General features: G+C 43.1%; 2 protein-coding genes across 2 annotated transcripts; both read left to right on the top strand.

Moving 5' to 3' along the window:
• The first annotated feature begins 17,316 nt into the window (after positions 1 to 17,316).
• Positions 17,317 to 21,346, top strand: LOC143767016 (keratin, type I cytoskeletal 42-like). Its single transcript, XM_077255034.1, has 7 exons — positions 17,317 to 17,357; positions 18,000 to 18,186; positions 18,351 to 18,433; positions 19,664 to 19,820; positions 19,904 to 20,065; positions 20,787 to 20,912; positions 21,110 to 21,346. Exons 1-7 carry the CDS (start codon positions 17,317 to 17,319, stop codon positions 21,344 to 21,346), a joined length of 993 nt encoding a protein of 330 aa, XP_077111149.1.
• Positions 21,347 to 56,443: 35,097 nt separating this feature from the next.
• Positions 56,444 to 62,055, top strand: LOC143768110 (keratin, type I cytoskeletal 19-like). Its single transcript, XM_077256797.1, has 6 exons — positions 56,444 to 56,980; positions 57,143 to 57,225; positions 58,573 to 58,729; positions 58,820 to 58,981; positions 61,198 to 61,323; positions 61,825 to 62,055. The coding sequence occupies exons 1-6, from the start codon at positions 56,462 to 56,464 to the stop codon at positions 62,053 to 62,055; spliced, it is 1,278 nt and encodes a 425-aa protein (XP_077112912.1). The 5' UTR covers positions 56,444 to 56,461.
• Positions 62,056 to 72,089: the final 10,034 nt, after the last annotated feature.

Here is a 72,089-nt window from a genome sequence, read left to right as displayed (position 1 = left end):
GGGATGACAGGAAGACATTGTCTAAAGTCGCCTCCAAAAACAATCACTTTACCTCCAAACGGTGTTTTTTCTTTGTGAGCTACATTTGTTGTCATGACATCACGTAAAACTCTATCAATGACATGCAATGCATATTTGGATAGCATTGTGCACTCTTCAATAATAAAAAGTTTAGTGCTGTGCAAATCTTTTGCTGCATCGGTATCATTCTTAATCCTGGAAACAGATGTTTCATTCACAGGAATTGGAATCCCATAAAGAGAATGAATGGTTCGTCCACCTTGTAGCAAGTTGGCGGCAATTCCAGTAGTGGCAGCAGGTGACACAATGTCTCCTTGTCCTCTTAGCTGATGTAGGAGTAGATGATATAGGTACGTTTTTCCGCTGCCACCAGGACCATCAAGGAAAAAACACTTTGCTGTAGAATTAGTGTCTTCTAAAGCTTGAGTGATAGCATCAAAAGCAAAAAGTTGGTCCTCATTTAGAGTAGCTTTCATTTCAGCAGCTGCTGATAACTCATAATCTTTATCATACTGTGGGAGGAGGTGTTGTTTCTTGACTGGACGTGGCAAATTAAAATCAGTATAAGTTTTGCCATGAGCTTTAAGAACATGTTGGACATCTGTCATAGCATAGCCTTCACAATTGACACACTCCAGAGTGTCGGAGTGGTATGCATAGCAGTAGTCTTCTACAAAGTGTTCCTTAAATTCATCCCATAAGTCCCGAGGTTTAGCTGGAGGACCAAAAATACAAATGTAGGCAAACATGTCACGTAGCTGTGCTGGCATGTTGAGAATACTGGCATCAAGTAATGTATTTCTCCACAGACTATCATCAAATAGTAAGCCAAGAGCTAATGCCGCATCTTTGAAGGTTTCATGTGTGACTCCGTGTACAGTTTTTATGCTGTCAAAACTGGTTGCACCTTTGACATGTAACAATAACAATCTTAAATAGTAGCGTTCTTGGTCTTTCACACTGACAGTATACATTCGTCCAATCACAGAACCACCTGCTCGCTTTCTAACTTCCCAAGAACCTTCTTTCCAAACATAGTTTTCGGGAATTTCACGGTATAAATAAATATGAGCATGATGGTCGTTCTGATTAAGCTTGAAGTAGGCCATAATAAGTGTAGAATTTTGATGGAGCTTTTGTTTGATGTTTCCAATAGAGTCATCCTCATGAAAATAGAGTGGCTGAGAATGCGGTAGATGTACAGCAAGGCAAATGATGCTATGAGATTGTTTATGCATTGGATATGAGAATATTCGCCAAGCTGCCTCTGGTGCACTGACATATCTTGAATCCATGAATTGGTGTGTTTCATCATGTTGGATGTTAGTCTGGCAGATTTCAAGATTGGCTTTATCATGTCCTTTGTAGACGTATTTAAATAAATATTTCACAGCCTGAATGGAACCACAAACTTCGACATTTATATGGCACTTGTATTTTAATAGCAGGAACGGATTATATGGAACCACCCACGAATTGTCAATCATGTTAGAATGGTGTTGAAAAGATGGGCCAAAGTGTCTGCGATAAGTAGGATAGGCGTCCTTAGCTATGATGGTTCTTCGTTGCAAATCTTTAGGGAAACCTTTTGTACACTTCCCCAGATCCATACAGGGAGAATTTGGGTTGTGTTATCCACACGGACCATGAATCATATGTTGGAGAACAAATTTATGGAGCTGACGGTAGTGGGTAGGATTGGGAATTTCAGCCCACACTGTATTGTCTATGTCCTCCTCAGTCCTTAATTTGGAGTTGCTGTCCAGAGTAATCAAAATGTGAGCACATAGCAGTAATATTGCAGTTGTGTAACTCTGCGTGGACTTTGCCCTTGTTGCTTGAGGCCATCATGCCAGCCCTGGTCTCCGTAAGGGAAAAATAAAGGATAGAGTAAAGCATCTAAATTACTGTGTAGAATGCTGACCTGTTGTGTTCTTGGCGCCAAAGGATTTTTGGGGTCCGGTTGTAAATGTATTAAAATATCACGATTAAATGAATGATTAAATGGCTCTCCATTGTCATTTTCAAATACGACAGCAACTTCATTGACAGTTGGATTATTATATCGGCGAGGGTCTTGATTCCGATCTTGTTTAAGGGCCATGATGATATTTGGCATGAGAGTGCCATTAGCTTCAGCTTTAAGATGTTCTTCATGTTCCACATCTCGTAACATTTTGTAGGCAGCAACAAAGGGATTCACATTGTCTAACTGAATCGCAATTATACTCATCAAAGTGGGATGACATTTTTGATTTTGTTCACAGTTTAAACGTTGTTCATTCGTGGTAGCGGTATCCAAAATATACAGTTGGGCATAAGCTGGAACTTGATCATCACTGGGATGTAGGGTTCCAGTACGATGATATATTTGTCCATGTATACGGAAACAGTAAGGGCCATGTCCAGGTGGAGGGGATATATTGGCACCCATGGAGGCGAAAGCAAATGAGCTGTTAATACTACGAATATTTTCCATGAGATTCTTACTGAACTCACTCTCCCCTGTCAGCAATCATTTAAAAACCTCGGGATATTGGGGTATAGGTATATGCACTTTACTCTTGTGACAACACAGAGTAAAATTTTTATCTGCTGGTATCTCAGCATTAAAATGTAATGCTTGACAATGTTCACATAAATAGTTCATAGGACCACAGGAGTGTTCTACTATGGTACTGTCATCATTAGTAAAACCTGTAGGATGTTGAGGTACAGGTTGTGGTAACGGAGCATTGGAATGTTTCTTTAAGCCAACATATATAAAGCGTGGACCTGGTAGAGGATCTTCACTGTCCACAGATTCAATCACTGAGGAGTTGGAAGGTGTATCGTGGTCAGGGTTTATTAATATGGAGGTGCAAGCGGTTTTTTTGCGCCGTTCACGGCGTGCACCAGCTGCATTTGGTAATGGTTTGTTTGTTGCCTTAGAAGAGTCAGGTGTGAAGCATGTCTTATAAGCAGACTTAACGGTGTACAGGCGACGGCATTTATCATTTGGAGTGTAAGTAGGACAGTGTTTGCGCTTACGTGCAGATTTACCAACAGTTAAAGGAGCTTCAGGCTGCACACATTCTATGAATGGAGACAAAGAAGCTGTATTGTGGGCAGAATCTATGACTGAGGACGTGGAAATATTATGTTTGCAACGTTGAGAGCGTGCAGCAGCAGCTTTATTACTTAATCGATTAGTTTTGTCCTCAAAAGACTCATTAGTAATGCGTTTATTGCAAGCAGCATTAACAGTGTCCAAGCGCTTCTGTCTGTCCTCTGTAGTCTCGTTAGCACGCTGTTTGCGCTTACGTGCGGCATCGGCGGCTTTTCGCTCTGCGTCATTGGTATACTTATTGTCAGACCTGATGTTACGTGCGCCATCAGCAGCTTTGGGCTCTGTGTCATTAGTATACTTAACAGTGTCCAGGCGCTTGCATCTATCCTCTGTACTCTTGTTAGCACGCTGTTTGCGCTTACGTGCAGCATCGGTGTCTTTTCGCTGTGCGTCATTGGTATACTTATTATCAGACCTGATGTTACGTGCGCCATCAGCAGCTTTGGGCTCTGTGTCATTAGTATACTTAACAGTGTCAGGCGCTTGCATCTATCCTCTGTACTCTTGCTAGCACGCTGTTTACGCTTACGTGCAGCATCGGCGGCTTTTCGCTCTGCGTCATTGGTATACTTATTATCAGACCTGATGTTACGTGTACCATCAGCAGCTTTGGGCTCTGTGTCATTAGTATACTTAACAGTGTCGAGGCGCTTGCATCTCTCCTCTGTACTCTTGTTAGCACGCTGTTTGCGCTTACGTGCAGCATCGGCGGCTTTTCGCTCTGCATCATTACCATACTTTATATCAGACCTGATCTTACGTGCGCCATCAGCAGCTTTGGACTCTGTGTCATTAGTATACTTAACAGTATCCAAGCGCTTGCATCTATCCTCTGTACTCTTGTTAACATGCTGTTTGCGCTTACGTGTGGCATCGGCGGCTTTTCGCTCTGCATCATTACCATACTTTATATCAGACCTGATCTTACGTGCGCCATCAGCAGCTTTACACTCTGTGTCATTAGTATACTTAACAGTATCCAGGCGCTTGCATCTATCCTCTGTACTCTTGTTAACACGCTGTTTGCACTTACGTGCGGCATCGGCGGCTTTTCGCTCTGCATCATTACCATACTTTATATCACACCTGATCTTACGTGCGCCATCAGCAGCTTTGGGCTCTGTGTCATTACTATACTTAACAGTATCCAGGCACTTGCATCTATCCTCTGTACTCTTGTTAACACGCTGTTTACGCTTACGTGCGGCATCGGCGTCTTTTTGCTCTGCATTATTAGTATACTTTATATCAGACCTAATCTTACGTGCGCCATCAGCAGCTTTGGGCTCTGTGTCATTAGTATCCTTACTATTAGAGCTCATGTTGGCTAAGCTAAACAGCTTTAAGCGTGGTGGTGGCAAACAACAGGTTAATAAGAGGCAGTGTCAGGTAGTAGGAAAATAGCCAGTTAATAATAGGCAATAGTTCTTTGCAGGAATACAGATATTAATAAATAGGCAGTTTATATTGCAGAGAAATTGCTGGGCAATAATGGACAATGTCCTTATGTGGCAAATAATAGAGCAATATACCCAGTGTGGCAAAGAAGAGGTTAATAAACGGCAGTCTCTCAGTATAACAGTCAGTGAATAATAGGCAGTATATGGAGAAAACACCAAACAAAAGTTCAAAATTGGTGTGAAAATGTCACTGAACCACTTCACAACTAAATATATATAGTTTTGGTAAATGGTATTATCATTTTTTTGACGAAATTCGGCAGGAGCTTGAAGAGCGACGTCACTGGGACCGCCTCCACGCAGTAAAAACTTGCTGTGAGGTAAAAATTCAAAAATCACACCAAAATGGCGGGCGGAGTGTGTCACAGTACGGCACATTTCTGATTGGTCGCTCGCGGCAGGCGGCAACCAATCAGAAAAGTGCCGCGCACCACGAAGGCATATATCTTTGTCCACCCTGAGCGGGTGTAGGACGCTGGTGACGTCACTTATCTCCGGACATTATCTCCGGACAAAGCCACGGAAGTTGGCACAAATTGCCGGAAGTAGTATTCTAGGCAATTATATATTAGATTTTAATGTTATCAGTGTTTACCTTTGAACGTTTATATTGTATTGTCCTGTCACCAGCCATGTGTACGATTATCGGCCGAAAGCCTCTCTGGAACCAATAATCACCCCATGTAAAGGTATCTTTATAAGTTAAAGATTCAGAATACTATGACTTTTATCATATCCTGAACAGTCAAGTTTTTTATGAACCGTTAAGGTTTTCTGGTTGAAGTAAAAAAAACTCTGAGTGTTTACAGTTTGAAACCATAAAATGTTGAAAAATTATGTCATTCTTGAGTATATCACTCAATGGTGCTCATAAACGTGTCAAATTTGATCTATAATATACTTTAATATACGTTACTTTAATCTTTAATATACTTAAGAACAGGGCCCCAGACATCACACAGGGGGTCTGAAACACCGCGCAGTGGTCCAAAATATCGCTGTGCTCTGCCTGGGGCCCCATATGCTGCCTGGGGCCCCTGTGATCTGCCTGGGGCCCCATATGCTGCCTGGGGCCCCTGTGCTCTGCCTGGGGCCCCATGTTCTGCCTGGGGCCACTGTGCTCTGCCTGGGGCCCCATAGGCTGCCTGGGGCCCCTGTGCTCTGCCTGGGACCACTGTGCTCTGCCTGGGGCCCCATATGCTGCCTGGGGCCCCTGTGCTCTGCCTGGGGCCACTGTGCTCTGCCTGGGGCCCATATGCTGCCTGGGGCCCCTGTGCTCTGCCTGGGGCCCCATGTTCTGCCTGGGGCCACTGTGCTCTGCCTGGGGCCCCATAGGCTGCCTGGGGCCCCTGTGCTCTGCCTGGGACCACTGTGCTCTGCCTGGGGCCCCATATGCTGCCTGGGGCCCCTGTGCTCTGCCTGGGGCCACTGTGCTCTGCCTGGGGCCCCATATGCTGCCTGGGGCCCCTGTGCTCTGCCTGGGGCCCCATATGCTGCCTGGGGCCCCTGTGCTCTGCCTGGGGCCCCATAGGCTGCCTGGGGCCCCTGTGCTCTACCTGGGACCACTGTGCTCTGCCTGGGGCCCCATATGCTGCCTGGGGCCCCTGTGCTCTGCCTGGGGCCACTGTGCTCTGCCTGGGGCCCCATATGCTGCCTGGGGCCCCATATGCTGCCTGGGGCCCCTGTGCTCTGCCTGGGGCCCCATATGCTGCCTGGGTCCCCTGTGCTCTGCCTGGGGCCCCATGTTCTGCCTGGGGCCCCTGTGCTCTGCCTGGGGCCACTGTGCTCTGCCTGGGGCCCCATATGCTGCCTGGGGCCCCTGTGCTCTGCCTGGGGCCCCATATGCTGCCTGGGGCCCCTGTGCTCTGCCTGGGGCCCCATAGGCTGCCTGGGGCCCCTGTGCTCTACCTGGGACCACTGTGCTCTGCCTGGGGCCCCATATGCTGCCTGGGGCCCCTGTGCTCTGCCTGGGGCCACTGTGCTCTGCCTGGGGCCCCATATGCTGCCTGGGGCCCCTGTGCTCTGCCTGGGGCCCCATATGCTGCCTGGGGCCCCTGTGCTCTGCCTGGGGCCCCACATTAACACCTACCCCACATACACCTCAAACACCAAGCCTAATGCCCCTTCCACCATGATCTCGCTTTTTCCCAGTTAGTTCTCAGATAGTGTGCTAGGAAGCTAGGAGCACACTATTAGCAACTAAAAATTAGATTTTTTACTCTGCACAACCTATCCACACAGTTGAATTTCAGTGCACAAAATTAGAAGGTGAAATATGGCGTTATGAATCATGTTACTCACAGATGAAAGTATGGATGAGGCCTGTATGACAAAGAAGATCTGCTCCAAAAAATTTCAAAGTGAGATGTCTCATACTGTATGTCGTTCGTAACTGACGACATTTTTGGGGGCCTGTGGATGAAGCCTGTATAACATTGATTACATGTTCCAAACAATTTCAAAGTGATATGTCCACTACTGTATGACGTTATTAAAAGAAGAAAGAGTTGTTTAAGTGTGGATGAGGTATGCATGACAAAGAAGATATGCTCCAAAACATTTTTTAACCCCTTCATGACCATGGGATTTTTCATTTTTCCGTGTTCGTTTTTTGCTCCCCTCCTTCCCAGAGCCATAACTTTTTTATTTTTCTGTCAATTTGACCATGTGAGGGCTTATTTTTTGCGGGACGAGTTGTACTTTTGAACGACATCATTGGTTTTACCATGTCGTGTACTAGAAAACGGGAAAAAAATTCCAACTGCAGTGAAATTGCAAAAAAAGTGCAATCCCACACTTGTTTTTTGCTTGCCTATTTTGCTAGGTTCACTAAATGGTAAAACTGACCTGCCATTATGATTCTCCAGGTCTGTACGAGTTCATAGACACCTAACATGACTAGGTTATGTTTTACCTAAGTGGTGAAAAAAAATTCCAAACTTTGCAAAAAAAAAAAAAATTGCGCCATTTCCGATACTCGTAGCGTCTCCATTTTTCGTGATCTGGGGTCAGGTGAGGGCTTATTTTTTGCGTGCCAAGCTGGCATTTTTAATTATAGCATTTTGGTGCAGATATGTTCTTTTGATCGCCCGTTATTGCATTTTAATGCAATGTCGCGGCGACCAAAAAAACGTATTTCTGGCGTTTCGATTTTTTTTCTCATTACGCCATTTAGCGATCAGGTTAATGCTTTTTTTTATTGATAGATCAGGCGATTCTGAACGCGGCGATACAAAATATGTGTAGGTTTGATTTTTTTTTTATTGATTTATTTTGATTGGGGCGAAAGGGGGGTGATTTAAACTTTTATGTTTTTTTTATTTTTTTCACATTTTTGCCATGCTTCAATAGCCTCCATGGGAGGCTAGAAGCAGGCACAACCCGATCGGCTCTGCTACATAACAGCGATCATCAGATCGCTGTTATGTAGCAGAAATACAGGTGTGATGTGAGCGCCGACCACAGGGTGGCGCTCACAGCTACCGAGGATCAGTAACCATAGAGGTCTCAAGGACCTCTATGGTTACCTTCCTGACACATCGCTGACCCCCGATCATGTGACGGGGGTCGGCGATGACGTCATATCCGGCCGCCCGGCCGGATGCGGTAGTTAAATGCCGCTGTCTGCGTTTGACAGCGGCATTTAACTAGTTAATAGGTGCGGGCAGATCGCGATTCTGCCCGCGCCTATTGCGGGCACATGTCAGCTGTTCATAACAGCTGACATGTCCCAGCTTTGATGCGGGCTCACCGCGGAGCCCTGCATCAAAGCAGGGGACCTGACGTCGGACGTACTATCCCGTCTGACGTCAGGAAGGGGTTAAGTATATGTCCCCTACTGTATGACTTTATTAACCGACAAAATGTTTGAGGGCCTGTGGATGAGGCCTGTATAACATTGAATAGATGCCACAAACAATTCCTAAGTGAGATGTCCCCTACTGTATTACGCTAGTAGCAGAATAATTTGGGGGGGCCAGTCGATGAGGCCTGTATAACATTGACTACATATTCCAACAATTTCAATGTGACATATCCCCTACTGTTTGACGTTTATTAGTAGAAGAAAGAATTGTTTAAGTATGGATGAGAGCTGGATGACAAAGAAAACATGTTCCAGAAGAAATTTTAAGTAGATGTCCCCTACTGTATGACGTTAGTAACTGATTACATTTTTGGGGGCCTGTGGATGAGGCCTGTATAACATTGAATAGATGCTACAAACAATTCCTAAGTGAGATGTCCCCTACTGTACTACGTTAGTAACAGAAGAATTTTTGGGGGCCTGTCGATGAGGCCTGTATAACATTGACTACATATTTCAACAATTTCAAAGTGACATGTCCCTTACTGTATGACGTTTATTTATGCAAGAAAGAATTGTTTAAGTATGGATGACGGCTGGATGATAAAGAAGACATACTCCAGAAGAAATTTTAAGTAGATGTACACTACGGTATGACATTAGTAACTGATGATATTTTGGGGGGCCAGTGGATGAGGCCTGTATAGCATTGACTAGATGCTACATACAATTTCTATGAAGATGTCCCCTACTGTATTACGTTAGCAACAGAAGAATTTTCTTCGGTCTGTCAATGAGGCCTGTATAACATTGCTTAGATTCTCAAAACAATTTCAAACTGAAATCTCCCATTCTGAATCACGTTAGAAAAATAAAAAAATATATATTTTTAGTGTGGAAGAATGGCCTGTATAATCTAGAAGAATGTTGGAATGCCCTCTTTCCTACAGTTGCTGCTGGTAAGGTGCAGGTTTGCCGGACAAATATGGCCAACGTGTCGTTAGGTGCACTGATTAGGAAAAGGGGCATGACGATGGCAGGAAAGGGAATGGAATCAATAACAGGGAGGCTATGGGAGGCATGAGATCCAGGATCCAGCCTACATTGATTAGTCATTTACCCAACATCAATTTCCAGAGAGCATTTGATGCACGTCAGAAGATATAACGGGCTGTATAACGTTTAGCAACAGAAAATAAAATATATTTTAATGTGCGTGAGGTCTGCAGAAACAAGACACACACACATATGCATACACACATAGACACACACAGGTGTCTGGAAAATTTCTCTATGAAAAGGTCCTTCTGACCCAGCATACCTTAGATTTTCCCACAGTGCAACTAACTGATTTACAGAAAACAACATGTAATAAAATTAAACATCACCAGATGGTGCTATTACCATATACAACTTATTAAATTGACAACAGTAATTTAACCTTATCTATTACCCTAATGGGCAGAACACTTTTCTTTTGGGAAAATAAAAGGATTAGATGTTCAATCCTAGAACCTAATTTGTACATCTAGGAAGAACGAAGGGAAAGGCGTTCCACTATTTATAAATATATTGTAGTAGTTCACTCACGTCGCAGCGCAGAGGCGTAGGAAAAATAGGAAAAATGGGAACACCGTCTCTTTAAATCCTTGTTGGTTTATTGTCAGGCAGCATAAACCAACTAATGGGAAAACAAAACTCAGCCTTTCTGGCTAAAACAGGAACAATACAACAAAAGGAAAACAACATGCTGTAACACAGTCCGTATGTTGCGGGCGGCACCCCACTCTGGAGCAACACAGGTTCAGTCTATGCTTGATGAGCCACAAAGCCTCTGGAGACTCCTCTCACCAGGCTACCTGAACCCAGACTGCCTGTAGAGCTTGGTTATTTAAACCCAAACCTGTGACTTTCCCATTATGTGATTGATCACATGATCATGACCTCATGCAGGTCCTGGCAGGTCTGCCAGGGGAGATAAAGTGGACCATCTCCCACCTGCTCTATGAAGGTCCACATTAAACCAACCCTTTTTACGCAACTTAACTCTCACAACACATAGTGTGCTGGAGAAAAATGCTCTGGTTTTAATGTCACTGATGCCGTTAAAAGCAGTGACACATATCTTCCCTCTATCACCTTGCCAGTTACTCTGTCACATATTCCCCCACTCTGCCCAAAGCCGGGGGTTTTAGCACCTTCAATCGCTGGATAGAGAGTCTGGATAGGGCATCTGCAGGGTATCCACGGCCCATTTTATGACCAATAACTCCTTCTCGACGATGGCATAGTTTCTTTCACATGAAGAGCGCTTCCTGCTCAGACTCAGATACATGATAGGATGTTCCTCCCCTTTCACCTCCTGAGACAGCATGGCTCCCAAACCAACTTGTGACACATATGTCTGGACTATGAACTCCTTACTGAAATCTGGTGCGACTAGTACCGGATGCTTATATAGAGCCTGCTTCAGCTCCTGGAACACCATCTCAGTCTCACCCAACCATTTAACTAACGTCGACCTTGTGCCTTAAAGGATGTCCTTAAATGGCATGGCAATCATGGCAAACCTTGGGATAAACCATCAGAAGTAACCCACAATTCCAAGAAACACTCTCACTTGCTTCTTGGATAGTGGTTGTGGCCATTTCTGGATCGACTCACTCTTGTTTATCTGGAGGTTTGATCTCTCCCCTCCCAACAACATAGCCTAGGTACTTGGCCTCTTCTACATTTCTTTTGGTTGATGGTGAACCCCGCCTTCCTCAACACAGAACAGCCTGTACCTTAGGTAGATGACTACCCCAGTCCGGTCTGAAGACCACAATGTCATCCAGGTAGGCGACGGCATACTTCTTATTCAGAGCCTGGACTCGATCCATAGTCCTTTGGAAGGTTGCTGGGGCCCCCTGTAGACCAAAAGGCATTCTGGTGTATTGGAAACACCCATCAGGCTTTTAGAAAGCTGTCTTCTCCTTAGCACTCTGGGACATGAGAATCTGCCAATAGCCCTTCATTAGGTCCATGGTGGTAATCTACCTTGTGGTCCCCAGTCTCTCAATGAGTTCGTCCACCCAGGGCACAGGATACGCATCAGATTTGGAGACCTCATTCAGCTTGCGGTAATCATTGCAATCGGGCTTCGGCACAAGGATGATAGAACTCGACCATTCGCTTTTCGACTCCTCGATCACCCCAAGTTCCAACATACTCTTCACCTTATTGGCTATTACCTCCCGATATGCTTCGGGAATTCGATAGGGCCTGAGGTTCACCCTTACATGTAGCTCTATCAACACATCATGCTCTGTCACCTGCGTACGCCCTGGCAACTCGGAGAACAGGTCACAGTTCTGCTGCTACAGTTCCCGACACTGTTGTCTCTGGGCTGTTGTCTCTGCAACAGTGATGTTGTCCACTGTGGCTTAGCGACTGACACCTAGGCAAGAGGTTTCCAGTGGTTCCCGTTCTTGCCATGGCTTGAGCAAGTTCACGTGGTATATTTGGTGCGGCTTCCTTCGGCCTTGGCTGGTGTACCTTGTAATTCACTTCTCTCAGCTTCTCCATTACCTCATATGGGCCTTGCCACTTGGCTAGGAACTTGCTCTCTACCATGGGGATAAGCACTAGCACGCGGTCCTCGGGCTGGAACTGGCTCGTGCTCACTGACCGCTTGTACACCCTTGTCTGGGCTTCCTGCACCTGCAGAAGATGCTCCTCCATGATCGGCATCACCTTCGCCATCCTCTCCTGTAACTGGGCGACATGCTTTATGATGCTCCGGTATGGCGGGACCTCAGCTTCCCAGGTTTCCTTGGCAATGTCCAGGAGCCCTCTCGGATGTCGACCATACAGGAGCTCGAACGGTGAGAGGCCATTAGAGGCTTGTGGCACTTCTCTCATTGAGAAGAACAGGAACGGAAGCAAATAGTCCCAATCTCAGCCATCCTTCTCAATGACCTTCTTGAGCATCGCCTTCAAGGTCTAATTGAAGCACTCTACTAGGCTGTCTGTCTGCGAATGGTAGACTGAGGTTTTCAGCTGGGCAATCTGAAGGACCTTACACAATTCCCTCATCACCTTGCTCATGAACGGGGTTCCTTGGTCAGTCAAGATCTCCTTTGGTAGGTCCATCCGTGCAAAAATAGGAAAAAGTTCCCTGGCTAAACGTTTGGCAGGGGCGTTTCTGTGGGGCACGGCTTCCGGGTACCGGGTCACATAGTCCATGACCACTAAGATGTATTGGTGTCCTCATGCAGATTTAACTAGAGGCCCCACTAGATCCATGGCAATCTTTTCAAATGGGACCTCTATCACTGGCAAGGGAACTAGGGAACTTCAGAAATGAGTAGAGGGAGCGGTTATCTGGCAGGTGGGGCAGGATCTACAGTAGATGGAGATCTCCCAGTAACAACTCGGCCAATATAACCTCTGCATTATGTGCTCCTGTGTTATTTCAACCCCCAGATGTCACCCCCAAAGCATGTGAATGAACCATGTCTAACACCCTCTGCCGATAGGGACCTGGAACCAAAAACTGCTCCACTATCTCCCCTCCCCTCACTGTGGTTACCCAATATAGTAACTCGCCATTCACGGAGAAATGTGGGAAACTGGTGTCAGACCCCAGCTCTTGAGCAACCCCATCAATTACAGACACATTTTCGAATGCATTCTTTAAGGTAACATCCTGCATCTGAGCAGAGCCAAAATTTTCCCCGGGAAACCCCCAGACCAGGAACCTCAGCCTCACTGATCTCCGCCTCATCTACGTCACCCGTGAAAGGAACTCCTCCACCTCTGGCTGTGATGTAGATTGAGCACGATTGGGCTGGCTTCTGTCTGAGTCACTTATCATCACAGCCTTCCCCCACAAGTCCAAAACAGGCAGAAGTCCCGGCCGATTATCACGGGGTGTAGCAAGTTTTTCATAACCCTGACCTCATGGGACTCAGTGCCACAGTTAGTTTTTATACAGACACTGGCAATAGGGTAGTCCTTGGCATCACCATGGACACAGCATTTCCCGGGAATCAGCTGGTGGGGGAGTGTAGACCTTATCATGGTCACCAAACTTCCTGAGTCCAATAGTCCTTACACCAGCACCTCATTTATGGTCACAGGACATGACTGAGGCCCATCCCCTGGGCTGATGGTCTACACTGCAAGCAGGGTAAGTGAAGTATGAGCAGCGCTGGCCTAGACTGTAGTCCATCTTTTTAGAAGACAAAGGAAAATAGGCAGTACGTGTCCAGGACCGTGACACCGCAAACATATCAAGTCATTACCGCAGACTTTTGCACCCCTTCAACGGGACCTTGGGACCATGGACCTCCCCCAGTGGTGGCTCTACCCCTCTTTTGGGACTCATGTTCCTGCTGGGTATCCCAGTATGGGGATGCACCACCCCTTGGCCTCTTTGGGGACCTCTCGATCACCTGGTATCTTTCTACTAGGCTGACCAGGTCATCCGCATTCCGAGGATCCCCTCGGCCACCCAATTTTTGTACTGACCTAGGAAGGGAAAGGATAAACCTGTCCATTACAACCCGTTTCAACCATCTGGGCTGGGTTGGAGGACTCCGGCTGCAACCATTTCTGCACAAGGTGGAGCAATTCAAACATCTGGGAGCTAGGTGGCTTATCACTGCAATACGCCCAGTGATGAACCCTTTGGGCTCGGACAGACATTGTCACACCTGAGCGAGCCAGTATCTCAGTTTTCAGTTTAACATATTCCCGGGCATCTTGTAAGGTCAGGCCTAATAAGCCATCTGGGGCTCGCCGGTTAGATAGGGGGCTAGCACCTCTGCCCACTGAAATGCGGGGAGTCTCTCTCACTCCACCTGCTCAAAAACAGTCAGAAATGCCTCTATGTCATCACCCGGGGTCATTTTCTGCATCGCTTGTCTTACCGCCTTCCAGACATGCGTGGTGTCATCTGGATTTCTGGGCTGGGCTTCTAGTGTTCCCTGAATTGCCTCAGCAAGTAGCTCGATCTGCTGCTGCTGCTGCTGTCTGAATTGGTCCTGAAGCCGCTGCTGCAGTTGCTGGATGAGCAGCTTACTCGTCTCCTAATGGACTTGAGGAGGTCCTCCATTTTGCATGATGCCGCCCACTGGCTTGTGCCTCCTTTACCCAGGAAATGCAGTTTTGACCATGAATGCTACTGGCATTCCCGAACAATGCCCGCATTCTTCACCACTTGCAGAAGTTCACTCATGTGGTGGCACAGAGAGGTAGGAAAAATGGGAACACCATCTTTTTAAATCCTTTTTGGTTTATTGTCAAGCAGCATAAACCAACTAATGGGGAAACAAAACTCAGCCTTTCTGGCTAAAACAGGAACAAAAAAAACAAAAGGAAAACAACATGCTACAACACAGTCCGTATGTTGCGGACAGCACTCACACTCACACTGGAGCAGCACAGGTTCAGTCTGTGCTCGACAAGCCACAAAGCCTCTGGAGACTCCTCTCTTCAGCCTAGCTGAACCAAGACTGCCTGTAAAGCTCAGTAATTTAAACCCAAGCCTGTGACTTTCCCATCATGTAAATGACCTCATGCAGGTCCTGGCAGCTCTGCCAGGGAAGATTAAGGGGACCTTCTCCCACCCGCTCTATGAAGGTCCACATAAAACCAGCCCTTTTTACGCAACGTAACCCTCACAACACGTAGTGTGCTGGAGAAAAATGCTCTGGTTTAATATCACTGACGCCTTTAAACGCAGTGACACATTTCTCCCCTCTATCACCTTGCCAGTGACTCTGTCACTATATATATATATATATATATATATATATATATATACTAGACTGTGGCCCGATTCTAAAGCATCGGGTATTCTAGAATATGCATGTCCCCGTAGTATATGGACAATGATGATTCCAGAATTCGCGACAGACTGTGCCCGTCGCTGATTGGTCGAGGCAACCTTTATGACATCATCGTTGCCATGACAACCATTATGACATCTACGTCGATACTGTGCCCGTCGCTGATTGGTCGAGGCCTGGCGGCCTCGACCAATCAGAGACGTGGGATTTCCATTATGACATCATCGTCGCCATGCTGTGCCCGTCTCTGATTGGTCGAGGCCGCCAGGCCAGGATTTCCAGGACAGACAGACAGACAGAAAGAAAGACAGACAGACAGACAGACAGACAGAAAGACAGACAGACAGACAGACAGACGGAAAAACCCTTAGACAATTATATATATAGATATATATATATATATATACACTGTATATTTACATACACTGTACACTGTATGTAAATTTGTCCCTCAAAATATTGGAAAATTAACTGTAGGTGAATTTAAGCATGCATCTTCAGATAGAAATCAAGATATAATATTATTAGTGAAGACAAGTGCTTTTTATTTTGTGCAAATATACTTCCGAGTATACCATATATAAATGGCTACATATACAGTCCATAGTCATTATAAGAATATAAAACTCCTGGCTTGAGCCTAACCTATCAAACCTAAAATACACAAGGAGATTTTGTATACTATGATTATGTTTTTTGACAGCAAATTGCTTAAAAACCATGACAAAACTGCAATATGCAGTGGTATTTAAAGCACCAAATATACATAGGACCTGTTACTGTAGAAAGACCAACACGGATAAAGTCACATGACCAAATGCAATTATTTTAGAGTGTGGATCCTTGCCACTCAATATCTAAGAATGTGGACTGACCCCTTCTCTACATGGACCATTTAATATCCACGATGAGCTTCGTCTATGATAAGGACATTCAGTTGCAGAGCATCTCCTTCGCTTCTGTGTGCGAGTGACACAGCTCAGTTTCAGAGCATCTCCTTCGTTACTGTGTGCGAGTGACACAGCTCAGTTACAGAGCATCTCCTTCATTTCTGTGTGTGAGTGACACAGCTCAGTTGCAGAGCATCTGTTCCGTTTCTGTGTGCAAGTGACACAGCCTAGTTGCAGAGTTCTCCTTCGTTTCTGTGTGCGAGTGATTCAGCTCAGTTGCAGAGCATCTCTTTCGTTTCTGTGTGCGAGTGACACAGCTCTATTGCAGAGCCTCTGTTTTGTTTCTGTGAGCGAGGTCAATTCACATGCTGTTCACACTGAGTGGCGATCAACCCAGTGTGTACGGGTAATCGCTCGCCATGTATTCCGTCATTACTCACCAGCAGCAGTTTTTCATCTCTGCACAATGGACCCCGGGTTGCGATTGCACTTTATTATTTATTATATTTAGTGCAATCTGCCAACCCTAACAGCAAGGGTGTGGCATCCCTTCCTTTGAGCAGGATATTACATTTTAAAAGCTCTCCATATGGCTTTATGACCATAGAACAGCCACGATGGGCTTCCTCCATAATATGGACACTTTTACTGTAGTTATAGAAGTACGGTATGTTAGGAAATGTTTAGAATAAGATAGAAGAATATAGGAAAAGTGAATTATTCATTTAATTTAAGCCATTACCGAACAGCCTCACAATTACCTTATAATAGAGCTTTACTCATGGCCCATAAAAGGTCATGTAATGCATTGCCTATAAATGTACAGCTCAGGTGTTGCCACTACTCAGAATTTACCAATACTTTCATCTTTAAATAAACAAGGAGTTTATGTACTTTGTGAGGGTGTGGAAATGAAAGATGCACAGCATCATAAGAAATATGCTGGAATCCCTCCACCTTCCTGAAGCATTCTATGTAATACACACTATAAAACACAAGCTCCAGCTGATCAACCTAAGAATCATTAGTCAATAAAGTTCCAAACTAAAAAGCTCATAAAGTTATATGTGCAACGCCTCCTGCTCCATATATAAATAGAAAGGCAGCGAGGTAGTATCACACTTCAGTCGTAGACTTAAGATATATTCAATTGTGCTTCTTTTCCCTTTCCAATTCCTTCTCTTCTCTTGTCAACATGAAGCATTCCACCAGCCATGGTTATTCTTCATTTGGTGGCCATAAAGGAAATTGCCACACAGGAGGTCATTCTTCCAAAATGGTCAGCCATGTGCCTACATCTCATCATGGAGGATCTCATCATGGACGATCCCATGTGTCTCATCATGGAGGTTCTCATTCATCTCATCTTGGAGGTTCCCATTTCTCCCACCATGGAGGATCACATTTGCTCCATCATGGCAGCTCTCATTTGTCCCACCACTCTGGAGGTTCCCATCATGGAGGCTGTCATTCATCACCTCACTCTGGAGGATCCCATCATGGAAGCTCTCACTTGTCCCACCACATGGGAGGATCCCATTTAAGTCATCATGGAGGATTCCATAAATCTCACCTGCATTCTTCTCATATGTCCCATCTAGGAGGCTCCCATAAAATGCATCATGGCAGCTCCCATATGTCTCATGGAGGCTCCCATCTGTCCCATGGAGGCTCCCATCTGTCACATCATGGAAGCTCACATGGTTCAAGCATGTCCCATCATGGAAGCCACCTCAAATCTGTAAGTCACCATAGTGGATCAAGCTGTAAAGCAGTCTCATTTTCCAAGCATGCATCCAGCAGCCATTATGGAGGCCATGGTCATTATGCAAGCTCAGGAGGTCATGGTGGTTGGAAGAATGATGGTCTACTCAGTATTAACGAAAAACAAACCATGCAAATATTAAATGAGCGCTTATCTTCCTACTTGGACAAAGTGAGTGCTCTTGAACAAGAAAATGCCCAATTGGAGCGCAAAATCTGTGAATGGTATGCCAATAATGCCCCCAGCTCACTACCTGACTCCAGCCAGTACTTTAGGACCATCTCTGAACTCCAAAACCAGGTAAAGTAGCAGGTAACTCAAAATTATATTGTCTATATCACCAAAATTAAGTAAATTAGAAATACAATATAAAACTACATTTAATAAATACACATTTGCAAACATAAATGTTTCTGACTCTCAATATCCCAACAAAAAGCTTAAAATGTTCATGTATTTTACAGATTGCAGGAGCTACCTTGGAAAATGCAAGGATCATATTGCAGATTGACAATGCTAGATTAGCTGCTGATGATTTCCGTGACAAGTATGTACCCTGATATTTATTTCTATTTAATAAGCACTCAAAGAAAAATGTAATACATGATTTATACTGCAGGATCTTCTGATGTGTTTGCTGGTTAGTAAAATATGTGTAAACTGATAGAAAAAGGGAAATAGAAGTTCAGTAATTTAAAGGTTTGGGATGTTGGAATGCATTTAAAGAGGGTAACATATGTCCTGTCAGGGTATATAAATGCTATACAGCACTTTCCCCAGCAGACTCTTGGTCTGATAGATATGGGCTATTTATGTATGACTGACCACAATATCTGCTAGATGTGATTAGTTGTTTGTCGCAGTTTGAAGGCGCTGTATGTGCAGAAATCAGCTGATTGCTTCCATGGCTGTATAAATTGAGTGCAGAACAAAATACACACAAATTTATCAATACCAAGTTCAAAAATAAAACTAAAGAGAAACGTAATAAAATGTATCACAGTGATGCGTGGAATGACATATCTCAACATAGTATCTCTTTCTCACATTATCTTATGTGTGGCATACTTTACACCAATAGTTTGAGCACAAAAATGGAGCATGCATTGATAAATTTGGCACACTGTACTAACCTAATTAGTACTGTAACTTTTCAAGTTAATTTTTTAAGCTACTAATTTTTAGCGCAATTTAACAGAATTTGGGCACAGTTGGCTTTCTAAATCTACTTCACTATATTTTCGTTATAAAGAATTGTATAACTTGAATACCGTCATTCACAGGACTAATATATGGACATAGACCTCCCCCAAAAACAAATTTTAAGATATAATAATAATATGATCTTTGAGTCTTATTATCCTGATGGATATGTTTTTTTTGCTTAGCAAAAAGCCTAAGAGGTTGCAAAAATAGTAAAATTATAAAGATCTTTCCCTCATGTGTACATTGAGAGAATCTTGTGAATTTATCTCTGGTAATACTGGGAAGAGCCACCTGGGGAGGAGCTCGACTACTCTCCATATAGTCCTTGGCCGAATCTATAAAGTTTATTTTGCTAAAACACCAACCAATGTAGCCAGGCTCTGATTCATATTGCCCATATGGTTTGGACAGGATGGATCAGTTAACAGGTTCCCTCTAAACCCTGTACTATTCCCAACACAATTTATTAGTCTTGGCTGGGGTGTTGTCGATTGACATGTTGAAGATTCACTATGATGAACACCTTGTTCTATTTACTTTAGCAAAAATATATCTGCTGTGTGCTTTCCAGGTATGAGATGGAGCTCAGCATGCGTAAGAATGCTGAAGCAGATGTGAATGCCCTACGTAGGGTCCTGGAAGGTCTTAACAGAGAAATATGTGATCTTCAGATGCAAGTTCAAAACCTTCAAGAAGAATTACAGGAAATGAAAAGAAATCATGAAGAGGTATCATGCATATATTGCCTCTATTAAATTGGTTGATGGACTGAGCAGAATTTTAGAACCTTGTACTCTATCTTGTACCATAGGAAGTAAACTGTCTTCGTGCACAACTGGGAGCCCGAATTAATGTTGAATTGAATGCTGCCCCATCTATTGACTTGAACAGAGCCCTGTCTGAAATCCGAGATGAATATGAGAATCTGATGGACAGAAACCTGAGAGATGCAGAGAACATGTTCAGACAAAGGGTAATGTTCTTTCAAGATTTTTAAAGGATGGTCTGGGCAGTGAGAATTGATTAAATGAGCCATGTAGCTTCCAGGGTACAAAAACAAGATCTTGAAGGGCTCTTCCTATCTTAAACATTTACAACATACCCATCTTTAAATCCCACATCTAACTTCAGAATCAGCATTTCTGGTACCCAACCCATGGCTGCTGTGAATATAGAAATGGGTGCTTATGTCAAGCCCCAATGTTAACCCAGTGAAGATTCATATTGACATACCTACTATGGTCTGACTTGGAGAAAAATGATACTTGTGAACCTAAGAACATTGGTTATTCACGATATTTTTCTCTTACCATCTTCACTTGCTGTCAAATGACAAGATCCTCAAGGTATAAAATACAAAATTAAGACAATAAAATCAAAATACACTAACAAAATATGATTATGTTGCTGTTGCAGTAAGTCATATTCAAGTATCATGGGTCCTCAACTCCTTGTTCTTCAAGACTAGTGTCTTGATGAATTTGTCAGCTATGTCCCTTTCATCCACTTTTCAAAATGTTGGCAGACCTGGCCAGTACTGGTATAAAAATGCTAAAAGTAGAAATGAAAAAAAAAATCATTGTCATTTCAACAGGTTTAAGACAGAGTTCTGGAGAAAAACGTATCATATGTATAATGATTCTGCCCATTAATGTATAGTAAATTTAGAATTCATGCTGTTTTTGTATCTACAGAGTGAAGAGCTGAATCGTCAAGTAGCTTCAGGTTCAGAACAACTTCAGTCTGTTCAAACTGAGGTTATTGAATTGAAGCGCACTCTCCAGACCTTGGAGATTGAACTGCAGAGCCAACTGAGCATGGTGAGAAAGACTTGTAGATTTCTTGAGCTCAATATTTTAACCCCTACCTCATGCTGTCTACAGATTACCTAGCAATAACCTGCTGACAGATTTCCTTTAAATTGAGTTTATCTCGTGAATCCACAATGAATCAGGTAGACATTTTCGAACTTCTTCGTAACAATTTTTCATGTCTTGTATTGTGCTTTTACAATCAGACATCAGCCCTGGAATGCACATTGGCAGAGACCCAAGCTACCTATGGCTCCCAAATCAGCCAGTTACAAGCAATGATCAACAGCGTGGAGTCTCAGTTGGGACAAATCAGGTCTGATCTAGAACGTCAAAACTATGAGTACAAAATCCTAATGGATCAGAAGACCCACCTGGAAATGGAGATCGCCACTTACAAACGCCTCCTGGATGGGCATGATATTCAGTATGTATATCATTAGTTGACACAAATGTTGTTCAGTTTAGAAAAGAAAGAAGTTACTTTACTTTGTTGTTTCAGTTCAAGGCTATTCAAAATGATTGTCCTCTTGAACAATCTTTTTATTGGTAACAATAAAATGGTCACAGGGTGTCCTGCTGTGTAGAAACAATTTCTGTAGGGAAACCTCAAAAGTAGTGAATTTTTGTACAGCACCACTACAGGAGCAGTATTACACACCTTATTGACCTTTCACTATTTCTTTTGAAAGGCTCTTGGTTGTACTGTTCAGCTCAATTCAAGCTTATAGGCTGAGTTGGATGTCCAGACACAGCCAAGAAACAAGGTGCTGTTACTGGAAAAAATGTGTTCATTTTTCCTAATTTCTTATAATAATTTCCACTACTACGACAATTTCAGACACCAGAGCATTAATTGGTGCTCCACTGGTTATCTGTACTTTCAGGGGTACTGTTTCGTATGGAGACTGTCAACTGCCACAGGGAGACTTATAATAGAGGCAATACTCAAATCAGCATTTATCTAGAAGGAACAAAACTGTCCCTCTTGTTCCAAGTAATTCTTAAAGATTAAACAATAACTTACAGGATAGCTAAATCCAGTAGATGGACATCGAGAGACTGTTTTCGTCCTTCTGGAGAAGTTATGTTATATACATAGTTTTTTCCATTTTGGACTTTTAGACTTCTTAGTCGAGCTGGAGTCTCTGAAAGGAGACCATGGAGCTATCCCACAGTCCTGTCCTAGAATCAACGAGTACTAGAATGACTAGGGCAACACCTTAAACAAATTTTCTATTGATTGGTGCAATTTCTTTTTGGATGAGATTCTGTCCCAGGTGATATTCCCAGTAATGATTTGTGAAATGGTTGGGCACTGACTTCTGAGGTCCAATGGTACTAGAGACAGTTTTCTTTCTTCTTGAGAGACGCAAATATTGCATACTAGGTATCTTTTGCTTGATATTTATTGTAAGCTTTTAGAACGTTAGTACATAACTTACTGACTAATAACTAAATTAATGTTCTAATTTGATTTTTAGCGTTTCAGAACATCACATGTCAAGTGGACATCATGGTAAGTTCATCAACTGATGATTCTACACTGAGAATTCTAACACATAAATTACCTCCACCAGCATAACGCGACACATTGCATGTCTATGGCCAGCTTTAAGAGACAAGACTCTTGGTTACTAGGATAGGTAGTATTCTAAACTGACAAATGCATCCTTTAGAGCAGAATGGGCACAACACAGGACAAATTCTGCAATCATGCTATATGGCATAAATCAAAAAATGTTTAGTCACTTTAAGGGGTTATCACAGGAATATAGTTTATTACTTATCCACAGAAAAGGATATCACCACTGACACTTCTACCAATCATAAGAAATAGTGTCATTTGTCCCCTGTGTGAATGGAGAAGTGGAGTCTCAATTAGTTATAAACAATAAATGGTAAGTAAAGCTCAGTTTGAATATGACACTCCGGACACCCATTCTCTCAACCCCAAGTCATCATCTATTGATTATCAATATTCAGGATAAAAATAGCATCATTATCTTCCATTCATCAAATAACCATGTCAATATATCTAATAGAATAATCCTACATTCAAGCTTTTTCTTTCCTTAGGATCTCACCACAAAATTGTCCATCATACCACTGAGCATTGCCACGAACCCAAGTGCTAATTGTATGCAACCCACACAGGAGAAATGTGAAGAACAAGCATAAAACATGGAAAATAATGTTAAATAAATATAATTCTTTATCATTTATATATATTCTCTTTGTATTAGTCACTGGAGGTATTAAGCAAGTGATTCTTGGTTTAATGGTTTGTGGGGAAAACATTTGTTAATATACTGTTAATTCCTATAGATGTGTTCTGCTGGTTTTAATTATGAGAAGGAGCATTATATTTTATATATTATATGTGACTCCTTACATAGAATACCGTTTTTGAGCTGAGGGGGTGAGGTAATGAGTGTACGGTTTATGTCATCCAGTTGAAAAACCTACAATACTCAACTCTCGGTTTAGGTTCTACCCTAATACTATATTATAAAGCCCTACAAATATTGTCCTTAACCATCAAAGGGACATCTATTTATACATTATGTGATAAGTTTGTAGACATTTATCTATTAATAATTAACCAAAAGCTCAGCAGATACTTTTCTTCCCCTGAGAAAATGTGATGTAACCCACTTTTGAAAAACCATTACATTGTGATCCCAGAGATCCAAAAGATCTAGAATGGTCTCTTTCATGAGATCTGTTGGGCATGCATATCACAAATAATGATGGCTCTAGGACTGTATGGTCATCCTTTAGTTATATTCTAACTGTATATTATTAAAATAAACTTTATCTCTGACAATGCAAGAATCTGATGTGTCTGTATATCCATATTGTAGTATTAGCTACCTCAGGAAATAACTTTCCCACGGTTGGGTTAATCATAGAAGTTTTGTAAAATCAAAATTAAAGTTGTTTTCCAGCAAAGTACATTTTAATCAATAGATCTTGGAATAATAATTCCACAATTGGATGTGCTAAAAAAAAGTTCCTGTGCTGAAATAATCTTATAATTGTGCCCCTGCTATTTGCTATTTAATGTGTAAGGCTGGAGTCACACTTGGCGTAAGACAATACGCCACGTATTATACGTCCGTACTACGGCCGTAATACGGAGAAATGTTCCCAAAATATTGATCCATAGGCAGGGTGTGTCAGCGTATTTTGCGCATGGCATCCTCCGTATGTAATCCGTATGGCATCCGTACTGCGAGATTTTTGCGCAGGCTTGCAAAACCGACATCTAATGGATTTATGTGCTCAAATGTTCAGGAAAACATATATACAGTATATATATATATATATATATATATATATATATGTCATTGAGACACATATATATATATTCTGTATTTATATTTCATTCTGCGCGATATCTGTGAAAAGCCGGTAATTCAATTGCCGGCTTTTCATTTCTCCTGCACAAACCCGACAGGATATGAGACATGGTTTACATATAGTAAACCATCTCATATCCCCTTTTTTTTTTGCATATTCCACACTACTAATGTTAGTAGTGTGTATGTGCAAAATTTCAGCGCTGTAGCTGCTAAAATAAAGGGTTAAATGGCGGAAAAAATTGGCGTGGGCTCCCGCGCAATTTTCTCCGCCAGAATGGTAAAGCCAGTGACTGAGGGCAGATATTAATAGCCTAGAGAGGGTCCATGGTTATTGGCCCCCCCTGGCTACAAACATCTGCCCCCAGCCACCCCAGAAAAGGCACATCTGGAAGATGCGCCTATTCTGGCACTTGGCCACTCTCTTCCCACTCCCTGTAGCGGTGGGATATGGGGTAATGAAGGGTTAATGCCACCTTGCTATTGTAAGGTGACATTAAGCCAGATTAATAATGGAGAGGCGTCAATTATGACACCTATCCATTATTAATCCAATTGTTTGAAAGGGTTAAAAAACACACACACACATGATTAAAAAGGATTTTAATGAAATAAACACAGCGGTTGTTTTAATAATTTATTGCTCTCTCAATCCATTTCCAGGCCCTCGCTTGGCAAAACAATAAACACACAAGATACATACCTTCTGGTGAACCGTCTTGTCCCACGAAGTAATCCATCTGAAGGGGTTAACTAATATTACAGGCAGGAGCCCTGCTAATGCAGCTGTGCTTCGTGCTTGTAATTCCCCGGCGAATGAATGAAATGTAGGTCATTGACCTACATTTCCTTCAGTCGCGGTGATGCGCCCCCTGGTGGATGTCCTCATATGACCTGGAGTGTGGGAAAAAGTTCCCAGGCTGCAGTTCATGAGAACATCCAGCAGGGGCACATCACCGCGACTCAATGTAAGTACAGATCCAGCTTTCCTTTCAGCACCCGGGGATTACAGGCACGAGCGAGTGGTTTATCGCAGCTCCTGCCTGTAATATTAGTTAACCCCTTCAGATGGATTACTTCGTGGGACGAGACGGTTCACCAGAAGGTATGTATCTTGTGTGTTTATTGTTTTGCCAAGCGAGGGCCTGGAAATGGATTGAGAGAGCAATAAATTATTAAAACAACCGCTGTGTTTATTTCATTCAAATCCTTTTTAATCATGTGTGTGTGTGTGTTTTTTAACCCTTTCAAACAATTGGATTAATAATGGATAGGTGTCATAATTGACGCCTCTCCATTATTAATCTGGCTTAATGTCACCTTACAATAGCAAGGTGGCATTAACCCTTCATTACCCCATATCCCACCAATACAGGGAGTGGGAAGAGAGTGGCCAAGTGCCAGAATAGGCGCATCTTCCAGATGTGCCTTTTCTGGGGTGGCTGGGGGCAGATGTTTTTAGCCACGGGGGGGCCAATAACCATGGACCCTCTCCTGGCTATTAATATCTGCCCTCAGTCACTGGCTTTACCATTCTGGCGGAGAAAATTGCGCGGGAGCCCACGCCAATTTTTTCCCACCATTTAACCCTTTATTTCAGCAGCTACAGCGCTGAAATTTTGCACATACACACTACTAACATTCGTAGTGTGGACTATGCCAAAAAAAGGGGGATATGAGATGGTTTACTGTATGAAAACCATGTCTCATATCCTGTCGGGTTTGTGCAGGAGAAATGAAAAGCCGGCAATTGAATTACCGACTTTTCACTAACACCGCTGCATATTTCTCGCAAGTCACACTGCAGGTCCGTGTGGAATCCGTATTTTTCTCGCCCCCATAGACTTTCATTGGCGATTTTTTTGTGCAATACGCTGACAAACGCAGCATGCTGCGATTTTGTACGCCCGTAGAAAGCCGTATATTACGGATCCGTAATATACGGCTGATAGGAGCAGCCCCATTGAGAATAATTGTGCCGTATGTTATGCGAGTTTTACGGACGTAGTTTCTGCGCTCTTACGTCCGTAAAACACGCATGTGTGACCCCGGCCTATTAGCTGTGTCCTATGCGGAGCTGCTCAAGTTTTTTTCCTGTTGCACCTGAGGTCTGGACATTGCTTTGTGAGACAGGCTGATCCCTTCCACAACTTTCCCATTTTTATTCTAAGGACGTCCTACCGGTCGTCAAGGTCACCATGAATGCCATTATGCCCCTGGAGGCCAAACTAGATAGAAAACTGGAGTAATGAACAGCATTGCAACCTGCTGTGTCATATACCAGAACTTGCTTCAAAGTTGTGACACAAATTCTAGTGAGAGACTGCAACAGAACAGTGAGCAGTATTAACCCTGGGTTAGTGGTAAAAGGAGGTGTTAGCCATGTTAAATGCTAAATAATGTGTCCGCAGGGGAGAAAAGAGCAGATTCCCGAGCTGGAGCTGCTAGTTTGCATTGCAGCGCTTGCGCCTAGGACCACTTCCATCTTGCAGCTCACCATGCCATATATCCTTGATGGCCCCTGGTTACCGTAGTATAGTGGTGGGCCCCAACGCCCTATAAGAATTTAGCGACAAGCTGCAGAATTTCATTCAGCTATACCCTAAGACAGAGGCACAAAAGATTACTATTCTAATCAGTCAACTCACTGGTGCTGCACAGCAAGAGGCCAAGCAAACTGTAGAACCTGTGCTCACTAAGTCAAGAGACACCTTTGATTCCAGCACTACAGCAGAAATTAATATGAGGCTTTTCAGCTGTAAACAAAAACCTCAGGAGACAATAAGGGACTATGCACTAAATCTACAAGAGGACCTGAGGGCCATTTAGTAGACTGTTCCTGGAAGCATCCGAGAGACTGATGAAATGATAAAAGAGTAGATTATAGCATGCCTCCTATCCAAATCAACTGAAGTGCATTTGCGGATGCTATCTTTCCTAAACCGTGATATGAATTTTGCAAAACTCAAGGACTGGTCTATCCGTACCCTTCAAGAGTCTGCCAAATTGGTTAACTTGATAGCAGGCAACCCTACAGCACGAAATCGCCGGTTACCGCCAAGCAGTTTTACAGTTCCATCTGCACCAGCTTCAGTGAACAACATTACCTCAACGCTACAACAGCAAGTGAATGACTTGACAAAAAGTGTTGCTGTGCTACTCCAAGCAGTTAAGATTCTTAAGCTCTCTTGAAGACCTGCTGTGGTATTGACAAAAGTACCTGCCACCATCGCAAACAAGGTACGCAAAGGGACTGAAGGGCCACCGACAAGTTCAATCTGTTTGGCCAACCTGTCTGCAGATGGTGTGACAAAGCCAGTCACATTGATTTCAGGTATCAATTAAATGGGAAGGTCATGGGGCATCAGACCAAACCCCAGTAGTAAGGCCAGGTGTTCCCCAAGACCAGCAGTGCAAGTATGTTGGCTGATGTCCGAATGTTCCAGTCCTGATTGAAGGCATTCCTTTGATGGCCCTGGTGGATAATGGGTCTCAAGTATACAACCGTGTATCAAAGATACAGGGCTCCTGAGGACTTTACAAGGGATCCTGAAGATGAGATCCACTTATTGGCAAGTAATGGCTTAATTTTGATGTAGATGTGCTAAAAGGACTAGAGATGAGTGAACCATTCAAAGTTTGGTTCAGATTGGCAAATGTACCGATGTTCAACGAACGGTTCGTGGAACGTACCCATAACCCATTGAATTCAATTTGAGGTAAAACCAAATGTATACACAACACCTTATGGGGGGACAAAAAGTTTTCCAAACAGCTCAAATTAGGGGAGACACCAGGAAAAGTGGTATCAATTGACTCAGAGTTCAAATAGTATAGTTGCACAGCATGGATGCATGGGACAGGGCTTATACCAGCATTTCTAGCTTTAACATTGATCAGTAACAGGTGGATGAGTAAGTGGTGTAGGCTTGGTGCTCTGAGAGGTCTGCCAAATTCAGGCAGCACACATGAAGGAGACCCAACCTGGAGTCCAAACATTTCCAAAAATTAGGGGCAGACAGCAGTAAATCAATTAACCCACAGTAGAAATGTTATAATAACACAGCAGCAGTCAGGCATGGGCCATCTATGAGCCAGGATCTGATCCATCATTTACAGCTTTGAATTTAAGTTCAAAATAAGAAATGGACGAGGGACCAGTGTAAGCCTGCTTTGCTGGGAGTCATGATACCTTATACAACACTTCAAACTCCCCTTTTGCTCAGCCACTCTCAGGTGGCACAAATAACCGTTTGATAGACCACAAATGTTAGATCAATGTTAGGGAGCGGTTAAGCCTTCTTTGCTGGGAACCCTGATACCTCATGCAAGAGCTGAAACTGTTTTTATTTTCCAGCCCCCCCCCCCCCCCAGGTGACACAAATATCACTTTCGTAGACTGTTATTGGTAGAAAAATGTAAGGATAGTAACACAGGTAGTTGACTGGTCAATTGACCCACTGTAGAAAATTTTATAATGGCACAGAAGTAGTCAGCCATGGGCCACTCATGAAGTATCAGGATCTGGGCCAGCGTTTAGAGCAGGGGTGGGGCCTTACAAACTCTGCCCACAAAGTACATCCTGACATTTGCACTGGTTTCAGGATGTAATCTTTCATTGCATGCTCTTCAGTGTTCAGTAGTGAACACCGTATGTGTGCTAGCAGAGTAAGAAAAAATTAATGAGCTGCTTGTAATCAAAATACACCTCCCTGCACAAGAATGTGGTCCCTGAGAATCTGTTCGGGGGCCTGATAAAAGGTCATTGAGGGCCATAAATGGCCCTGGGGACTGAGGTTCCCCACCCCTGATTTAGAGCTGGGTAAGGGTAAGATTTAGAGGTGGGTAAGGGAGCAGTGTATGCTTTCTATGCTGGGAGCCCTGATGCCTCATAGAACAGCTGAAACAGATTTTTTCTCAGCTAGGGAAAACTCAGGTAGCAAACATCAGTTTTGTAGACTACTATTGGCAGAAAAATATAAGGATAGTAACACAGGTAGTTTACTAAAAGTAAGTGCAGATCTGCTGGTCTGGAAGCCCTACTGCTACAGGCAACACACATGAAGAAGACCCAACTTGGATTATCCACATTTCAAAATATTTTTGTAACATACCACTAAAGTGGCATAATTTTCCATGGAGTAGAAACAGGATAATAGACCTCTGACACACCTTCCACTACAGGCAATCCAATAGATGGAGACCCAATTTCCACAGAGTGCAAACAGTATAATAAGCCATTGACACACTTTCCACAACAAGCAACCCACAAGATGGAAACCCAGCTTGGAGTCTCTACTAGTGATGAGCGAGCACTAAAATGCTCGGGTGCTGGTTGCTTGGGTCGAGCAGATTGGAATACTCGGGTACTCGGCCAGAACAACGAGCCCAATGTAAGTCTATGGGAGACCCGAGTATTTTTACCGCAATACCTCCGGGGGTCCTTTTAAGGTCTAAAAACGTCTGAAAATGATGGAAACACTGCTCAAAAGACACAGGGGCATCATGGTGATCGCCCCTGGAAGCATACCTGACTCCTAGTTCACAGCTGTAAAAAAAATTTTCAGAGATTCATGCAATTTTTCACCGTGCAACAAAAAACACACTAAAACGAAACCAAAACAGATTTTGCTGGGAAATATGTCAAGGCAGATCCTTTGAGGGTTAATGACTTGCCTGTAAGGCCAAATATTTAACCCCAGATCAAAAATTTCCTCCTCCACTTAGTCTTAGTTCAGACGCAGCGTTTTTGAAGCGTTTTTCAACTTTAACATTGCTTACAACCACTACAAATGCATTCACTGGGAAATGTCATTGTAACATTTAACAACCCTAGCTGGCCATGTGGTGAGTGACACATAAGCATGAAAATTAAAATTCACTTCACAGTATGCATTTTGTACTCCGTACTCCTTTGTTTTACACATTGGCAGCAAAGCCAGCCCTGCTGCATAGTCAGTCATAAGCACCCCATTACACCTTGGAACCCACATATTGGATGGGCCCATGAAAATCCACTTCACAATATGCATTTTGTACTCCGTGCTCCTTTGTTTTACACATTGGCAGCTAGTCCAGTCCTGCTGCATAGTCAGTCATATGCACCCATTATGCCTTGGAACCCACATACTGGAAGGGCCCATGAAAATCCACTTCACAATATGCATTTTGTACTCCCGTACTCCTTTGTTTTACACATTGGCAGCAAGGCCAACCCTACTGCATAGTCATATGCACCCCATTACGCCTTAGAACCCACATACTGGAAGGGCCCATGAAAATTCACTCGTATTTTTTAATGGTATGATGGTTCCCTCTTTGCAGAATTATTTATAGGAGAATTTGGCAATTTTATTTGCCATGTTTTTAACACTAATGTTCAGATACGGCTTTAAATAAGGCTAATACTTGGAATACAATGCAATTTTATTTCAAACTACAAAATTCAAGGAATAGTATGATTGAATAGTATGAGTGCGTACACTTTTGTATATGTTAACATACAAAGGTTAATAAGTACATATAATGATTAAATACATATAGTGATTACGTATATATGAAGATTAAATACATACAGTATACTTTCATCATCCAAAAGAGGCTTTTAAACATCATCCGCCTGGAATATCAGAGAAGCAAGACCAAGACAGAGAACACCTGGGAGATTACCTACACTGCATGGGTGTCCCCAATTATGCAGGTATCAGCACACTGTACATGTACAGGTACCCCAGTTTTGGCATCTGTCTTAGTCATATTTCTATGGTCTTATATAGTGATGTACACTATGTAGTAGCTCTAGTTTCACTCAGACCTTCAAGTGGCTAGCTTTCAAGTTTGTATGAAACTGAGATTACATGGAGTCATCAGATGAGGGGGCATAAACCCCTAGAAAATAAAAGCCATAATGATTTAGATCAAACCGCCACAGGCAGAGTTTCAGTAAACCGTAATATTTTACAATGACAAACAGCAAACATATAGAGGCTTAGAACTGTTTGTGAAGTGAATAAACAAACATTTCTTAGGATTGTGTCACCATGAGCATTGTCTGTCACATCTGTAAATGTTTTACAAGAAATGCAGCTATGCGATTGAATGCATTCAGTATACAGTATTTTAATCTGGATTCTAAATCGCCATTTGTATATTTTAGGCAGCCAAAGTTATCACTCTCAAGGAGAGAAACTAATATAGTCGACAAAGAAATATTTGTAATAAACTACTGAGCCAAACTAACAGCATTGCTTTATTAAATTTATATGAAGTGTATTGTGTCCAATGTGAGCAACCAGGCAACACAAAAAGGAGCTTTTCAAGTGAGCTCTTTAAGGTACACAAATGTTATGAAGTGTTTGCCAACAAGGATGCGGTTTCAACAATAAGGGGTAACTTTTTTAAAAATATACTATTGCCATCTCAGCCCCCCTTGCTCAAAATTTTATGGCCTATAAAAGTACAGAACACATTCACCCAGGTCATGTCGTCGGAGATAAGGAAGAGACATTGCAGGAAAGAGTTAAGAAGTAGGCCTAATTGAGGGGTGTGGGTCTCTGAGACTTGTAATGGAGGGCATGAGCTGAAAAACAATTCCCCAATGTGGGGTCCTTTTTTACTAAATAAAATAATCAAAGCCCCCTTGCCCAAAATTCACTGTACAGAGCACGTTCACCCTGGTGATCTAGTGTCAGTTAAAGGACTCATTGCAGGAGACAGAGTTAAGAAGTATGCCCAATGTAATGTAATGCCCAATTCCCCAATGTGGGGTCCTTTTTTTACTAAATAAAATAGTGCCATCACAGCCCCCATGCCCAATATTCACTGTACAGTGCACGTTCACCCTGGTGATCTAGTGGCAGGTAAAGAAGAGACATTGCAGGAGACACAGTTAAGAGGTAGGCTCAATGTAATGTAATCACAACCCTTCGGTCTGACATACTAGACAGCCGAAAAACATGAAGAGATCCAGAAAGTAATTAAAATAAGGCTTTATTCACGGAAAAAATTATATCCAGTGCCACAGTGCACAAGCACCTAAACAAGAAGTGGGGGGCTACCACATATAACTTGCTAAAAAGCATATTCTGCAGTGTACAAAAAAGTAACGATGTATATGAATAAGGTATATTACACTTTTTGTTGCCTCAGCATACACATAGTGAAATCGTTACATATAAATACCATTTAAAACAGCAATCACCATATCTACCTGTGGCTGGCCCGGCTTCCCACCTCACCCCAACGCGCGTTTCGCAGATAGCTTCTTCCGGGGGCGTGTCTGGGGCAGGGGAGTGCAGAGTTTTTATCGCGCAGAGGCACCAATCAGCTCCGGTGCCGGTACCATGTGATGGCACGTGTTGCCAGGTAACACCAGGTAATTAATGGCGCATGCGTCCTTTCTTCCCGTGTCCCAAGTAAAGGCCACTTCCGGACCTGCGCTCGATGGAACGCTTGCTGGATCGCAAGCGGTCCAGTGTGGAGTGCATCCTGAAGTGAATAGGACGGGGAAAGGCGCATGTGCACTACCCAAGTGCCGTTAGCCATGTAAAAAGATGGAAGACATTGACACATAGGACCATATTTAGGGAAGAGAACTACCGTATTAAGGGGACCGCTATTTAAAGAAAAAGGGGGTAAAAGTGGCGCTCTCTGTGAGAGTCTGTGATCGCTAAACCGTGGTTCTAATATATTTATACATACCATGGTGTGTACCGGTGCGGATATAAGTGCAATTACCATATGTGACAACAAGAGCTACTATTTTTCTTTTCAATGAAGACAGCATAATATACAATATTAATAAATAGTGCTTTATTGATATATAAAACTCCATAATACTATCAGTGCCATAATTAAAGTGACGAGTGCTTAATAAAAATTACTGTGAAATATTGTTAACTACAATACTTAAATTAAAGTGCATATGCGCGGTGTAAAGTCCGCATCTATAGTCTATTCCTGATCAGGGACACAAACGCGGCTAATGCCCATTTCCCACATATATATTAACAGCCCCCCTCCCTTTTATCCATCCCATCAATTGGACCTGAGGATACCCAAACTACATGATTTGGAACTGTGTCATCATAATATATACAAGGAAATTTCTATGTATGACACATGGAGAAGTCCCTACAAGAGAAAGAAGCAAAAAATATATGAAATATACATAAGTTGTTAGTATCTCGTTCAAAGATCTTTAGCTCTTGGAGATAGCTTGATATCCGTTTCCACATCTTCCACCATTTCTTATTCTCCGATGTTTATCTGGTAATAAAGGGCATCATTCCTATGCAGCGTTTCGTAATGGAACAAAGAAGGCAACAGTAAAAATCACATGTTCCTATAAACCAATAAAACAAATGTTAAAATCATAAAACCATAACATTTAATTATTAAAATTAACGAAATAACTGAAAAAACCCATACCCTATCCCATAAAAGGATGTCTCTCCTAGTATAAAAGTGAAAATTATGTCCTGCCAAAATTCTAACAAATTATAGAAACAAGGCAAACCCTAAATTCTCATTAAGGCCTTGTGGGGTCATTGTCCCCAGCCTGTAGATTACTTGGGACACGGGAAGAAAGGACACATGCGCCATTAATTACCTGGCGTTACCTGGCAACACGTGCGATCACATGGTACCGGCACCGGAGCTGATTGGTGCCTCTGCGCGATAAAAACTCTGCACTCCCCTGCCCCAGACACGCCCCCGGAAGAAGCTATCTGCGAAACGCGCATTGGGGTGAGGTGGGAAGCCGGGCCAGCCACAGGTAGATATGGTGATTGCTGTTTTAAATGGTATTTATATGTAACGATTTCATTATGTGTATGCTGAGGCAACAAAAAGTGTAATATACCTTATTCATATACAGCGTTACTTTTTTGTACACTGCAGAATATGCTTTTTAGCAAGTTATATGTGGTAGCCCCCCCACTTCTTGTTTAGGTGCTTGTGCACTGTGGCACTGGATATAATTTTTTCCGTGAATAAAGCCTTATTTTAATTACTTTCTGGATCTCTTCATGTTTTTCGGCTGTCTAGTATGTCAGACCGAAGGGTTGTGAGTATATGTTTTGGAAGTGCCAGTCAGATAATGAGGACAGGGATTGTTTAAAATCATGTAATGTAATGCCCAATTCCCCAATGTGAGGTCCTGTTTTTACTAAATAAAATAGTGCCATCACAGCCCCCTTGCCCAAAATTCACCATACAGAGCACGTTCACCCTGGTGATCTAGTGGCAGGTAAAGGACACATTGCAGCAGACAGACTTAAGAAGTAGGCCCAATGTAATGTAATGCCCAATTCCCCAATGTGGGGTCCTGTTTTTACCAAATCAAATAGTGCCATCACAGCCCCATTGCCCAAAATTCACTGGCCAATAACAGTACAGAGCACATTTACCCTGGTCATCTTGTGTTTCTGGATGATGAAGATAAGGGGATAAGGAGGAGGATAGCAGCAAACAGACCAAATCTGGAAGCATATACCCATGTGTGGTTATGAAGAGGTGATGAGAATACACCTCCCCAAAAGATAGAATGTATTTGAGGTTGTTTCACTGTTTTCACTTGGTGGTGTACAGAAGTCTTTCCCAATCCAGTCCTTGTTCATTTTTATGAGAGTCAGCCTGTCAGCATTTTCAGTTAGTTAACAGGTGGATGCGCTTTATCTGTTATAATTCCACCAGTGGCACTAAAAACCCGCTGTGACAGTATGCTAGCAGCAGGGCAGGCCAGGACCTCCAAGTCATAGAGAGCCAGTTCATGCCAAGTGTCCAGCTTGGATACCCAATAATTAAAAGGCGCAGAGGAATCACAGAGGACGTTTGTATGATCTGCAAGGTACTCCCTCACCATATTCCCAAACTTGCACTTCTTGTGACAGCACCCCTCGCCTCTGTGCCGTCATGATGGGAGGGTCTGAGAAAACTAAAAGAGGGGAGAAGTGGTGGGGTAGCTCAAAGAATTGATCAATTATTTGCTAAATATCTCATATTTGAAATACAGTCAGAATTTATTATGTGCATGTGCACTTTAGATATTGCGTTTTGACCTTCAGCAGTGCTGGCTTCTCCCCTCTTTTTGGTCTGAGAAAACTGTCCCAGAACTTTGCCATTGTTCCCCTGCCTGAGCTGGATTGTACTTCTGTCTCTCGCTCGGACTCCTTGGTTGTACAACAAACTCTGACGTCAGCTGCCAGCATTCTCATATGGGAATTTTCTAAGTAATTCCGCTACAAGGAACCTCTGGTATTGCAACATTTTAGTACACCTCTCTGCCTCTGGTAGAAGAGATTGAAAGTTCTCCTTGTAGAGTGGGTCTAGAAGTTTCACCAACCGGTAATGAGTGTCATCCAAAATTTTTATAATGCGAGGGTCACGTGAAACGCAGCGCAACATAAAGTCAGCCATGCATGCCAGACTGCTAACAGGCAAGACTTCCGTGTCCTCACCAACAGGACGACTGACCATGCTGTCCTCCTCCTCATCCTCTTCCTCCATGTCCTCAGGCCATCCCCATTGAACAGACGGTATGACAGCTGTGTTTGTAGAGCTGTCTATAGAGCAAGAAAGTAGCTCCTGTTCTTTCTCCTTCTTCTCATTGACTACCAATCCACGTTGAGAAGACATGAGGTTGGGCTGAGTGTAATCCCCCTGTATGGTTCCTTGCTCCATGTCATCGTGCTCTGCCTGCAATGCATCCTTCTTAATTGTGAGCAGAGAGGTTTTCAGAATGCTGAGAAGAGGGATGGTGAGGCTAATTATGGCTTCAGCGCTGCTCACCATCTTGGTGCAGTCCACAAAGTTTTGGAGGATGGTACATATGTCTGACATCCATGTCCTCCTTATGTGTTGAGTCTGTACTGAATATCAATGGCTTTGTTGATGTTGGTAGTCAACAACTGCCCTCTTCTGATCACAAATCCTTTCCAACATATGCAGCGTAGAGTTCCAGCACATGGGGACATCGCACACCAGTCGGTGAGCTGGAAGCTGCAAACGCTGCTGAAGCATGGCAAGGGTGGCTAAAGCTGTAGCTGACTTTCTAAAATGGGCAGACAGATGGCATACTTTCACTAGCAGATCCATCAGCTCTGGGTAGCTTTTCAGAAAACGTTGAACCACGAGGTTAAGCACATGGGCCAAGCAAGGTACGTGTGTGAGCTCACCTTGCATCAGAGCCGCCACCAGGTTATGGCCATTGTCACACACGACCATGCCTGGCTGTAGGTTCAGCGGTGTCATCCAAATATCTGCCTGCTCTTTCAGCGCTGTCCACAACTCTTCTGCATTGTGCGGTTTGTCACCTATGCAGATTAGCTTCAGCACAGCCTGTTGCTGCTTGGCTGAGGCAGTGCTGCAGTGCTTCCAGCTTCTGACTGATGTGTTGATTTCAGAGATGGAGGATGAAGAGGAGGAGGAGGTGCAGGAGCTGTAGACTGTGGGGGCAACCCTAATTGACATAGGGCCAGCAATGCTTGGCGTGCGGAGGATGTGTTCCATCCCAAGGTCCGACTGGGTCCCAGCTTCCACTATGTTAACCCAGTGTGCCGTCAATGAGATGTACTGTCCCTGCCCACAAGCACTTGTCCACGTGTCCATGGTTAGGTGGACTTTCTCTGTAACAGCATTGCTGAGGGCACGGGTAATGTTGTGGGACATATGCTGGTGTAATGCTGGTATGGCACACCAGAAGAAATAGTGGCGACTTGGGAATGAGTACCTTGGGATGGCCGCCGCCATCAGGTTGCGGAAAGCTTCCATCTCAACTAGCCTAAAAGGCAACATTTCGAGCGCAAGCAGAAGAGAAATGTTAGAATTTAGGATTGTGGCCTGTGGGGCGTTGGCTGGGTATTTCTGCTTGCGTTCCAAAGACTGAGGTATAGACAACTGAAGGCTGTGCTGGGGCAAGGACGTGGACAGGCTTGATGATTGTGCTCCTTGACTGAGGGCAACAACAGGTGCAGGGCTAGATTGATCTTCACATGCACGGTGTACTGGGGATTGGCTTCTACGCAAAACAGTGGAAGAAGCAGTGGTGTGACCTACAAACAGTGGTCCTGGAGCCTGGGGTTCGGCCCACAAAGTCGGGTGCTTTGCTGCCATGTGCCTGATCATGCTGTTGGTGGTCAGGCTGGTTGTTTTGCTACCCTGTTGTGAACTCTGTTAGTGGGCTCCCTCTTGTGGTCACAACTGGTACTGTGTGTGTGTTGTCTTTGGGCTCCCTCTGGTGGTTTTGTTTATCTTCCTGCAGGTTGGAGACAGGATCAGCTGTCTCGTTATCCACCAGTGAGGTTTGCTATTTAGCTCAGCTGCAACTTCACTTGTTGCCTGCTGTCAATGTGTTCAGACCTATTCTGATTTCATCTGACTACGTTTGGTCTCAGTCTTTCCAAGACAAGCTATGTTTTGCTTTTCAGTTTTGTTTCTCATCAGTTATCAATATGTGCTCTGTGTATGATGAGTTTAATCCAGCTTGCTAACATGTGATTTTCTGCTTGCTGGTAGCTCTGGGGTTCAGACTTGCTTCCCTCACACCGTTAGTTGGTGTGAGGGCTCGCGCATTCTCTGAGTGGATTTTTAGAGGGTTTTTTACTGACCGCATAGATCCCCTTTCTATTTTCTGCTATCTAGTATTAGCGGGCCTCCTTTGCTGAATCTGATTCATCTCTGTGTTTGTACTTTCCCCTTAACTCACCGTTATTATCTGTGGGGGGCTTTTCTATATCTTTGGGGTCATTTCCCTGAGGCAAGGGAGGTCTTGCTTTCTCTCCAGGAGTAGCTAGTTTCTCAAGCTGCGTCGAGACGTCCAGGATTTTAGGCACGTTCACCGGCTACCTTTAGTGTGTTGGTTAGGATCAGTTTTGCGGTCAGTCCAGTTACCACCCCCCCAGAGCTGGTCTATTGTTTAGTACTTAGCAGGTCAGGTTTTCGGATCCTCAGCCACTGGGATCATAACAGTACAGCAGGCCTAGTGTTAATGCATTGCAGAAGCGGGATAAAGAGAAGCCTGGAGTTTTTTTTTGTTTTTTTTTCTCCTCCTCTGCTGCAGTGTGTCTAGCTTGTCTAGCTTCTCTCCTCCCCTTAATCTTTGTGTGGCTTTGAGTTCAGCTGCAGACATGGATATTCAAAGTTTGACTTCTAGTGTTGATCATCTTGCTGCAAGGGTACAAAGTATTCAGGATTTTGTTGTTCGCAGTCCTATGTCAGAGCCGAAAATACCTATTCCTGAGTTAATTTCTGGAGATAGATCTAAGTTTCTGAATTTTAAGAACAATTGTAAGTTGTTTCTCTCTTTGAAACCTCGCAGCGTGATTGGGTCTCTAAAGTCCACCAAAAATGCTGGGCGGAGACACCAGTTACCATCGAATAATCCCGGAAATGCTCGGTGCTTGGCGAGTACACTGAGTACACTGATACTCGGGCAAGTAACGCGTAGTGGCGAGCACGTTCTCTCATCACGTCTGATTTTTTTGGGGTTCCCCCATTTTAATAGCCAGTAAAGGCTAAGTATACAATTGTGAGCTGATATTATTAGCCTAGGAAGCTACATGGGTATAACCCCCTTCCCAGGCTATAAACATCTGCCCCCAGTCGCTGGCTTTCCCTCGGCTGGTTGCAAAAATTGCACGGGAGCCCATGCACTTTTTTCCGTAAAATTATCTTTTATTAATTAAATACATGTGTTATGTGTCGAGTTCCCACCGCTAAACAGGGGGAATCTCGAACCATGTCTGCTGCGGTCTCCCATTCTACATCAGCCGCAGTGGAGCCTGCTCAGTGGAGAAGTCGGCCTGATACTGTGCAAAGGGTTACAGATGCCTTTCCAGTCTCTGCTTTTGTAGCCAGCACTGGTCAGCGGCGAGCAGGCTTTTCTGGGACTAAGTCCTGCTTTGCACACACTGAACATGCCCATGGGAGGACCTCTCATTGGAGGTCGGGGGTCATGCGCTCAGGTCCTGTAGCAGCTCCTATTGGACCACTAGGAAGGTCCTTGTCTGCTGCAGCTATAAAAGGTTTGGATGGCTGCATGGCTATGCGCTAGTATCAACCTATGTTATGAGCTTTGCTATCTTGTGGACATGTATGCACGTGGTCAGGGTTGGCTGAAATAAGCCCCTAGAATACCGGCACCTCCGGTGAGGAGTTTTGTGTGTATGGATTCAGGGCTGGCGTAAAGCCACTAGAATTCCGGCTCCACCGGAGAGGAGTTGTTCGTGTGCTAGGATGACTGCATGACCACTCTTTGCTTTTTGCTCAGTTAGGTAGCTGTGATCCTCTGTAAGGTTAACAGGGCACAGCGTTTTCATATCTTTGCGATTCTGTGAAGTAACAGAGTTCGCTAATACCGCCGCCATTGCAGCAGGTTGCTCTCCTGCACGGTGGACCCCGGGTTGCGAACGCACCTATTTAACATATATATTTACTCGGTGCATTCCGCCAGCCCTAAAAGTATACTAGTGCCAGGGTCTGGCTAGTAATGGCGGACAAACAGTGATTGCAGGGGTACATCCAGCAGCTGGAGTGCAGGTTGGCGACTTGAGCGTGCAACCTCAGCTGTGGATGTAACCACAAAAGCTGTTCAGGCTGCTAGCGTGGCTGCAGCAACTATAACCTCTGCCACCCCTGTTCCGACCTTATCCCATCTCCCGCTGCCAGAAAAATATTCTGGTGACAGTAAGACCTGTAGGGGTTTTGTGAGCCAGTGCGGTATACACCTGGAGCATCTGGCTGCATGTTTTCCCACAGAGCGGGCAAGGGTGGAATTTATAATCTCTCTGCTGTCGGACAGGGCATTGGAGTGGGCTACACCGCTGTAGGAGGACGACGATCATGTGGTGCAGAGTGCTTCTCGGTTCTTGAGCACTCTGAAGCAGGTCTTTTTAGGACCTCGAGTCACCCACGATACGGCGCTCCAACTGCTGGCATTGACTCAGGGGTCGTCCATGGTCAGCCATTTTGCCATCCGTTTCTGGACTCTAGCCTCTGAGCTGGAGTGGCCGGATAAAGCTCTCATCCTGGTATTTTGGAGGGGGCTGGCTGACCATGTGAAGGACGCTTTGGCCACTAGGGAGATTGCCGCCACACTGGAGGAGCTAATAACTGTACCCACTCGTATTGACCTCCGTTTTAACGAGCGGAGGTTAGAGCGAGCCCAGTGTAGGCAGAGTATATCCACAAAAAAATCAAAAGATAGTCAGCTCACCTGAATATCAGCTATTCCACACCTGTTCCTGTACGGAAAAGTTGAGCACAAAGTCCACAGAAAAATCGATGAATCCAGCAGGAATGTAGTAAAATCAGTAAATTTATTTCTTCATTATTTTAAAAAGGAAAGGGTTGTATCCTATGGTACACCACTTGTAAATAAGTTATAGTTTCTTACAGCATTATGCACACATGGCAGCGTTCTTCCGACGCGTTTCGTCTAACGTCTTAATCATGGTCATGGAACGCTGCCATGTGTGCATAATGCTGTAAGAAATTATAACTTATTTACAAGTGGTGTACCATAGGATGCAACCCTTTCCTTTTTTAAAAAAATGAAGAAATAAATGTACTGATTTTACTACATTCCTGCTGGATTCATCGATTTTTCAGTGTTAGCAGAGGTTTTGGCTGGCTCCCACCTTCGCCAAACCTTCTGAATCTCTGGTCCAGGCGCCCGAGTCACATGAGGCCATGGAGGTGTCACGAGCAGGATCTAAGTCCCGGACCGCTCTCGCACCCAAGGTCTCTCATGTCTGCCGGCAGTCAGGACATCTTGCCACCAGATGTCCCCAGCGGTCGGGGAAATGTCAGAGTCTAGTGGTAGTAGGCGGAGGTACACTAGACACAGCAATGTTTGCCTCCGAATTATCCTGTATGGGGACAATTACAATAGGCTCATCCACTCATTCGGTAGAGCTTTGCATGGATTCTGGGGCGGAGGGCAATTTTATGTCATCTGCCTTCGCCCAACGACACGCAATACCTCTGGTGATGCTCTCCCAACAAGTGACCGTACAAATGGTGAATGGGTCGATACTGCCCTCACAGATTACACACCAGACCATCCCTTTTACTCTATCCATGTCACCATCTCATCAGTAAATTATATCTCTGCTCGTCATTCCTATTTGACACGTGATGGTGTCTCCGCAGCTTACTTTACATGCGTTTGCATATTTCCCATAAGGGATGGGGGCAGTGTTCTGGATCACTGCGTTGAGAAACACGTGATGGTGTCTCCACAGTGTTGGATGTTTTGGTCTCCCCGAGGTCATTCATCTGTTCCTTCATAGCCTTTTACCAGGCACTGCTCTTAATAGCCAGTTTCCTACTCCACACTGATGAGGGGCAAAAACCCCGAAACAGCTGTTTGTGGATGGATACCATGCTTGGCATAGGTGGTCTTCCTTTATTGGATATTCTCCTTTATTGGATGCTGCCCTTCCCGTGGTTGTTCCTTCCTGGAGAAAGGCCTGGCTATTCATTGCTTATGTTGAGAAACACGTGATGGTGTCTCTGCAGCTTACTTTACATGTGTTTGCATATTTCCCATAAGGGATGGGGGCAGTGTTCTGGATCACTCCGTTGAGAAACACGTGATGGTGTCTCCGCAGTGTTGGATGTTTTGGTCTCCCCGAGGTCATTCATCTGTTCCTTCATAGTTATCTGGGTAGTCACCGACCATTTTTCTAAGGTGGTGCACTTGGTTCCGCTTCCATGGTTGCCTTCTGCAAGGGCATGTTCGTCAAACATGTTTTCTGTCTACATGGCATGCCTGACAACATTGTCAGTGACCGGGGTCCTCAGTTTCTGTCTTGGTTCTGGAGAGAGCTCTGTTGTTTACTCAGCATTGAGCTGAATCTCTCTTCTGCAAACCATCCTGAGATGAATGGGTTGGTAGAGAGGGCCAGCCAGACTCTGGTGACATACTTGTGACATTTTGTTTCCTCCAGGCAGGATGACTGGGCATCTTTGCTACCTTGGGCGGAATTTGCTTTTGAACAACGCCGTAGCTGACTCTACCGGGCAGACTCCATTTCTCCTTAATTACGGCCAGCATCCGCGTGTTCCTGTGCTCATGCCCGTGTCATCCACTGATTCTAGGGTGGCAGACTGGGCAGTAGAGGCACGTGACATTTGGAACCGCACACAGCATGCCATCCGGGCCTCCAAGGAGAGAATGAGGGTTTCTGCTGATGCACACTGGCGCCCCGCTTCGACCTTTGCTCTTGGCGACTTAGTGTAGCTCTCTGCCCATAACATCAGGCTGCAAGTTGAGTCCACTAAGTTTGTGCCTCACTACATAAGCCCTTTCAAGGTTCTGGAACAGGTCAACCCTGTGGTCTACTGTTTGGCTTTTCCTCCACGCCTTGGTATCACTGACACTTTCCATGTATCCCTCTTAAAGCCAGTCTATATGTCCCGGTTTTCTGAGTCATATACCGGGGCATCGGGTACGTCCACGGATAAGTACGAGGTGAATTCTATCTTGGGGTGCAAGGTGGTACGTGGCAAAAAATACTATCTGGTGGACTGGAAGGGCCACAGCCCAGAGGACAGAGCCTGGGAACCTGTGGAGCACATTCAGGCTCCGCTGCTCATTGCAGCCTTTGAGCGTAGCAAGGCCCAAGGGGGGCCCTAGGAGGGGGGTAATGTTAGGTGTCGAGTTCCCACCACTGCACAGGGGGAATCTTGAACCATGTCTGCTGCGGTCTCCCATTCTACATCAGCCGCAGTGGAGCCTGCTCAGCGGAGTAGTCGGTACTAGCGTCTCACTTAGCCTGATACTGTGCAAAGGGTTACTGCTTCCTTTCCAGTCTCTGCTTTTGTAGCCAGCACTGGTCAGTGGTGAGCAGGCTTTTCTGGGACTAAGTCCTGCTTTGCACACACTGAGCATGCCCACGGGAGGACCTCTCATTGGAGGTCGGGGGTCACACGCTTAGGTCCTGTAGCTGCTCCTTTTGGACCACTAGGAAGGTCCTTGTCTGCTGCAGCTATAAAAGGTTCGCAACTAAAAGGTCCTAAAACTCAACTCAAGCTTGAGTCCATTAGTTATGCTCTGAACCCAGTCACTATTTGTGATCATTAACCATGCTGGAAGGAAGGCCGACAATCTCCCCCCATGGGGATTGCGAGTCATTGGACAGGTTTCTTATGCTCTCTTGAAGAACGCCTGAACATAAAGCCCATACCTCTCCACTTTTATCTTCCCATCTGAAATGGTCTCTAGTGGGTGATAATATGCGTCTTCTTCCCTGACCAAACTTTTTTCTATTGAAAGGACGTCGGTAGGATATCGACAATAAATTAGGGAATTTCTTTTTGTCATCCCCTGCTTTATCCAGCAATTCATCCAGGGCTGGACCAAACAGAAACTCCCCCTTGCACGGGATAGCACAGAGTTTTGACCTTGTTTAGATGTCCTCCGACCAGCATTTCAACCACAAGGCTCTATGGGCCACGTTAGAAAGTCCTGCTGCTCAGGCCGCCATTCTATCAGAGTCAACTGAGGCATCCAATAGTTAGGCTGTGGCCTCCTGAATCACTGGCAGGGCACTCAGAATTGTATCTCTAGGAGTCCCTTCCTTTAACTTGGACTCCAATTGGTCCAGCCAGACCATCATAGATCTGGCCATATAAGTTGCTTCTACCACTGGTCTTAGGGAACCGGCCTCCATCTCCCAAGGTCCCCATGTCCTCAAAAGGTAGCTAGGCTCTTTTTGATGCCTTGGCCACTGCAGCATCTAAATTAGTTGCTTTGTCCCAGGTGTTGACTGCCGGGTCCTCGAAGGGGTATCTACATTTAAGAGCTGGTGGTAAAGAGCCCTTCTTTTTCTGGCTATTTCCCTTCCCAGAAAATTAGCCTCTGGATCTTTTCGTTTATTGGGAAAGACCTTCGCTTCCTCTGATCCAGCCCACTGAACATGATCTCCTGCATGGATAGCTGTGGTTTGGGTTCCGCTATGCCCTTCGTTCCCCTGACCGTTTTTACCAACTTATCTACCTGGTCTAGGGGCAGACAGAAGTGGGCAGAGTCTTCCTCTGACGAAGAGGATGAGGGAACTGAATCGTAGGAGCCCTAGTCTTTCTCCCTATTCTGCTGAAGAATTCGAGTCCAAAGGGGCCTTGTATTTTAAACTTCCTGCTTGAGACAGGGACTTCAGGGATTCCCTTACTTCTGCCCTGACCATCTCGTTCAGGTTTGCAGTAACATTAAGTGATTCTTCTGCTACCCGAGGGAGGATAGTAAAAGCAATATAGTCTATCTAGACCTAATGCCACTCCACCCCTTCCCTTTCCTTAGACCTCACCGTCTGCTGGATACAGGGGGTACATAACTTTTTTGGGCATGAATCTGGTAAGGGGACTTCACAGAGGGCACATTCCTTGTGTTTTGCCTTACCCATGCACTTCTTCCCTTAAAACAAAAAAAATAAGGGGGGACCATGTCACTGAGTGAACATTCATGTAGATCACTTACCAGTGCCTGCAGTGAATAGGTACCGGGATGTGAGAGGGGTTTTTCACAGTTGATGCTCCTGACCCCTGCCTGGAGGAGCTCTTACGACTGGACTGGTCACTCCTTCTGTCACGCACTTTATAATTAGGCTTCTGCCGCACCTCCTCCAGCAGCTGAGGCTGCTGCTGATGTTCACTTTCCATCATGGACAGACAATGAGGCCAGAAGCATGGGTCCGAACCTGGAAAAATTACAAAGTAGAAACAGAAGGTGCTCCAGCTCCAATAAAAGAGATTCTTTATTAATGGTTAAAATCCAGTGACATAATAAATCCTTGCTGTAATACAAATGTGGGGGTACAGAGCCCATGCAACGCGTTTCGATCGCTGCCGATCTTAATCAATGCATGCTTCAACAAAGAAACAGTGACTATTTTATAAAAATAATGAACCAATACAATGCTGAGTTCAGATCACATGACTTGTACCACAGATTTGGCAAATGAAATAGTCCTGCTCAAGCAATGCAAAAATGGAACATTCATATAAATTTATAAAACATTAAATACATGAAAAATTATTATGATTGAAAAAAAAAAAAAAACCCCCCCAAAAAAAACATAGAAAAAAGAAAAGAAAAAGGGAAATGGAAAGTTAGCAATAATGGTACATAATTTCATTTTTTCTGTTTAAACCACCAGGGTGTCTCGTTTGTAAATTATACACCCAAAACGCTTCCCTAGTTAGCAGACGTCTTTTAATGTCTCCACCTCGTTGTGGTAAACTAACTTTCTCAATTCCCTGAATGGTCATGTTGGACACATTACCAGAGTGATATACATTAAAATGTTTGGCAACAGCTGAAGTATTTCTATTTGTGGCGTTACTACTGGTGAGATCCCTTAAATGCTCCGTTATTCTGGTTTTTAATTTTCTTGTAGTGCATCCAATATAGGATACATTACACACAGTGCAGTCTACTTTATAGACAACATTGCTGGTATGGCAATTAATGAATTCTTTAATTTGATAAGTTTTTGTTTTTTCTTTATTTTGAAAATTATTTTTAGTTAGCGCATGACGGCATGTGCTACATGCGGTAACGCCACATTTATAGAAGCCTCTACATTCTAACCAGGTTTTCGAAAGCGATTTTGATGGAAGAGAGCTGGGAGATAGGGAGCTGCCAATAGTTGGCGCTCTTCTGGCTACCACATTAAGACCATCTTTTAAAATTTCAGAAAGTGCATCATCTTCTCGCAAAATAGGCAACCTGTTATGTATTATCTTTTTAATTTCATTAAATTCGGTACTGAATTGAAAGCAAATATATGGCTTTTGTTTAGTTCTCTCTTTTTTGTTTTTATTTTCCGGATTAAATGTTAGCAAACTGTCTCTTGATTTATTATTTACTATTTTATGTGCTCTCTTTAATGTCCAGTTTGGATATTTTCTTTCTTTTAATCTGGCTTCTAATCTTTCGAATTCGAGATCCCTGAATTCCGTCTCACTACAATTTCTTTTAAGCTTTGTATATTCGCCTACTGGAATCGATTTGATGGTGTGCCTAGGATGGCTACTTTTTGCATGTAATACTGTGTTCCCACTAAGGGGTTTTACATGCGTTTTACTTCTTATGATTTCATTTTCCAGGCCCAAAAGAACTAGATCCAAAAAGGATATCTCATTATGATTCCATTTATAGGTGAATTTAATTCCATAAGTATTGGCATTAATGTATTTAATAAAATCTGGCACGGCAGATACATCACCCCCCCAAATTATCAGGGTGTCATCTATGTATCTGCCGTACCAGATCAGGGACTCACAGAATGGATTGTCAGTGGAATAAATATATTTATGTTCCCAAAAGGCCATCGTAAGGTTTGCCATTGAGGGGGAATATTTCGCCCCCATTGGAACACTGGTTTTCTGTCGGTATATTTCGTTTTCAAATGAAAAAATATTATGTTCCAATAAAAAAAACGCAACCTGTAGAACAAAATTTATAAGATCCTGAGTACATGCGCTATGATGTTCTAAATGAAATTGTAAAGCTTCCATGGCTAGCGTGTGTGGTATGCAGGTGTAAAGTGACACCACATCACAGCATAGCCATGAAAAGTTTTTTTGCCATAATTTGTTAGAAAAAATTCTTAGTACTTCTCTGGAATCCTTTATATAACCAGGCAATCTAATTACAAGTGGTTGGAGAATAGAATCCAACCACTCGCACAGATGTTCATTCATAGAACCAATCCCAGCCACAATGGGCCTCATAGCAGGCAAACCTTCTCCTTTGTGTACTTTTGGTAATCCATAAAGTATGGGCATTTTTGGACACGGAACATACAAATATTCAGCCTGTTTTTTATTCAAAACACCCAGACTGAGGCCTTCATCAATGATACTTTGAATTATTTTATTATAATCTTTAGAGGGATTTCCCTTCAATTTTCCATAAGTTTCATTGTCGTTCAAAAGTTCCAACATTTTTTCTATGTAATCTTTTTTGCCCATGACCACTATCATGCCCCCTTTATCACTTTTTTTGAAAACAATTTCTTTCATATTTTTTAACTCTCTGAGGGCTTTTCTCTGCTTTGATGTAAGATTTTGATTTCCTTTCTCTTTATTATTCATTTTTTTATCCTTTAATGTTTTTAAATCCTTCTCTATTAACTCTTGGAATTTATCCATACAATCTACCCTAGATTGTATCGGATAGAAGTAAGGATTTTTCGTTTTCAGAGTTGTTGATTGATTTTCACATGCATTACTCATTGCACCCTGTGTAGACAGATCTTGTAAACACAGGAGCGCTAATTGTTCCTTAAAATCCATATTAGTGAATTCATTAATTTGTTGTTTTGTAATGTTTTCACTAAATTCATCCTCATTTTTAAGAAAATGTTTTTTTATAGTAATGTTACGAATAAATTTATTGACATCTAAGATAGTCATGAACAAATCAAATTCTACATCTGGCACAAAGTTCAATCCTAAAGACAGAACATCCAACTGGTCATTCGTTAATTTTGTAGATGAAAGATTGACCACAGTGCATTTAGTTATTTCTTTTGCTTGCCCCTGTATCTGGTTACCATTTTCGGAGTGTTTTTTATGTTTTCTCCCACTCCTTCTTTTCCGTTTTTTGGCAGTCTATATATTTTTCTCCTGTTCTCCCACGTGTTACTCTCCACAGAAATATCCGATGTACTTGCATTTGCATCTGAGGACTCTGCATCTGATGAAAAAAATCCAACCTGCGGTTTTTTGATCGTTTTTTTATGAGCTGAACCATTTTTTAAAATAGATCTCGGGGATTTGTAGATTTTGTCCCACTGGCCCCATTCATAAACCTTATCTGAGGCATAGTCTTTAAGATCCCTCTCAAACTTGCGTTTTTTTCGCTCCATGATTTCTGTTTCCAATATACCAACATTGTCCTTAATGGTTTTCATTGTGAGCTCAAATTGAGGTAGATCTTTATATTGTTCAATAGCGCTCATAATTTCCTTGATACTATTTTCAGTCTCTTTCAATTTTATTTCTTCATTTTTTATCAGTAATCTCATCAGATTGAGAGAACAATTCGTTAAGATTTGATTCCACTCTTTTGCGAAGTCATCTGAATAAGTTGTAGTAGAAATTTTCTTTATTCTGAGACCTCGTGGGATCATATCTTTCATAAGGTAATTTTGTAAGGTGGTATTATTCCACCAAATCTTCATTTCTTGTTTCGACAATTTTTCCAAGTCTGACATATAGTTTGAGAGCTCTGTGTTTTCAGATGCAACATTATTCGCGTTACCGAAAACTTGTGCAGCTTTTGCTGATCTCTCATTAGTGTCCATATATTGAACAATATAAAGATCTACCTCAATTTGAGCTCACAATGAAAACCATTAAGGACAATGTTGGTATATTGGAAACAGAAATCATGGAGCGAAAAAAACGCAAGTTTGAGAGGGATCTTAAAGACTATGCCTCAGATAAGGTTTATGAATGGGGCCAGTGGGACAAAATCTACAAATCCCCGAGATCTATTTTAAAAAATGGTTCAGCTCATAAAAAACCGATCAAAAAACCGCAGGTTGGATTTTTTTCATCAGATGCAGAGTCCTCAGATGCAAATGCAAGTACATCGGATATTTCTGTGGAGAGTAACACGTGGGAGAACAGGAGAAAAATATATAGACTGCCAAAAAACGGAAAAGAAGGAGTGGGAGAAAACATAAAAAACACTCCGAAAATGGTAACCAGATACAGGGGCAAGCAAAAGAAATAACTAAATGCATGGTGGTCAATCTTTCATCTACAAAATTAACGAATGACCAGTTGGATGTTCTGTCTTTAGGATTGAACTTTGTGCCAGATGTAGAATTTGATTTGTTCATGACTATCTTAGATGTCAATAAATTTATTCGTAACATTACTATAAAAAAACATTTTCTTAAAAATGAGGATGAATTTAGTGAAAACATTACAAAACAACAAATTAATGAATTCACTAATATGGATTTTAAGGAACAGTTAGCGCTCCTGTGTTTACAAGATCTGTCTACACAGGGTGCAATGAGTAATGCATGTGAAAATCAATCAACAACTCTGAAAACGAAAAATCCTTACTTCTATCCGATACAATCTAGGGTAGATTGTATGGATAAATTCCAAGAGTTAATAGAGAAGGATTTAAAAACATTAAAGGATAAAAAAAATGAATAATAAAGAGAAAGGAAATCAAAATCTTACATCAAAGCAGAGAAAAGCCCTCAGAGAGTTAAAAAATATGAAAGAAATTGTTTTCAAAAAAAGTGATAAAGGGGGCATGATAGTGGTCATGGGCAAAAAAGATTACATAGAAAAAATGTTGGAACTTTTGAACGACAATGAAACTTATGGAAAATTGAAGGGAAATCCCTCTAAAGATTATAATAAAATAATTCAAAGTATCATTGATGAAGGCCTCAGTCTGGGTGTTTTGAATAAAAAACAGGCTAAATATTTGTATGTTCCGTGTCCAAAAATGCCCATACTTTATGGATTACCAAAAGAACACAAAGGAAAAGGCTTACCTGCTATGAGGCCCATTGTGGCTGGGATTGGTTCTATGAATGAACATCTGTGCGAGTGGTTGGATTCTATTCTCCAACCACTTGTAATTAGATTGCCTGGTTATATAAAGGATTCCAGAGAAGTACTAAGAATTTTTTCTAACAAATTATGGCAAAAAAACTTTTCATGGCTATGCTGTGATGTGGTGTCACTTTACACCTGCATGCCACACACGCTAGCCATGGAAGCTTTACAATTTCATTTAGAACATCATAGCGCATGTACTCAGGATCTTATAAATTTTGTTCTACAGGTTGCGTTTTTTTTATTGGAACATAATATTTTTTCATTTGAAAACGAAATATACCGACAGAAAACCGGTGTTCCAATGGGGGCGAAATATTCCCCCTCAATGGCAAACCTTACGATGGCCTTTTGGGAACATAAATATATTTATTCCACTGACAATCCATTCTGTGAGTCCCTGATCTGGTACGGCAGATACATAGATGACACCCTGATAATTTGGGGGGGTGATGTATCTGCCGTGCCAGATTTTATTAAATACATTAATGCCAATACTTATGGAATTAAATTCACCTATAAATGGAATCATAATGAGATATCCTTTTTGGATCTAGTTCTTTTGGGCCTGGAAAATGAAATCATAAGAAGTAAAACGCATGTAAAACCCCTTAGTGGGAACACAGTATTACATGCAAAAAGTAGCCATCCTAGGCACACCATCAAATCGATTCCAGTAGGCGAATATACAAGGCTTAAAAGAAATTGTAGTGAGACGGAATTCAGGGATCTCGAATTCGAAAGATTAGAAGCCAGATTAAAAGAAAGAAAATATCCAAACTGGACATTAAAGAGAGCACATAAAATAGTAAATAATAAATCAAGAGTAGTGTTGAGCGATACCGTCCGATACTTGAAAGTATCGGTATCGGAAAGTATCGGCCGATACCGGCAAAATATCGGATCCAATCCGATACCGATACCCGATACCAATACAAGTCAATGGGACTCATGTATCGGACGGTATTCCTGATGGTTCCCAGGGTCTGAAGGAGAGGAAACTCTCCTTCAAGCCCTGGGAACCATATAAATGTGTAAAAGAAAGAATTAAAATAAAAAATATCGCTATACTCACCTGTCCGACGCAGCCGGGACTTCAGCGAGGGAACCGGCAGCGTTGTTTGTTTAAAATTCGCGCTATTACTTGGTTACGTGAATTCCCGGCTTGTGATTGGTCAGGTCGGCCATGTTGCCGGGACGCGGACCAATCACAGCAAGCCGTGACGAAATTACGTCACGGCTTGCTGTGATTGGTCCGCGTCCCGGCAATATGGCCGCCCTGACCAATCACAAGCCGTGACGTCACGGGAGGCTGGACACGCGCTCATTTTAAAATGGGCGCGTGTCCAGCCTCCCGTGACGTCACGGCTTGTGATTGGTTGCGCCGCGGTCAACCAATCACAAGCCGGGAGGCTGGACGCGCTCATTTTAAAATGGGCGCGTGTCCAGCCTCCCGTGACGTCACGGCTTGTGATTGGTTGCGCCGCGGTCAACCAATCACAAGCCGGGAGGCTGGACGCGCTCATTTTAAAATGGGCGCGTGTCCAGCCTCCCGTGACGTCACGGCTTGTGATTGGTCAGGGCGGCCATATTGCCGGGACGCGGACCAATCACAGCAAGCCGTGACGTAATTTCGTCACGGCTTGCTGTGATTGGTCCGCGTCCCGGCAACATGGCCGACCTGACCAATCACAAGCCGGGAATTCACGTAACCAAGTAATAGCGCGAATTTTAAACAAACAACGCTGCCGGTTCCCTCGCTGAAGTCCCGGCTGCGTCGGACAGGTGAGTATAGCGATATTTTTTATTTTAATTCTCTCTTTTACACATTTTAACATTAATGTTGTTGCGATACCCGATACCCGATACCACAAGAGTATCGGAATCCCGGTATCGGAATTCCGATACAGCAAGTATCGGCCGATACCCGATACTTGCAGCATCGGAATGCTCAACACTAATCAAGAGACAGTTTGCTAACATTTAATCCGGAAAATAAAAACAAAAAAGAGAGAACTAAACAAAAGCCATATATTTGCTTTCAATTCAGTACCGAATTTAATGAAATTAAAAAGATAATACATAACAGGTTGCCTATTTTGAGAGAAGATGATGCACTTTCTGAAATTTTAAAAGATGGTCTTAATGTGGTAGCCAGAAGAGCGCCAACTATTGGCAGCTCCCTATCTCCCAGCTCTCTTCCATCAAAATCGCTTTCGAAAACCTGGTTAGAATGTAGAGGCTTCTATAAATGTGGCGTTACCGCATGTAGCACATGCCGTCATGCGCTAACTAAAAATAATTTTCAAAATAAAGAAAAAACTAAAACTTATCAAATTAAAGATTTCATTAATTGCCATACCAGCAATGTTGTCTATAAAGTAGACTGCACTGTGTGTAATGTATCCTATATTGGATGCACTACAAGAAAATTAAAAACCAGAATAACGGAGCATTTAAGGGATCTCACCAGTAGTAACGCCACAAATAGAAATACTTCAGCTGTTGCCAAACATTTTAATGTATATCACTCTGGTAATGTGTCCAACATGACCATTCAGGGAATTGAGAAAGTTAGTTTACCACAACGAGGTGGAGACATTAAAAGACGTCTGCTAACTAGGGAAGCGTTTTGGGTGTATAATTTACAAACGAGACACCCTGGTGGTTTAAACAGAAAAAATGAAATTATGTACCATTATTGCTAACTTTCCATTTCCCTTTTTCTTTTCTTTTTTCTATGTTTTTTTTTTTTTTAATCATAATAATTTTTCATGTATTTAATGTTTTATAAATTTATATGAATGTTCCATTTTTGCATTGCTTGAGCAGGACTATTTCATTTGCCAAATCTGTGGTACAAGCCATGTGATCTTGTGATCTGAACTCAGCATTGTATTGGTTCATTATTTTTATAAAATAGTCACTGTTTCTTTGTTGAAGCATGCATTGATTAAGATCGGCAGCGATCGAAACGCGTTGCATGGGCTCTGTACCCCCACATTTGTATTACAGCAAGGATTTATTATGTCACTGGATTTTAACCATTAATAAAGAATCTCTTTTATTGGAGCTGGAGCACCTTCTGTTTCTACTTTGTAATTATCCCTCGTCTGGATCCAAGACGAAGCTCCGTGCGCCTGCAAGGATCGGTGAGCTGGCCATGGCTTTTTAGCCATCATCTTATTTTGTTTTTGTCCGAACCTGGAGCCTGCTTAAATCCCCTCCTTTGGTCAGCAGATCTGCCGCCTTTAGCCCCCCCGATTGGATCTCCACCCCCACAGGTGCAGCCAACCGGCCAGAGGGACATGCGTGTGTCCAGCAACCTATTCCGGTGGGCGCCGCCATCTTGGATTTGCTGTGCATGCGCAGCAACCCCGGAGACCCGGAAGTGCATGCCGGTTCTGCCTCTGACATCACCGCAGTTCATCGATGCTTCCTCAATGCGTCCAGAGCAGCGCGGGATGACTGGCCTGCCAGCGGTGCCCCAGACAGTGCCCACCATCATGTCCCCAAATCTGCATGCATCACCTCCGGCACCAGTCCACGCACCGCCGGAGCGGAAGATCTCTGGGGAATACTTACCAGCTGGCTTCCATGGATACGGACATCCTCCGGACTCCGCTCCCTGCTGCAAGTGCCACTGCCGTGCAGCCCAGCAAGGACCACCGTGGCATCTCCAGGAACTCCACACTGGCCGAGGTAGGAGACCTCCCTGATACCTGCGTAGACCGGCCTGGGATCCATGAGACTCTTCTGTAGGATCCAGACCCACAGGAACAGGAAACCAACTGATGCGTGGGAGAGGTGCCTCCCTTTTTGTATCTGTAGGTTTCCTGTTCCTGAAGGGTGGATCCCCACTCTCGTGGTGCTGTCATGGGAGTCTAAATAAACTGTGTTCTCTGGATTGTCTGTTAAGCAAATAATCTGGATTAAAAATATTCCTGGTACCTGATACATGGGGCTATATCTAAATATATATGTAAAAGCAGCAGCAGCAGACAGAACTGAAATGGACACTCTTGCTATATGCACTGCAGTCTGCCACATACACTGCCTGCCTAGCACTGATATCTATGTAGCTGGATTGGTCCTCACAAGGACTGTTAGTTGAGATGGATATGTGTATAATTTATTGTGCTATATACCTACACTAACTAAGACACAAGCATACCTCTCCCTAGCTCAGCAGCACCTCTCCCTACACTGCCTGATACAGGAGTAGATTGTGACGAGTATGGCGGTGCCAGGTCTGATATAAACATGATGACACTGTGCCAACCAACATGGCTGCAGCATTGCAGTGTGTGGGAGACAATCACTGCATGTTCATTGGCTCTCTAATAGTGTTGAGCGATACCGTCCGATACTTGAAAGTATCGGTATCGGAAAGTATCGGCCGATACCGGCAAAGTATCGGATCCAATCCGATACCGATACCCGATACCAATACAAGTCAATGGGACTCAAGTATCGGACGGTATCCCTGATGGTTCCCAGGGTCTGAAGGAGAGGAAACTCTCCTTCAGGCCCTGGGATCCATATTAATGTGTAAAAGAAAGAATTAAAATAAAAAATATTGCTATACTCACCTCACCGAGGGAACCGGCAGCGTTCTTTGCTTAAAATTTGCGCGTTTACTTCCTTACGTGAAGTCCCGGCTTGTGATTGGTCGCGTGCCGCCCATGAGGCCGCGATGCGACCAATCACAGCAAGCCGTGACGTAATTTCAGGTCCTTCAGGATTTTAAAATTACGTTCTGGCTTGTGATTGGTCGCATCGCGGTCACATGGGCGACGCGACCAATCACAAGCCGTGACGTCACGGGAGGCTGGACACGCGCGCATTTTAAAATTTAAAATGCGCGGGTGTCCAGCCTCCCGTGACGTCACGGCTTGTGATTGGTCGCGTCGCCCATGTGACCGCGACGCGACCAATCACAAGCCAGAACGTAATTTTAAAATCCTGAAGGACCTGAAATTACGTCACGGCTTGCTGTGATTGGTCGCGTCGCGGCCACATGGGCGGCACGCGACCAATCACAAGCCGGGACTTCACGTAAGGAAGTAAACGCGCGAATTTTAAGCAAACAACGCTGCCGGTTCCCTCGGTGAGGTCCAGGCTGCGTCGGACAGGTGAGTATAGCAATATTTTTTATTTTAATTCTCTCTTTTACACATTATTACATTAATGTTGTTTCGATACTGATACCCGATACCACAAAAGTATCGGATCTCGGTATCGGAATTCCGATACCCGCAAGTATCGGCCGATACCCGATACTTGCGGTATCGGAATGCTCAACACTACTCTCTAAAGATGCAGGGCAGGGACCCGAGCTCCTGTGAAGCAACCAAGCATCTCGAGAAGTGAGATGCTCGGGTGAGTATCGAGTTCTGGCGAGCATTCTCACTGATCACTAGTGCTGATGTAAAGTAGACATGTGGGAAATGTTATTTATTAACTATTTTGTGTGACACCACTCTCTGATTTAAGGGCATAAAAAAATAAAAGAAAAATTTTCGTCAAATTTCCGATTTTTTCATAAATAAACGCTAGTCATATCAAATAAAGTTTAACACTATCATGAACTAAAATATGTCTAAAAAAAATAGTCTCCGGATCAGTGGGATCTATTAAAGCATTCCAGAGTTATAACTTCATAAAATGACAGTGGTCAGAATTGAAAAAATTGGCATGGTCAGTAAGGTGAAACCAGGCTTTGGGGTGATGGGGTTAATTTATCCATTATTACCGATGAGCATCACAATTACATTATTATTGTGCTTTACTCATGACTCATTAAAGGTCATGTAACGCATTGCCTATAAATGTACAGCTCAGGTGTTGTCACTCACCACTCAGGATTTACCAATATTTTCATCTTAAATTAACAAGGAGTTTATGTAATTTGTAAGGGTGGAGAAATGTCTGAAGTATAGCATCATAAGTATAATGCAGGAATCCCACCACCTTCCTTTAGCATTGTATGTAATACACACCATAAAAACACAAGCTACAGCTGATCAACCCAAGAATTATTAGTCAAGAAAGTCCTAAACTAATAAAACACAAAAAAAGCACATAAAGTTATATGTGCAACGCCTCCTAAACCCATATATAAAGAGAAAGACAGCTGGGCAGCATCACACTTCAATCGTAGACTTAAGATCTATCCAGTTGTTCTTCTTTTCTCTTTCCACTTCTTTCTCTTCTCTTGTCAACATGAAGCATACCACCAGCCATGGTCATACCTCATTTGTTGGTCATAAAGGAAATTGCCACACAGCAGGCCATTCTTCCAATATGGTCAGTCATGTGTCTACATCTCATCATGGAGGATCGCATCAAGGAGGATCCCATGAGTCTCATCATGGAGGATCGCATCAAGGAGGATCCCATGAGTCTCATCATGGAGGTTCTCATTCATCTCATCTTGGAGGTACCCATTTCTCTCATCATGGAGGATCACATTTTCTCCACCATGGCAGCTCTCATTTGCCCCACCACTCTGGAGGATCCCATCATGGTAGCTGTCATTCATCCCCTCACTCTGGAGGATCTCATCATGGAAGATCTCACTTGTCCCACCACATGGGAGGATCCCATTTAAGTCATCATGGAGGATTCCATAATTCTCACCTTCATTCTTCTCATATGTCCCATCTAGGAGGCTCCCATAAAATGCATCATGGCAGCTCTCATATGTCCCATGGAGGCTCCCATCTGTCACATCATGGAGGCTCACATGGTTCAAGCATGTCTCATCATGGAAGCCACCTCAAATCTGTAAGTCACCATAGTGGATCAAGCTGTAAAGCAGTCTCATTTTCCAAGCATGCGTCTAGCAGCCATTACGGAGGCCATGGTCATTATGCAAGCTCAGGAGGTCATGGCGGTTGGAAGAATGATGGTCTACTCAGTATTAACGAAAAACAAACCATGCAAATATTAAATGAACGCTTATCTTCCTACTTGGACAAAGTGAGTGCTCTTGAACAAGAAAATGCCCAATTGGAGCGCAAAATCTGTGAATGGTATGCCAATAATGCCCCCAGCTCACTACCTGACTCCAGCCAGTACTTCAGGACCATCTCTGAACTCCAAAATCAGGTAAAGTAGCAGATATCTCAAAATTATATTGTCGACATCACCAAATTTAGTAAGTTAGAAATGCAATATAAAACTTAATTTAGTAATACACATTTGCAAATATAAATGTATCTGACTCTTAATATCCCAACAAAAAGCTTAAAATGTTCATGTATTTTACAGATTGCAGGAGCTACCTTGGAAAATGCAAGGATCATATTGCAGATTGACAATGCTAGATTAGCTGCGGATGATTTCCGTGACAAGTATGTACCCCGATATTTATTTCTTTTAAATAAACATTCAAAGAAAAATGACTAACACACTGTAAGTATGTCAAGTTCAGGGCAGCGATGGGGATGCATGACTTGTATCATTGGTGTTCCTTGTCGTATTCCATGTCTGCAGAATCTTTAACAATACAGATTATATTTCCAAATGTCTTTCTTGAAATACATGATTTATAGAGCAACATCTTCTGATCTGTATGTTGATTTGGGTTGTGAGAATACAATTAAAGAGTTTAACCTGTCATGACAACATATGTCCTGATAGGGTATATAAATGCTTTACAGCACTTTACCCAGCAGACTCTTGCTCTGGTAGATATGGGCTATTTATGCCTGACTGACCACAATATGTGATAGTCATAACTTGTTTTTTTGCAGCGATTTAAAGGTGCTGTTTGTGCAGAAATCAGCTAATTGCTTCTACGGCTGTCTAAAATGAGTACAGAACAAAGTATATGCAAATTTATCAATATTGAGTATAGAAAAAAAATAAAGAGAAAGAGAAAATGAACCAAATTTATCACAGTGATGCGTGGAATGACATCTCAGAGTCATCATAGTATCTCTCACATTATCTTTTGTGTGGCTTATTTTACAGAAATAGTTTGAGTACAAAAACGGGACATGTATTGATAAATTTGGTACATTGTACTATCCCAATTAGCATGGTCCCTTTTCAAGGCAATTTTTTAAAATACGGTAGCAATTTTTAGGACAATTTGATAGAATTTGGGCACAGTTGGCTTTCTAACTCTACTTCACTATATCTTCTTAAAAAAGAATTGTATAACTTGAATATCATCATTCACAGGACTAATATATAGACATGGACCCCCCCACACACAAATTTTAAAATATAGTAATAGCAAGATCATTGAGTCTTATTATTATGATGCTAACTGTGTTATGCTTAGCGCAAAGCCTAAGCGGGTGTTGCATAGAATATGGATGCAAAAAATAGTAAAATTAAATTTTAAAGATCTTTCCCTCATGTGTACATTGAGAATGTTCTGTCAATTACATGTGGTAGTGTTGGAAAGAGCCTTCTGGAGAGGAGCTTGACTATTCTGGTCTCCTCCTACAGTCCTTGGCCAGATCTGTAAAGTTTATTTTGCTAAAACATCAATGTAGCCAAGCTTTGATTCATATGTCTGGACAGCATGAATAAGTTAACAGGTTCCCTTTAAGCCCTGCACTGTTCCCAACCAAATTTATTAGTCTTGTCTGGGGTGTTCTTAATTGACATGTTGAAGATTCACTACGATGAACACCATGTTCTACTCACTTTAGTAAAATGTAATATGTCTGCTGTGTCCTTTCCAGGTATGAGATGGAACTCCGCATGCGTAATAATGTTGAAGCAGATGTGAATGCTCTACGTAGGGTTCTGGAAGGACTTAACCAAGAAATATGTGGTCTTCAGATGCAAGTTCAAAACCTTCAAGAAGAATTACAGGAGATGAAGAGAAATCATGAAGAGGTATCATGGATGTATTGCCTCTATTAAATTGGTTGATGGGCTAAGCAGAATGTTAGAACCTTGTATAACTTTATCTATCTTGTACCATAGGAAGTAAACAGTCTTCATGCACAACTGGGAGCCCGAATTAATGTTGAATTGAATGCTGCCCCATCTATTGACTTGAACAGAGCCCTGTCTGAAATCCGAGATGAATATGAGAATCTGATGGACAGAAACCTGAGAGATGCAGAGAACATGTTCAGACAAAGGGTAATGTTCTTTCAAGATTTTTAAAGGATAGTCTGGGCAGTGAGAATTGATTAAATGTACCATGTAGCTCCTAGGGTAGCCATGGCTCTTCCTATCTTAAGCACTTACAACATACCCATCTTTAAATCCCACATCTAACTTGAGAATTGGCATTCCTGATACCCAACACATAGTTGCAGTGAATATAGAAACGGGTGTTTATATCAAGCCCCAAAGTTAACCCAGTGGAGATTCACATTGACATACCTACTATGGTCTGACTTGGACCAAGGAGATACGTGTAAACCTAAAGACCATTGGTTATTAGTCATATTTTTTCGCTTCCCATCTCCACTTACTGTCAAATGTCGATCATGTCTTTTTTTGAAACAAGGTCCTCAAGGTATAAAATACAAATTAAGACAATAAAATAATAAAACAATAAAATAAAATACTCTAACAAAATATGATTGTTACTCACGCAGTAAGTCATATTCAAATGACACAGGTCCCCATTTATCAAAGACTAGTGTCTTGATGAATTTGTCGGCTATGCCCCTTTCATCCACTTTTCAAATGTTGTCAGACATGGCCAGCACTGGTCTAAAAATGCTAAAAGGTACAAATGAAAAAAAAAGACATTATGACTAGTGTTGAGCGATACCGTCCGATACTTGAAAGTATCGGTATCGGAAAGTATCGGCCGATACCGGCAAAGTATCGGATCCAATCCGATACCGATACCCGATACCAATACAAGTCAATGGGACTCAAGTATCGGACGGTATTCCTGATGGTTCCCAGGGTCTGAAGGAGAGGAAACTCTCCTTCAGGCCCTGGGATCCATATAAATGTGTAAAAGAAAGAATTAAAATAAAAAATATCGCTATACTCACCCTCCGACGCAGCCTGGACCTCAGCGAGGGAACCGGCAGCGTTGTTTGTTTAAAATTCGCGCTTTTACTTGGTTACGTGAAGTCCCGGCTTGTGATTGGTCAGGGCGGCCATGTTGCCGGGACGCGGACCAATCACAGCAAGCCGTGACGAAATTACGTCACGGCTTGCTGTGATTGGTCCGCGTCCCGGCAACATGGCCGCCATTAACCAATCACAAGCCGGGACGTCACGGGAGGCTGGACACGCGCCCATTTTAAAAAGCGCGCGTGTCCAGCCTCCAGTGACGTCCCAGCTTATGATTGGTCACGGCGCCATGTTGCCGGGACGCGGACCAATCACAGCAAGCCGTGACGAAATTACGTCACGGCTTGCTGTGATTGGTCCGCGTCCCGGCAACATGGCCGCCATTAACCAATCACAAGCCGTGACGTCACGGGAGGCTGGACACGCGCGCTTTTTAAAATGGGCGCGTGTCCAGCCTCCCGTGACGTCCCGGCTTGTGATTGGTTGCGCCGCGGTCAACCAGTCACAAGCCGGGAGGCTGGACACGCGCGCATTTTAAAATTTTAAAATGCGCGCGTGTCCAGCCTCCCGGCTTGTGATTGGTTGATCGCGGCGCAACCAATCACAAGCCGGGACGTCACGGGAGGCTGGACACGCGCCCATTTTAAAATGCGCGCGTGTCCAGCCTCCCGTGACGTCACGGCTTGTGATTGGTTGCGTCTCCCATGTGACTGCGACGCAACCAATCACAACGCCGGAACGTAATTTTAAAATCCTGAAGGACCTGAAATTACGTCACGGCTTGCTGTGATTGGTTGCGTCGCCCATGTGACTGCGACGCAACCAATCACAACGCCGGAACGTAATTTTAAAATCCTGAAGGACCTGAAATTACGTCACGGCTTGCTGTGATTGGTTGCATCCCGGTCACATGGGCGGCACGCAACCAATCACAAGCCGGGACTCACGTAAAGGAAAGAAAAGCGCGAATTTTAAACAAAGAACGCTGCCGCTTCCCTCGGTAAGGTGCAGGCTGCGTCGGAGAGGTGAGTATAGCAATATTTTTTATTTTAATTCTCTCTTTTACACATTTTTACATTAATGTTGTTTCGATACCGATACCCGATATCACAAAAATATCGGATCTCGGTATCGGAATTCCGATACAGCAAGTATCGGCCGATACCCGATACTTGCAGTATCGGAATGCTCAACAATAATTATGACATTTCAACAGGTTGACGACAGAGTTTTGGAGACAAACGTATCATATGTATAATGATTCTGCCCATTAATGTATAGTAAATTTAGAATTCATGCTGTTTTTGTATCTACAGAGTGAAGAGCTGAATCGTCAAGTAGCTTCAGGTTCAGAACAACTTCAGTCTGTTCAAACTGAGGTTATTGAACTGAAGCGCACTGTCCAGACCTTGGAGATTGAACTGCAGAGCCAACTGAGCATGGTGAGAAAGACTTGAAGATTTCTTTAAAGGGAATCTGTCAGCAGGTTTATATAGGCATATAGGAAAATACAGCCATGTGTCACTTAGTTTACTAGGTGCAGCGGTTCTCACACCATCGGAGCAGAAAAGAGCTGAGAAAGCTGACCCAGCCCACACCAGGCTCCTTATGTACATTGTCTATAGACAGTGAGCTGCTTATCACAGGAGGAGGCAGAGTCAGACTAAGTCTCACACACTGCTGTACCTGTTGTAGTTTCAGCAATGATAATCACAAAGTGATTAAAGCTTCAGTCTAAGAAAACAACACCACTCAGCGAGAGAAACGACACAGTTCAATGTTTTAACCCCTACCTCATGCTGTCTTCAGATTACCTAGCAATAACCTGCTGACAGATTTCCTTTAAATTGAGTTTATCTCTTGAAAAAACAATAAAAAAATTAGATATTTTAGAACTTCTTCATAACAATTTTTCATGTCTTGCATTATGCTTTTACAATCAGACATCAGCCCTGGAATGCACATTGGCAGAGACCCAAGCTACCTATGGCTCCCAAATCAGCCAGTTACAAGCAATGATCAACAGCGTGGAGTCTCAGTTGGGACAAGTCAGGTCTGATCTAGAACGTCAGAACTATGAGTACAAAATCCTAATGGATCAGAAGACCCACCTGGAAATGGAGATCGCCACTTACAAACGCCTCCTGGATGGGCATGATATTCAGTATGTATAATATTAATTGACACAAATGTTTAAATTAGCAATTAAAGAAGTTACTTTAGATTGTTTTATGTCAAGGCTATTCAAAATGATTGTCCTCTTACACAATTTTTTTTGCTAACAATAAAATCATCAAAGGGTGTCCTGCTGCTTTGAAACAAATTCTGTAGAGAAACTCACAAGTATTTATTTTTACACAGTGCCACCACAGGAGCAGTCAAGTATTACACACTTTGCTGACCTTTCACTGTTTCTTTTAAAAGGGTAGAATAAACAGCTTTTGGTTGTACAGTTTAGCTCCTTTCAAGACTTTATTTACATCGTTTTATCCATTTTGGACTTTTAGACCTCTTAGTCCAGCTGGAGTCTCTGAAAGGAGAACCTGGAGCTATGTCACAGTCCTGCCCCAGATTCAACCAGTGCCCAATTAACTAATGATGAGGGACAACACCCTAAACTAATTGTCTATTTATGGGTGTTATTTTTTGGAGGAATGAGATTCTGACCCAGGTGATATTCCCAGTAATGATTTTTTTTATATAGTTGGACACTGACTTATGAGGTCCAATGGTACTAGAGACAGTTTTCTTTCTTCTTGAGAGGCGCACATATTGCACGCTGTTTATCTATTGCTTTATATTCATTGTAAGCTATTATTATAACTTTTTAATTTACTTCAATTACTGACTAATCACTACATTAATGTTCTGGTTTGATTTTTAGCGTTTCAGAACATCACATGTCAAGTGGAAAGCATGGTAAGTTCAGCATCTGATGATTCTATATCAAGATTTCTACCACATAAATTACCTCCACCAGCTTAACACGACACGGCTCTATCCACATTACCACCTATTTGCATTCTTAATATATTGCTCAAGTATGTGCCTTCCCAACTTAGCACAGAATAAGGATCCATCTTCCATAAACACTTTTGGCTTCTGACTATGTTCATTGATATATTCCAAATGTGACCACAATAGTTAGGACTGTTAGGTCTACCATACATACTACACAGAGTGTTGACTGATAGTTTAATGTGTATGAGGGTTTCCCAACTTTCCAACTATCACTTGACAGATGATACCAGGGAAAATAATAATCTGGGAGATAAGGCCAGTGTAATTTGTCAGTGGCTTTATCAGCTCCCTGAAAACAAATGAATGCCATGTGTATAGTGAAGTCGCGATAGATTGCTGATGGCAGAAGGATCATTTGGCTGTCAGTTATTGCATGTCTATGGCCAGCTTTAAAAGACAAGACGACAAGATTCTTAGTTACTGGGATAGCTAGTAATCTAAATTGATTGACAGATGCATCTTTTAGAGCAAAATGGGCGTCACACAGGACAGTTTCTACAATCATGTTACATGGCATGTTATATCTCTGACAGGAATCAAAAATTGTTTAGTCACTTTGAAGGTTTATTCCACAAATATAATTTATTACTTATCCCACCACTGGGATTTCTATCAATCATAAAGAACTAGGGTCACTTATTCCCTGTGTGAATGGAAAAGTGGAGCCAAGTCCTGCACCTGCTTATCTCATTTAGTTATTAACAATAAATGGTAAGTAAAGCTCAATTTAAACATATGCCACCGGACACCCATTCACTTGACCTCAAGCCATCATCCATTTATTATCAATGTTCAGAATAAAAAATATCATAATTATCATGCATTTATCAAATAACCATGTCAATATATCTTATATAATAATCGTACATTCAAGTGTTTTCTTTCTTTAGGATCTCACCACAAAATTGCCCATCATACCACTGAGCATTGTCACGAACCCAAGTATGTGACCCACACTGGAGAAATATGAAGACCAAGCATAAAACAAAGAAAATAATTCTAAAGAAATATAATTCTTTATCATTTATATATATTCTCATTGTATTAGTCATTGGAGGTATTAAGCAAGTGATTCTTGGTTAAATGATTTGTGGGAAAAAACATTTGTCAATATACTGTTCATTCCTATAGATGTGTTCTGCTGGTTTCAAGTTTTGAAAAGGATCATTATGTCTTATATGTGACTCCTTACATAGAATACCCTTCTTGAAATGGGGGGGGTTAGATATTGAGTGTACGTTTTATTTCATCCAGTTGAAAAACCTACAATACTCAACTCTCGATTTAGGTTCTACCCAAACACTGCATTATAAAGCCCTACAAATATTGTCCTTAACCATCAAAGAGACATACATTAATATATTATGCGATAGGTTTGTAGACATGAATCTATTAATAATTAGCCAAAAGCTAGCAGATACTTTTCTCCCCCTGTGAAAATGTGATGTAACCCAATTTTGAAAAACCACTGCATTGTGATCCTGCAGATCCGAAAGATCTAGAAGGTCTCTCTCATGAGGTCTGTTGGGCATGTATACCACAAATAATGATGGCTCTTGGACTTGTTATTCTTTAATTCTATTCTAACTGTTTATTATTGAAATAAACTTTATCTCTGATAATGCAAGAAATCGATGTGTCTGTTTATCTATGTTGCAGTATTAGCAATCTCAGGAAATACCTTTCCAACAATTGAATATATCATAGACATTTTTTTTAAATCAGAATTAAAGTGGTTATTCCACAAACAAAGTACATTTTAATCAATACATCTTGGAATAATAATTAGCTCCACGATTGGATTTGTGAAAAAAAAATTCCTGTGCTGAGATAATCTTATAAATGTGCCCATGCTATGTAATTTTTAATACCTGTGTCTGAACATGCAGAACTGCTCTAGATCATGGTTGGCACATACCACAGCTCTTAGCCAGGAAGCAAGCATAAGTCACTTATGATATATGAGTATGCTGATGAAAAAGCAGAGGTAACACATTTCCCTGCATGAGGTAAAATAAGATGGAGTTTTTCTGCCATGTCTCCAGCACCGAGCTCATCATATAACAAGTCAGTGACTTAGAAGCTCCAATGGCCACTGAGCTGATATGTCACTGACTTGATTTATGATGAGTAGGGATGGGCGGACGGTGGGTGTTCGGATGTGTTATGTTCATCCAAATTTTATAAAAAAGGTTTGGTTCTGGTACCAGAACAGTACCAAAACTTGATCCTGAACCCAAACCTCATTCAAGGTAATGGGGGCCTGAATATCCAGGGGTTCTCACACTGTCATCTGTGTGACAGTGTGGGAAACACTGGCATTGAGTGGTGGTAGCATTACTGATGTTACTGCCGGTCACAGCGCTGGGTTTCTCACATTGTCACACAATGGACAGCATGTGAGCCAGCAGATATGACCGGCAGTGAAAAGGTTACCGCCGGTCAGGAATCGGCTGATGACTACTATCTCACCAGCGTACGCCTAGTCTCGCTGATAGCAGCAAAAGCAGGCAACACTGATGAGTGTACTCACCAGCCTGCACCTGTCTATAGTAGGAGAAAGGTCAGTGTGATATTTAATTAGTGCAGTGCATGTGTAGCTTACTGTATATGTATTTAGCTAATAAATAGAGAAATAAAAGAAAAAAAAGCAATACCCAGATGAGGGAAAGCAGACAGCTTGGGGATTGTGTTATTATTTTAGGAAGGGAGCAATAAAAATGAAGCTTCCCAGCTTATTAATATCAGTTCACAGGTGTGTGTATATAGGCTTTACTGTTTATTAAAAAGGGGTACCCCAAAAAAGTGATGTGGAGTCCGCTTACTTTTAATAACCAACAATGGTAAAGCAGATAGCTGCAGGCTGATATTTACAGGTTGGGAAGTAGCCATGGATATTGGCCCCCTCCGAGAGTAATAACATGAGCCCCCAGACACCCCAGAAATGGCACATCCATTGGATTCGTCAATTCTGAGGCTTAACCTCTGTTCTTCCCACTTGCCCTCGTGCATTGGCAAATGAGGTAATATTTTGGGGTTGATGTCAGCTTTGTAATGTCAGCTGACATCAAACCCAGGGGTTAGTAATGGGGAGGTGTCTATCAAACGCCCCCTTTAGTAATTGCATAGTCAAAAGTAACAAACACACTTAACCTAAAAATAAAAAAGTAACTCCCACCTATCCACAGTAAATTCATAACAAGGAAGTCCCACAATGATCCCTAGCTCTGCTTCATCCAGTGTATGGAGCTCCTTTCAAAGATTGCAGCTCCAGACACTGAATCAGCAACAACTGCCGGGAGCTGAGCAGCACTCCAGTTGTCGCGCTGCATACTAGTGGACCCGGCTGTTATGAACTGAGGTGACGTCAGTAATGTTATCTCAGTTCACAGTGGCTGGTTCTCAGGAGGGCAGCATTGCTGTGAACTGAGATAACCTTACTGAGGTCCCTGCTCACAGAGTGAGAAATTTCTCATGCTGTGAGCACTGACATCAGTAAGGTTATCTCAGTTTATAGCTGATGAACTGTGGTAATTTTGCTGACATCACTGCTAGCAATATGAGAAATTTCTCACTCTGCGAGTGCTCACATCAGTAAGTTTACTGCAGTTCATTGGCTATGAACTGCGATAATCTTACTGACGACAGAGCTCATCACAGCAGCTGAATTCTCATGTTACTGTCAGTGTATCCTGGACATTGTGCTGAGCGTTCGCATTACTGATCTCACCGCTCCTCACAGCAGCTGAATTTTCATGTTACTGTCAGTGTATCCTGGACATTGTGCTGAGCGGTCGCATTACTGATCTCACTGCTCATCACAGCAGCTGAATTCTCATGTTACTGTCAGTGTATCCTGGACATTGTGCTGAGCGGTCGCATTACTGATCTCACCGCTCAGCACTGCATCTGGATGTAGCAAAGACGGGGATTGTTGTGGGACCCCATCTTTATGGATTACGGCATACAGGTGAGGATTACTTAGATTTTTTTTATTTTTAATTTTATCTTAATAAAAGGGTTAAAGAGGGGATTTGTTGGGAGTTTTTTGTTCAATTAATGGACTTTTCTCTCTGAGTGTCTTTCCTAGGCCGGAGTCACACTACCGTATAATAGGGGTGATTCCGGCAAAAGTGCTCGGGTTTCCCATATACTTACATTGGGCTCGTTGCTCGGGTCAAGTACCCTAGTATTCCAATTTGCTCAACCAGAGCACCCAAGCATTTTAGTGCTCACCCATCACTATTGACCACCTCTAGGATCTCATATGGACCAATAAACTTTGGACCCAACTTTGCCAACGGCACTTTGTATTTAAGGTTTGTAGACGATAGCCAAACCTTATCCCCAATTTTAAAAGCGGGACCCACGGAATGTCTTCTATCGGCCTTACCTTTTTGGCGAATTTGGGAAGTCCCAATATTTTTTTGAACCTCCCTCCAGACATTCCCAAGTCTCTGCAGGGCGATCACCACCCCAGGGCATTCAAAACTAATCCTAGAAAATTTGCCAAAATGGGGGTGAAAACCATAATTACAACAGAATGGTGAGGTTCTGGTAGATTTTTTTCCTCGACTGTTGAAAGTAAACTCAGCAAGAGGTAAAAATGAAGACCAGTCCTCCTGTTGCACTGCCACAAAGCACCTCAAAATTTGTTCCAAAGATTGATTTGTCCTCTCAGTCTGACCATTGGTTTCAGGGTGATAAGCAGATAAACATGCTAAGTCAATCCCTAGTTAATTGCAAACAGTTCTCCAAAATTTAGAGACAAATTGTACTCCCCTATCAGACACAATGTTCAGAGGGATCCCATATGAGAATATGAGAGATGAACAACCTGGAGTGTGTCTCTGCATTAGGTAATCCTGACAAAGGAGCAAAATGAGCTTGTCTGGTGAATCGATCAACTACCACCCAGATAGCAGTCTTCCCACCAAACAGAGGCAAATATGTAATGAAATCCATGGACAAATGAGTTCATGGTCTTTCTGGAATAGGCAGTGGAATCAATTCCCCAGCCCGACGGCTATGACTGACTTTGGTTCGTGCGCAGACTTCAGAAGCAGATACATAAACTTTAATATCCTTATGCATGGATGGCCACCAAAAAAGTCTAGTGATGGCTTTCCTTGTGGCAGTAACCCCAGGATGACCACTTAAAATGGAATCATGAAATTCCTGTAACACCCGCAACCTTAGGTACATATGCACAAATAATTTGGACCCTGGGGAAAGTAGAAGGAGCCAACGACTGGGCTTTACGAATCTCCTCTTCCAGCTCCGAGGCTACCATAGACACCACAATACCCTGAGGAATAATGAAGGATGGAGGTTCTGGAGGAGAAATTGAATCTAGACTATGAGATAAAGCATCAGCTTTCACATTCTTAGACTATGGCCTGAAAGTAATAGAAAAATTAAATCAAGAAATAAACAAGGACCATCTGGCCTGTCTAGGAGTTAACCTTTAAGCCGATTAAATGTAAGATAAATTCTTGTGATCAGTGGTCACCGTCACTGGAAGAACTACCCCCTCCAAAAAATGCCTCAATTCCTCAGAGGCCAATTTGACAGCAAGCCTCTCTAAGATCAAGTTCAGAAAACACCCTTGCACCCAGAAGCTGATTATATCGGTTGGGGATGAGTGGAAATGGGTAGGTATTTTTAACAGTGATCTTGTTTAGTTCTCGGAAATCAAGGCAAGGATGGAGACCCCCATCTTTCTTTATAACAAAGAAAAATCCAGCAGCTACAGGGGAGGAGGAAGGATGGATATGACCCTTCCGTAAACTTTTGTTAACATATTCTTTCCTGGGGTCCGTTCAGACCCCAACAAATTGTAAAGGTGATCATTTTGCAATTTGGGGCTAGGAATAAGATCAATAGGCCTCTTTGGAACTGGCACCTGAGAACTGTATCATTCCATAGAACTTCGGTGGACCACTGCCAAAACTCAGTACAGTGGTCCTCAGCTGTGTGACCCCCCCTGTGTCAGGTTCATGATCTTAGCCTCAGCGACCTGGATTCTCACAGGTTCATCATAGATCAGACCTACATTGTCAAAAAGGCATCAATGCAAAACTGTTCTGGGGCTTGTGGGGACAAAGAAAATGCCCAGGTCTGAGGACACCCTCGCAGTAGGAACATGATTATTCCCACCCGCTAGAACTCCTCCCCTGATGAACAGGGGTGCAGGGTAAAAAATAACTTACAGCTCTCCCTGAATACCTTAAACTGGTCTTTCTCTCCCGAAAATTTATCAGGGAGGGATATGACAGATTCAGGAGAGATCAGCTGTAAATCAGAGGATACTGACGTCACAGCCACTGCCAGCAGTGGGGGCTATGGAAGGTCTTCACCAAGTTATTTATCTGACCCTACAACTGATATTGTGATGACTCCAGACACTGGCAATCCTTCTCCAGATCCTGAGTCATCTGCATCAAATTCGCCACCTGGTCACAAAGCGTGTGTACAGGATCCATACTGGCAAAAAAGAAAAACGTAGTTACCAGACGTAATGTGACGCTACTCACTTCTCATGGCTAAGTCATGAGTCAGAGTGGTCATGGAGTTCAAGGTCAGAAGCCAGAAGGGTATGTCATAAACAGAAGTAAGAGACAAAAGCGTGGTGATGTAATGTTCGGAGGTCAGAGTACTGGGAGGATAACGGATCAGAGCTGAAAGGGCTAAACAGGTGGATGGTCAGAGCGAAGTCCAAGGTAAGTCAACAAATCAGGCATATAGAACTCAAGGCACAGGGAGCACAAAGCACAAACCTCACAAGATGAATGTACGCTGGCAGTGGTCTGGGAGAAGCTGCACAGTTAAGTAGGCATGGCCATTACCCGGGATAGTGAACACCTGAGACAGCCGATGCCTCCCAGTCACAGATTGCCTAGTTGAGCTGTCAATCAACACACCAATAGCTTAGCATGCCACTGAACCAGACTGGATGAGATTGGACGGCTGAGCTGTCAGTAACTGCATCTCAGACACACTGAGGGGTGGAACCATGACATAGGGAGTGGAAGGAGCATATAGGGAGAGTTTCTGATTCCAAAACGCTCTTTTAAGAGCTACTGAGAGTGAAGATTAGTTCTCTGTTAGGTTGAGATAGTGTAGGGAGAGATTTAATATGAGGGAGACAGAAAGGCAGGCATCAGGGTGTTATCATTGCAAGTGAATGCTGCAGATCTCTACTAGTTTGCATTATGTATACTGTAGAAAGAGACTGTGGCATTTGGGAGAGCAGCAGGGTTTCATATTTTCATAATATACAAAACAGCTTTTTTAGAGGAAAATATTACTCAGCACCAGCGTATTCTAAACAATTTTTTGAGCTGCATAAGATTCCTGCTTACCAGCATATACTAAACCAATTCTTTTACAGCTTTACAGTGGCTCTCCCCGCTGAACCTCCAACCAGGTCTGGTTGTGTGCGATAATGAGCATACCTTGGTAGTGGCTTTAAATCTCGGCAAGCTGGTACACATTCCATGCATGGCCCACGTGCTGAACTTGGTTGTACAGTGGTTTTTAAAAACATACCCTGACTTGCTAGACCTACTTGCCAAAGTATGCCATGTCAGCGCCCTTTTCTGAAAGTTATCTCAGGATTTTGTCTGTCTGGCTTCGCAACAGCAGTGCTTTAATTTGCCTCATTACCCACTGATTTGTGACCTGCAAACACGGTGGAATTCAACCTTTCATATGTTGGCAAGGCTAAAGGTACCTTCACACGAAGCGACGCTGCAGCGATAGCGACAACGATGCCGATCGCTGCAGCGTCGCTGTTTGATCGCTGGAGAGCTGTCACACAGACCGCTCTCCAGCGACCAACGATGCCGAGGTCCCCGGGTAACCAGGGTAAACATCGGGTTACTAAGCGCAGGGCCGCGCTTAGTAACCCGATGTTTACCCTGGTTACCAGCGTAAAAGTAAAAAAAACAAACAGTACATGCTCACCTGCGCGTCCCCCAGCGTCTGCTTCCTGACACTGACTGAGCTCCGGCCCTAACAGCACAGCGGTGATGTCACCGCTGTGCTTTCACTTTCACTTTAGGGCCGACGCTCAGTAAGTGTCAGGAAGCAGACGCTGGGGGACGCGCAGGTGAGCATGTACTGTTTGTTTTTTTTACTTTTACGCTGGTAACCAGGGTAAACATCGGGTTACTAAGCGCGGCCCTGCGCTTGGTAACCCGATGTTTACCCTGGTTACCAGTGTAAAACATCGCTGGTATCGTTGCTTTTGCTTTCAAACACAACGATACACGGCGATCGGACGACCAAATAAAGTTCTGAACTTTATTCAGCGACCAGCGACATCACAGCAGGATCCTGATCGCTGCTGCGTGTCAAACTAAACGATATCGCTAGCGAGGACGCTGCAACGTCACGGATCGCTAGCGATGTCGTTTCGTGTGAAGGTACCTTTAGTGAGCAGCAGAGGTCAGTGGCTGAATTTCAGCTTCTCTATTTGCATCAAAGTAACACTCAGCCCCCACACATAACAACTGCAGAGTGGGTGTGGATTGTTGACATATGCGAGGGTCTTCAAAATATTGAGTACTGCACGAAGATGATGAGCGCTGATGATGCTACTATCACCGTAACCATCCCACTGCTCTATGTAATAGTTATAATTAGCACACTCCAATAGGTGTGATGCAAAAGGGGTGTTTAATATACATACAGTAGTCACAAACGTTTTGGTCTGCATAGAAAAATATTTAGAATTGAGAGTCCTCAGTGGTGATACCTTTTAATGGCTAACTGAAAAGATGATAACAAATTGCAAGCTTTCGAGACTACATACGTCTCTTCATCAGGCAAAGACTAAAACAAATTCTGAAGAATCACATATTTATGCACAACATAGTATAGGAAAAAAAAAAGGGTGAGGGGAAAAAAAAACAAAAACATGGATAAGCCAGGTGACATGAAGCAGAATTACCATGGGTGATAAACAGTTACGTCCATAAATATTGGGCCAATTCTTAGATAAGGAATGTTTTATTGTCCTGTGATTAGGGTCTGTTGTGATGACCCCCACATGGTCTGATGGGCAAGTTCCTTAGTTGTAGTTAGTTGATGTAAAAAGACATAAATCCGTGTGACACATTCATTCCTGCATTTAGAGTGTCAAAGGTCGTCATCAGTTTATATTCCCAGACTCTCCTGTCTT

This window comes from Ranitomeya variabilis, chromosome 4 (genome assembly GCF_051348905.1).
Source record: "Ranitomeya variabilis isolate aRanVar5 chromosome 4, aRanVar5.hap1, whole genome shotgun sequence".
Classification (NCBI taxonomy): domain Eukaryota; kingdom Metazoa; phylum Chordata; class Amphibia; order Anura; family Dendrobatidae; genus Ranitomeya; species Ranitomeya variabilis.
This window is presented reverse-complemented; position numbering and strand designations above follow the sequence as displayed.

Coding starts and splice junctions, on each gene's coding strand:
- LOC143767016 (XM_077255034.1), top strand. CDS start 17,317: ATGAAGCATTCCACCAGCCATGGTTATTCTTCATTTGGTGG. Junction 18,187..18,350: donor TCTCTGAACTCCAAAACCAG/GTAAAGTAGCAG, acceptor TGTATTTTACAG/ATTGCAGGAGCTACCTTGGA. Junction 20,913..21,109: donor TGCAGAGCCAACTGAGCATG/GTGAGAAAGACT, acceptor TTTTACAATCAG/ACATCAGCCCTGGAATGCAC.
- LOC143768110 (XM_077256797.1), top strand. CDS start 56,462: ATGGGAGGATCCCATTTAAGTCATCATGGAGGATTCCATAATTCTCAC. Junction 57,226..58,572: donor GCGGATGATTTCCGTGACAA/GTATGTACCCCG, acceptor TGTCCTTTCCAG/GTATGAGATGGAACTCCGCA. Junction 58,982..61,197: donor AGAACATGTTCAGACAAAGG/GTAATGTTCTTT, acceptor TTGTATCTACAG/AGTGAAGAGCTGAATCGTCA.